The 72089-nt window shown below is 45.2% G+C and overlaps 1 protein-coding gene across 2 annotated transcripts; it reads right to left on the minus strand.

Moving 5' to 3' along the window:
- Positions 1–6618: 6618 nt before the first annotated feature.
- On the minus strand, positions 6619–55016 carry LOC128327767 (uncharacterized). 2 transcript variants are annotated; one of them, XR_008308777.1, is made up of 4 exons: positions 22767–22898; positions 14240–14331; positions 11216–11437; positions 6619–7662 (listed from the first exon to the last, which is right to left on the minus strand). XR_008308777.1 is itself a non-coding variant. In XM_053256992.1 (4 exons), the coding sequence occupies exons 2-4, from the start codon at positions 22771–22773 to the stop codon at positions 7055–7057; spliced, it is 837 nt and encodes a 278-aa protein (XP_053112967.1). In that variant the 5' UTR covers positions 22774–22909; positions 54959–55016; the 3' UTR covers positions 6619–7054. The 2 variants fall into 2 exon arrangements, 1 of the variants encoding a protein (XP_053112967.1); XM_053256992.1 differs by lacking the exon at positions 14240–14331 and adding an exon at positions 54959–55016 and having other exon boundaries at positions 22767–22909.
- Positions 55017–72089: the final 17073 nt, after the last annotated feature.

Genomic DNA, 72089 nt, shown 5'->3' on the forward strand with positions numbered 1-72089 from the left:
TTCTCCACTGCATTATTGTAAATACTTAATAAAATGTGACCTTCATTTAATTCATACACTTGTGCCATGTTTTCATTGGTGTCTAGGTGCAGTCCTCCTCTGCCGCTGCTTTTTCTTCCTTTCATTTCTCCTCAAGTAATCCTAGTCAGTCAGGGATAATATTATAATGCTCTTATACAAAACTATAGTGTGGCCACACCTGGAGTACTGCGTACAATTCTGGTCACCACATCTAAAAAAGGGCATTGTAGAATTGGAAAAGGTGCAGAAGAGGGCATCAAAGATGATCAGGGCACCTTCCTTATGAGGCAAGGCTACAACACCTGGGGCAATGTAGTTTAGAAAAAAGAGGACTGCAGGGAGACATGATAGAGGTCTATAAAATCATGCATGGAGTGGAGAAAGTGGATAGAGAGAAATTCTTCTCCATCTCGCATAACACTAGAACCAGGGGTCATCCCATGAAATTGATTGCCAGGAAATCTAGGACCAACAAACGGAAGTACTTTTACACACAACACATAATCAACTTGTGGAATTCTCTGCCACCAGATATGGTGACAGCCAACAACCTGGATGGCTTTAATTGGGGCTTGGATAACTTCATGGAGGAGAGGTCTATCATCAGCTACTAGTTGGAGGGCTAAAGGTCACCTCCAGCCTCAAAGGCAGGATGCCTCTAAGTACCAGTTGCAGGGCAGTAACAGCAGGAGAGAAGGCATGCCCTCAACTCCTGCTGTAGGCTTCCAGTGGCATCTGGTTGGCCACTGTGTGAAACAGGATGCTGGACTAGATGGGTCTTGGGCCTGATCCAGCAGGGCTATTCTTATGTCCTTTAATACTTCCATTCCACATAGCAGAACCTGAACTAGACAGTAGGGCTCATATGGGGATATAAGGGTTCAGTCTGGCTCTAGTTCTTGCCTGCTGCCTGGAACCTGTTCTTGGTTCTGTGGATCCTACCTCTACTTGTTTCTTCTTGTTTCCTGGCTACATATTGATGCCTGAGCTGTTTGTGCCAGTAAAATAAGCTGGAGAGTGTTTTCAACATTCCACCATTATAAGTGTTTTCAATGCTGCACCATTTGTAAACCGCCCAGACACATAAGTTTTGGGAGGTATAAAAATATGCTAAATAAATAAATAAACAAACAAACAAACAAACAAACAAAAATTATAAGCCCTGGACATTCTCTTGGTTATAAAATCGAAACCATTTGTCAAATCTTCCTGGCCATCAGTACACTTTCACTAGGTGACAAGAGACAGCTCCCCTGCAAATTTGGAGATGCTCCATTGAAAAATAGCTTAGATAGAGCAGTTTGAGGGTTTTTCTTCTTCTTTTGAACAGGAGTTTAAAGGGTTGGCAACATTTTTTCAGACTGAGGAGGTGCTGCTGTTTAAATGATTTTGTAGTCTATTTGCATAGTTTCGGCCTTTAGACTGCATGCCAGGAAAGTGTCTTTCGTATATCCCACTGGGACCCTAGAAAGTCCCACAGTGCCCACAGTGCTGCCCACAAGAAACATGGGGACTGATTCACCATTCTGCCCCTCCAACTGCCCCAACCCTGCTGCCTGCTGCCGCTGCTCTTGCCCACCACTCCAGCCCACCGCTCCATTCTGGTGTGTGCCCTTCACCCGTTTGGGTGTGTGCCTCGCCCCAGGATCTGACAAGCTGGCATTCCTGCCAGCTGCCCTGGTCTCTGCCCCCCCTCCCCCAGGGCTCAGATGGTCGGCATACATGTGCGGAGTCCACACAGGCACAGAGGCCATCACAGGGCATCTGGCGGGGAACACTCCTGCCCACCACTAACCCACGCTCCCAGGGGTGGCTCCCTAACCCACCAATCCATTTCAGCATGTACTCCTGACCTCAGCAAGCTGGCATTCCCTGCTGGCTGCCCTGGCCTCTGCCCCCAGGGCTCAGATGGCATCTGTGCATATGCAGAGTTCACACATGCATGGAAGCCATGTGAGCCCTGGGGATGGGGTAGCTGGCAGGGAATGCTCTGCCTACCACTCTGTTCTGGCATACATTCTTCACCCATTTGGTCATGTGCCTCGCACCAGCCCCAGCAAGCTGGTGTTCCCTGCCAGCAGCCCTGACCTCCACCCCAGGACTTAGATGGCCTCCGTGCTTGTGCGGACTCTGCACATGTGCAGAGGCTATCTGAGCCCTGAGGGTGGGGCAACCAGCAGGGAATGCTGGCTTGCCAGGGCTGGGATGAGGGGGAGCACACTGGAATGAGTGAGGGGTTTCTGAATGTGTGTGTGTGTGTTTGCATGTATGCCTGTGCGTATGTACTAGGGATGTGCGAAACGTTTCGGATACAAAAAGTTTTGTACCCCAAACAGCCTGTTTCGGGTGTTTTGTAGACAAAACAAAACACCCATTTTCCAGATCCAAAAGTTTTGTATACAAAACAAAACGCCCCTGTTTCGGCTACAAAACGTTTTGTTGTTTCGGACCTCCATTTTGTGGTGATCTCTGAGTCAGTCTCCATTTTGTGTTTGACATCTCTTTGAATTTCCCACCCTTCCAGCCTTCTGATCGGTGACCTAAATCATGGGCTGACCTGCTGACAATTCCCTCCTTGTTCCCCATTGGCTCTTTTACTTCTTCCCACTCTTTACTGACCCCACATTGGCCAGGGGGAGGGTTGCTAACCCATGGGGTGCTGGGTTCTGCTGTTTCTGTAGTGTTCTGAGTGTAGATTCTCTGGTAGCATATGAGAGTGGATTCTTGTTTTTCACTGAGAATCTCATATGCTACCAGAGAATCTACAATGAACACCTCAGAAACACAAAACCCAGCACCCCACAGGCTTGTGGGTATGGGGGTGGTTGGCACCCTATGTGCACTACACAACCCCTTGCCCCCCAAGTGGAATTATGGGGCTGCTGAAACCTCCATTATTCCCTATGGGAGAAATCTTAAAGACACGTAAACTTCAACAAATCACAAAAGATCAGCCCTTTGCCCAATTCCTTTGAAATAATTCTGGAAGTTTCCTTGCCCCCATTGGGCATTACCACCCACCACACTCGGCTCTGGGTCATCCCTTTCCCCTTGATTTGAAGCGATACATTTGCTGGAATCTCCATTATTCCCTATGGGAAAATTCTTAAAGATGTGTAAACTTTTTTAAAAAATCACACACACAAAAAAAATCAGCCGTTTGCCTAATTCCTTTGAAATTTGGGTGGCAGCTTCCACCCATTGGACACTACCACCACCACCCACTCTTTTTGCCCTGGGACCCTTTTTAAAAATCCAAATCAATTCGGATTCGGAAAATTTGGCTACAAAACAAAACAGGGCTGATTCGGATTCAGAAGATTTGGGTACAAAACAAAACGGGGATGTTTTGATTTGGATACAAATCGAAACAAGAAAATTCCAAAATGCACACCCCTAGTATGTACACATTTGCCTGAGTATTTTCCCTGTGCCAGTGCATGCCTGTATGCCTTTGTGTGTGTGTGTGTGTGTGTGTGCATGCACCTTGTGTGTGAATGGCTACATCCGTTGTGTATAACTTCTGTACTATTTTGCTGATAACACCATCCTGAAGGAAATTAAATCAAGCAGGAGAACTGTGACGTTCATGGGAAATTTCTGGGGAAATAATCTGTCGTTTTGGACATGGTTGTTAAGGCATTTGTTATTTTTAATTATCTTTGTTTGTGTGTGTGTTTTAAGAAAAAGGAAAAAATGAAGTACAGCAGATTTAAAATGAACACAAATTACCTGCTTCTTGTTGTGTCCTTAATCACTGCTGATTAATCATGAGGTGTGATCACACTGTCACTATTACTGAATCCACTAATTTCATTTACTTATGTTCTTTGCAGGTGGGGAGCAGTGTGACTTTATCTTAGTTGAAGGTTTTACAAAGTTTTTGGTGTTCAACATCAGGAAGTTTTACCTTGTGGTTTGTGTAAGCTCTGGCCCATATTGTCTAACCATGTTTTCCTTTTTAAAATGTCTGGAAATTCAGTAATCCAAAAATCTTTGATTTAAAATATGAGTTTAAGCTATTTTACATTTTCACTTGTGATCTAAAAAGAATGGAAATTGCAAGTTAAGGTGCCCATCTTAACTTGCATGCCATAAAAGTTGTAAAGACTCTGTACAATGTGGTATATGATAATGGCTTCAGTAATGAGGCCCCATGCACTCACACTTAGCCTTGATCAGAGATGCATCAGGCAGAAATTCATCAGGGGCATCTCTAGGAAATGATTAGGGAAACTGCACCTATTAAATGTCTGCCTGGATGCATCCCTCCCTAGCCCTATGTCCAACTGAAAGACCAAGGCAAAGTGTTCATCTTCATATACCAGACTGTATAAAGTCTGGTATATGCTTATAAAGTCTGGTATATGCTTATATGGCACGGAAGTTAAGATGGGCACCCATCTTAAAGCAGCTTAACTCTCATTTTACCCATGTAACTCTCATTTACCCATGTAAAGCAGCTTAACTCTCATTTTAAACCGAAGGGGGTTTTTTTGGATTACTGAATACCTCTCTGTGTTCATTGGATAGACTTCTCTTGCCTACTTGTTCACTTCTTGCATGATCTTAGCCTAATCCCCTCTGCTGGTGTTAACCAGCTAGGACTGGACACTTTCTTGATCAAGCTAGATATGATAGAATGCTGGAAACTGGCATATGGATGGATGGATTTCTCCAGCGTACTGGCCATGTAAAGCTCTAAGTATTGCAACCAATTCTAAACTCAACCTCAAATACCACTACATCTTGTAGATGCTCTTTGTCAAGTAGTAAACAGTTTCTGAAGTCCACACCCTCTTATCAAGTCTCACTGAAGATGGAATGTGCTAGAAAATTAATACAGTAAATATTCATTATCTTCAGTAAAATTCCCAATAATATAATTTAAATGTAGCTGTGGCAAGCAGCTATAAGGCTGTGATTGTCATCCAGAGGATTTAAAACATCTTTACACCAGGGATGATTTTGGTCAATTATGTTGCTTGTTCGGTTCACATTTCTTTATACTTAATAAGGCATGAAATCTTTATTAGTGGTATGTGTCCTAACATTTAATTCTATGGTGTCATTTTTTAATTAGGCACAGAGAGCATCTAAATGGCTCCAGCTCCCTCAGGATGTGATTATCTAGTGATAATAACAACCCTCAAAGTTACCTTATTGCTTTAATTTTTTTTAAAAAATACACAAAATCAGCCTCTTTGCTGTTCAAGTAATGCCTATTTTCAGAGTTACATTAACTTTGTGTATTTATCATCTAAACAACAATTCTAAGTATAGCGGCGCTTCATTTGGGCCAAGGCTCATTAGGGCTATGTACCAGAAACCATTTTCAGTACTGGGGCTCATCTCAGGAATTTATGAAGTAATAATGAAGAGAAGATTGCCTCTTCTCACCGCCACTAACATCAAATGTTGCAAGGAGGAGTGATAGCAGGTGGAGCTTCTCTCTCCACTGCAAATTAGAGTTTTCATCAAAGTCACCTAAAGCCATAGCCAGAATGAGTTTGGAGGAATCCTGACCAAGAGGAACACTTGCAGAAATCTGATAAAAATCCAAAGAGTTTTGAGAGCAACAAAATCTTCCTAGAGGTTATATGTTTGTGTTTGGGGGTGGGGTGGGAGTATACTATGTTGCCATAAAAGACACCTTCAGTGAAATGTGAGATAGATTTGAAGGATTCTGTTCAGGCAAAATATCAGTGGAAAAAGTGGACATTAAGAGAATTTCAGTAATGTTAGTAAAATTCTTTGGCCAGGCCTGTGTGATTTGCCCTAGGTTTAGGATGAGTTCAGACATATGCTTACCGTGCCTCAGTTCATGAGATGTTGTCTGCCTAGGTTTGCTATATGAAGTCAATGGCAAAACAATGCAACATTTTATGAACAGAAGCATATCATCTGTATTTAGGTTTGGGTCCTACTTGTTTTATAGCCAGCATAGCATAGTGGTTATTGTGTTGGACTAGGACCAGGAAGACCTTAGTTTGAATCCCTATTCAACCACAAAACTCACTGGGTGACTCTGGGCCAGTCATGTATCTCTCAGCCTAACTTATCTCACAGGATTGTTGGGAGGATAAACACAACGATGTACACCACTCTGAGCTCCTCGGAGGAAAAAGCAGGATATAAATGTAAAAATAAAAACAAAATAAAATAGACTTTCATCTGGCTTCTGTCCCACAACAGTTTTTAAGATCAACCAAGTTGAGGTGTCATGCAGTTTCTAGGGATGTGCGAGCAGGTTCGGAACGAAGCAGTTTGAAGTCGAACCGGTTCAGTTAAAAGGCTCAGGGCTGAGCCAAACCATCCCCGGTTTGGCTCGACCCCAGGCTGAAACACTCCCCACAACTGGCCCATTCAGAAGGTTTGTGGACCTTTTACTAATTTTTTTAAAAAACTTAACCCCTCCAGGGGACTCCTCCAAGGCAACAGCAGGGGTTCGTGGAGGTTCTCCCTCCCCCTGCCAGCCTTCCTTCTCTTATAAATAGCCCTGTTCGGGCGTTATTCAGCGTTCAGGCCTTTCCCCCAGCACAGCAGCTATTGTCCCCAGACCCCGGCCCAAGAAGACACAGAGATGTTAAATGGATGAAAAGGGCCACGCTTTATTAATAAACAAATAGGCAGAAGCGGACTGTAAACCAGGTGATTAATCACCAACATAGAACAGTGCAGGCCCCTAGGCATGATCTAGGATGCTACCATCCTATTCATCACCTGACATGGGCGACACACCCTGGCTCAGGAAACAGGTGGGTATACCCCACCTGTTACCTTCAAAGCCAACCACCCTCCCGAGAAGAGGGGATCTGGACAGCTCAAGGTCTTCACCCACCCCGGACCGCACAGCCCAAAGGTTGATGAAATCCTTAAGCAGGCTTCCTGGCAATCAATTTCTCCCCGTGCCGCACAGGCTACAAAGGAGCGATTGACCATTCCACCTTACAATATCCAAGGGTGCTCACCATACTCTAACTAACCACTTACCCCTTAGCCCGCACTGTTACTGCCACTCAGGGAGGTCAGCCTACGCTTGGCCTCCCTGCCCCAAACTATCCAAAAGTGCAACCAGCTCAGTCCGAATATTGCGCAGGAACAAATCACACCCAACCTCCGAAAGATGAACCCCGTCTGGGTGATAGAGCTCGGGGAAACGGGCCGCTAAATCTGGTTGTCTAATGATGTCTCCGCCAACCGCCACAACTAACTTACCTATAGCGGCTGAAACCTTGCGTCGTGCCTTTTCTAACTGGCACCCATCTAACGCAGTGCGCCAAACTCTGCGCTGGAACCAATTAACCCACAGGATACGCACCCCAGGCATCCACCTGCGCAATGTCAACAAATCGGAGGCAGCTTGCTGCACGATGGACAGGCCAGTCCGCCTGCCTAAATCATTTTCACCCAAGTGAAGAACAAGAACTAAGGGCATGGGAAACCTAGCTAAGTGATCCCTAATGGCCGGAAGCAGCTGATCCCACAGCATGCCCCGCATGTCCAGCCAATACACCGAGGCTCTTCGACCAAACCCAAGTTGGGAACCCCAGTGGGAGGTGCTGGTCCGCTTGAAGGCCCAAAAGACCAGCGAATGGCCACAGATCAGGACCCGTACCGGAGCCACTGCCCCACCAGCACCTGCCAAAAAAAAAAAAAGAATGATCAATACAAATACCACAGTCCACTGTCAGCGCACGTAACGCCTAACCGCCACGGACTTCCACCGACCAATCTGCCGTATCATGGTCTCTTGTAGGCCCAACCGGAAAGCTGTAGTAGCCGCCCCAATCCAGAAGGAGTGTAATGTGAGCCCTTCACAAGCCACTCCAGCTGCAACCAAGGCCTTCCGGACCACAGACAGGAACTGATATTGGGTGAGAGGTACCTGGTCTGCATGGACGAACAAACACCCTGTAGAGGCAGGCCCGAGGGCAGTGTATCTCCTCAAAGCGATCACTGGGCAAATGCCAGGGTCAGAGGCAGCCGCCAAGCACACTAACTGCCCCTTACCACGCTGATCAGTTTTAGATCGGCATAGGAAAAGCCGTGCCACCCCTTCCCCAAATGACAGATCTGAGAATTGCAAACAACGGTCCCTCGGGGAGCCCTTGTTTCGTGGTAGCAATTCCCCAGGATGGAAGGTGCCAAAAAAGGCGACTAACACCACCGCCTGAAAAAGGATAACTTCCCACTGGCTAGCGCAACAGACCCCAAGTTGCCCCAGCACCATAGTGACTAACTCAATGGTGAATGGGCGTCTAGAGTCGGGACTAACTGGGTGCTCCCTAGACCATCCTTCGAGCATGCGCCTTACCCGAGGATCCATGGAGAAATCCCTAACCCCTTTTACCTGTGCTTCAAAGGCCAGAGCAGCCAGGTAACCCCCAAGGGTGGAAACAGCTCACCCAGCCCTGCGTAACATTACAAGAAACTGCTGCAGCTGGCACACTGGTATAGGCCAAACCTCCTCCAAAACTTCTGATATCCGAAAGAAGTAGACGGCCTGAATCTTGGCAGCATAACTGGCTCGGGTGCTGGGGGCCAAAGATGCCGCTATGGCCTGTTGTGCCTCCAGCTGCCAAGCTCCCACAGAAAGGCAGGCATGGGATCCGGTTGCAGTGCCACCTCGGGAGCTAACTGTCTGAACCTGTTTAACTGAAAATGAGACAGAGCATCAGCTATGTCATTGCGCACTCCCGGAACATGCCGGGACCGGAACAAGATGTTAGTCCGGAGGCACTGCAACACCAGAGCCCTAACCAGCCCCATAACTCTACAGGAGCGAGACGTTTGTGAGTTGATGACCTGCACTACCGCCTGGTTGTCACACCAAAAACGGACCGACGAGTTAGAAAACTCGTCAGCCCAGATGTGAACCGCTACGACGATAGGAAAAAGCTCCAGGAAAGTAAGATTCCTAGCTAACCCGCACCGTACCCACTCTACAGGCCAGTGGGCTGCACACCAGCGGCCCCTAAAATAAACCCCAAATCCGACTCCACCTGCTGCATCGGAATGGACCTGCAGGTCGGCCTCCACCAGTAGTTCACTCCTCCAAAAAGTTGCCCCATTGAAGCCTAACAAGAAAGTTTTCCAGAGGGAGAGATCACCCCTAGCACCCTCTGTGATCCTGACCCTATGATGGGAGACCCAAAGGCCAGCCATCATATCACACAGCTGCCGCAAAAAGGCCCGTCCAGGGGCCACCACCCTGCATGCGAAATTAAGATGGCCCATTAGCACTTGTAATTCCCTCAGGGTAATCTTTCGCGCTCTGCCAGCTGCCGACTATGTCTAGGAGGGCCAACAATTTCTCTTGTGGCAACCTGGAACAGCCAGCTGCAGAATCCAGCTCGATCCCCAGAAAGGAGAGCCGCGTAGTAGGACCTTCTGTTTTGTCCTTAGCCAAAGGAACCCGCAGTTCCTCTGCTAAGTCCATAAAGGACCGAAGCAAATGATGGCACTCATCAGAATAGCCCCGCCCTACAAAAAGAAAGTCATCTAAAGAATGTGAGGTGGATACAAGCCCTGCCCTCCACCGCACAGCGCACTCCAGAAACGTGCTAAACGCCTCGAAAGCTGCGCAAGAAATAGAGCAGCCCATGGGCGGAGCACGGTCAAAATAGAATTGACCTGCAAAGGCAAACCCCAGCAGCTCAAAGTCACTGGGGTGCACGGGCAGCAGATGGAAGGCGGACTCGATATCACATTTGGCCATAAGGGCCCCTGGTCCTAAGCTCCTAACAACCCTAACAGCGTCATCAAAGGACGTGTATCGAACTGAGCACAAACTATCCGGTATGCCATCATTTACTGATGACCCACGAGGATGCGATAGATGATGAATTAACCGGAATTCACCCGGTACCTTCTTAGGGACCACCCCCAGGGGAGAGACCCTCAAACCTGGAAAAGGAGGGTTCTCGAAAGGACCCAAGACCCTACCAGCCACAACCTCCTTGTTGATCTTTCTAAGAACCACCTGTTCCTTACCTATAACAGACTTCAAGTTACGCGAGCTATTAAGCCCTCGACGGGCGGTGGACGGAATCCTAAAGCCCTCACTAAAACCCTGGAACAAAAATGCTGCTGCCGCCCGATCAGGATAGTCACGGAGTAACTGCTCCAAGACCTCAAGCCTGATGGGGCTGGGGCCCTTTACCTGCATGGGGTGGAGGAGGGGCACCCTTCCTATTGTTGTTGCCAGGCCGGAACTTGGACCCTGAGCTGCTGAACTTAGATCTAGGGCAGGCGGAGCTCGGATGTTTAGCCCCGCACACGCCGCAGGTGTGCCTAAAACGGCAGGGGGACCGGGAACACTTACCGTGCGTGTTATATTCCCAGCAGACCAGGTGGGGTTGAACCCACTGCTGGCCAGCCCCGCCCGAGGCTGGCGTGCCCGCCGCCCTGGATAGTAGATGACCGCTGTCCGACCGATCCCCGTCCACGGGGCGGGCCGGGGACATGATCACTAACCACAACTCCTGCAAGGGAGTGTCCCATGGCAGGGAGGGGTCCAATGCAGCTCTCATGCAAAAGCTCTCGTCATACCGGATCCAAGAGGAACCAGCAAAATCGGACACAGCCCTATGGATTATATCCATGTACTTTAATAATGCCGGTCCCCGAGCAGGCTGTGCCTGAACTATAACACCCATATAGATGGTAAACCCTGACAGCCAGTTGTTCCATGTTTTTTCCACTGGCTTCCGCTTGGTGGCCTCATGGTCTTTACAGGATTCCCCTTCTTTGTGTTTCACTTCAGGCTCCCAAAAAAGGAGGCTGAAAATGTCTACATACTCCCCTTTCAATATCTTTTCTCTGGTGGCAGGAAGCAAATGGTCCCCAAGCAGCTGTCCCATGTCACCATAAGGGGCATGATATCCAGAAGGGAGAATACCCCTGGGATAGTGACCACTAGTGTCAGCAATAGGCAGCGCCGGGCTAGGGACTAAGCCTACAGGCAGGGTGACTGGGGCACCCGCAGGCACCGCGCCCATCCATACCCGTTCAGCGGCCCCCTAAAGACCAGCAGTAACCCCCGGTATAAAACCAGAGGGACCCGTTCCCCAAGGATATGTATAAGGAGGCCAATAAGAGTGTACTCCCCAACTCCCACTCGCTGGCATCGGCCAGGGTACACAGGGCCACTGGCCAGTGCTGCTGGGAGGTGTAGGTGCTGCTGGCTCACCCGGGGCAACAGGTACTCGAGGATCCACCGGCGGAGGCACCACAGGTGCAGCAGGTGATGGAAGCAACGGAGAAGGCAGCACAGGAGCTGGGTCCTCAGGCGACGGCATCAGAGCCACTGGGGCAGGCCCTTCTGGAACCAGGTCAATAGGCGCGGACGGATCTTCAGGACCTGAAGGAGGAGCCGGGCCGGCTGGCTCCCCCCCTTTCCAACGCCTCCAACCTAGCAGAGAGAGATTTTAGTAGCTGATTCCTGGCTGCCCCCCTGGTCCTGCGAGGCACTTTGGGAGGAGGAACACCACCCCCCACCAGAGGGCCTGGCCCCCTTATCAGAAGGAGCGCTGCGGGATTTTTCCCAAGCTTCCATCCTGCCTATCAGACCTCTAATCAGAGTCATCTCATCATCATCATCATCTGAAGAGGACGGAGGAGGGGCAGGCCTTTTAGGCTGCCTAACAGGCTTCCCACCTTTCTTCTCTTTAGCTTTTTTAGGCATTTTGAAAACACCCGCAAGCCCTTATAGTCCCAGAACTAACAAAGCAAACTAATCCAAAATTAACCACCAATTAGGCTTCAACTGTAGAAGATGCGGAAAGAAAAAGAAAAAACCCAACACAGAAAAGACAAACGCCCCAAGGAGAACCACCAGAGGCCTAACCGGCCTAGCAAACAACCCCCTTAGGGGAAGGCCCACAAAACCCACACAACACTAAGCCCCAACGAATCAATCCCAGAGAGAGGAAAGCTTCAAATGCCCCAAACTCGCCCCTCCCCACAGCCCTTTCAGGCCTATAGCAAACCGTAGGGCCAAAGCCCTGATGTGTCCTTGTATCCTGAGCGGAACGCTGGGGAGAAGCCGCGATAAGGCCTACATGCTGCGGAGGAGAAGCCCCTGGTCGGGCCTGCACGCCCCCGCCAATCACCGCCGCCGATCCGCTAGCCACGGAGGCCCGTCAGCTAGCTAGAATGGTCCTCTCCCTATAGCCAGCACAGCGGGACCACAGGGAAACCGGCTGAATGACCGCCACACCCGCTCTCGGGCGAACCCCTCCCAAGCCTAGCCGAAGGAGCTCGACTGAAGAGCTCCTTCCAGCAAAAGAACCTGAAAAGAACTGAAGAGCTAGGGCATGGATCGACCGCGCTGCGGCCGAAACCACGCCCCTTTTTCAGATTTGGCCAATCAGGCCACTTCTAGGGCCTCGTGCTAGGGTGGCTGGGACAAACTCCCTCCCCCCCGCACGAGGTGAAGGGGAGGGGAATTATGGAGGCCACCACACCTGCGCAATGGGCCTCTGTGTGGCCTGGGCATGACCAGTAAGATGAAAACCTGAGTAAAGGTTTATTGAATGGAAGCAAAGCAGGAGGAAAATGTGGGTAGCTTTTCCTCCAACCTTGCTTCCACATAATCACTTCTACCCAGTTTTTCCTCCTACCTTGCTTCCACACAACCAAAAACTGGGAGCACACACAGCTCCCAAACCCGGTTAGAACACAGGTTTTTTTTAATTGTGTGAATGGCCTAATTATTTCTATAATGCAGTTGGATTCAGTTCTGCCACCACTATACAGGTGATCTGCAGGAATCTGGCTTTGAATTTAGGGCTACATTTTCATTTCTACTTGAGAACAATTTCTTCCTTAATTTCTGTTAGAGGCAGAGAGGTGGATTATAAATATATCCATAGGTTACCTGGCTCTTCTTCCCCCCTGCCCCAGATTCTATTATAAATTGCCTGGTCTCCCATCCAGGCCACTTATAATAGACCTGCTTAGCTTCAGCAGCAGTGTCGCCATGACCATGATGGTCAGTGTCACTTGATCATTTCAACCAAGCATTTCACTTGCATTTCTTAAACTGTTCCATCAACTCCAAGCCTCTGGAGAAAAGGGAAATATATATAGAAATTAATAATTCATATTATGAAACAAAAAGGAGGGGGTTCTTGCAGATGGGGATCTTTTCTCACACACTGCAGGTGTTTTATGTTTCTTCTGGACTGTTTTTAAGCTGCTACCTCCTGGTATGGGATCTTGACTTTCCTTTGTGCTCTTCTGTTACATTAATTCCAGGCATTTTCTTAATAAGCAAGATGGGAGTGGAAATGTTGTGGACTCCATATCTCCATGAACAGTGTGAAAAAGCACATTTCAGATATTAATTACACTTGAGTAGCTACACTTCTCTTAAATATTGGCGCCAGGATTCTTTCATTATCCTCTTACAAGTAATTAAGCTACCTAGGGACAAATCCACAAAGAAGAAATGGCTGTGGTGGAGGAATGAGTTTAGTCGACAATGCACTTGGCAAAATTATTGTGCAAAGCAGAAGAAGGCAATGAGGTGGAACAGATATTTAACAGGCTCCAGTAAATAGTTTCCAAGGCCACATTTTCTCTACAGGCAAAATCCAACTACTTATATACTTTTATTTATTTTTCTTCAATAGATATTAAATATATAACAGCTTGTCACTTTAAAAGTTATGTCAACTGGGCATAAAGGGGTTTTTTTGTTTTTGTTTTTTTTAAATGAAATGACATTTTTGGAAAAGTTTCTGAATGTGGGATATCAGAATGGGGATTGCCAAGGCTGAAAGGAGTGTAAATGGGTAGCATTTATGAAATACAGAAATATAACTTCAATATTGATATCTTTTGGCAGAGCAGTGTAGCGACCAGAGTGCTGGACAACGTGCGGGAGGGGGGGGACCAAGTTCAAATCCCCGTTCAGCCATGAAATTCACTGGGTGACTGAGCCAGTCACTTCTCTTTCAGCCTAACCTACCTCACTGGATTGTTGTGGAGATAAACATAGCTCTGGAGTCCTTGGAGAAAGTGATATGGAAATGTAAAAATAATATAAACAAACACACAATTTGTGTGTACTAGAAAACTGAATTTGTATCATGTGAATTCATGAAAACCACTGCATTTGAAATTAGCAATGTATTTAATTTCAGTTATTTATGAAGAAATCTCTGCTTTGCAGCAACTTCCCAGGCAATAAGTCCCCTGTTAATAGTACCTCCATCTTGTCAAATTTGTGCTTCAGTTTAGTGCCTTTCATTCAGCCCGTTACTGATCCAAGATGCTGATTTAGCCCTTCTATCACCTCACCTGAATCAGATGAATCAAAGAGAATAAGAATTAGATGTCATCAATTGATGTCAAACTGATGTCATTTCATTTGCAGCAATGGGAGTGATTGCAGTAACCCTGGTGGCACAACCACTCATTCTCTGCAGTGCCAAGGCTGCCTTATGAGTCTGCAGACCCTTGGTGTGTTGAGCAGCACTGATGAAATCATGTGCATCATGTCAGCCACTGTATGGATGATGCTAGCAGGAAAACATTGTTTCTTTGCCTCTTTCACAGCCACAGAGTAGACTTGATAGTGGGTCCTACCTGCATTCCATCAGATCTCATAGGAGGTTTTTTTTTTAACCATTTGTATTCCAGCCAGGGGCATAGATAGGGTAGAGGGGAACCATGTTTGCTCCTCTTCCCAGCAGCCCCTCGGAGTGAGGGAGATAATGAAGAAAATAAGGAGGGGCGGAGCTGGGGCCCCCGGGTTCTTTACATTCATCTGCTCAATTACAGCTACACCCCTGATTCCAGCCATCTCCCCAACTGCTTCATTGCCTCCACTCCCTGGTAAACCAGGCAAACAGGCTTTATTAAGTGGCAGTGATCACCTGAGAGTAATAGTATAAAGAAAAAAGTGACTGGGGCATCTCTATATCCCACAGAATGATTAGGGTTTCAAATGGATAGCGTGGTAAAGAATATGAACAGTATTGTTTGGTGAACTGTGAGTCAATATTTGGAGGAAGGGCCATCTGCCTCCTCAGGCAGCTTGGGATAAGAAAGCCACTGGGGGTTGTTCTAAGATGGCTGTTGGTTGCTGCTGTTAGTAGTTCTTGGTTTGCAGTTGCATTACCCAAGATGCACCGCCAGCACTAAACAGTTTTGCTTTCTTCAGAAGAAGACTGATTGAATGCATCCTTTTGGAAGTTAGAGAACATACCTACAATTTTATTTACTTACAAAAGATAAGAGCTCCAGCTGCTGCCTGGGTGAAAAATCACTTCCTTCTATCCCTCTTAAATCTGTGAAACCCAGATTTTAGCTGCCAGTCAGTTTCATTGGGTGTGCCCACAGCTTTATGTTTTGTGATCGAGAAAATAAATACCTCAGTGTGCACTCTCCGACTACTCATAATTTAAAAGTCTGTTTTATGCCCCCCCTCAATTTTTAAAATAAATGAAAATGTTCTAAGTTCTTTATCCTCTCCTACTAGAGTGTTCTGATTATATTAGTTGCTTTTGCAGCTCTATATTTTCTTTATAAAATATTGGGTGCCCAGCACTGACACAACTTGGGATGTGCGTGGAACCGGTTTGAGCACTTTGGTCTGAATTCAGACCAGACTGCGGTCCACAAACCAGTTCAGTTGAACTGACCAGCTGATCTGGTCCATCTGACTTAACTGGCTCGAACCAGTTCATGGGTCTGAGCACCTCTAAAGGAGAATCCGGTGAGAATTCCCTTTTGCTTCCAAAGTTAATAAAAGACAGTGTGGAAGTGGCAAGAGGCACATTTAAAACTGAAAGAGCAGGCGCTTACTGGCAGGCCTGTGCAGCACTCCCCCACCCTCTCATCAGCAGTGGTGGCATGCGAACGGCCTCCACACATGCACAGAGGTCGTTTGCATGCTGCCGCCACTGCTGAAAGAGTGGGGATAGCACCACGCAGGCCTGCCATGAAGCACCTTCGCTTTCATTTTTAAAGGTGCCTCCTTCTTGCCGGCTCCCCCCCCCCGCCCCGGTGCCTTTTATTACCCATGAAAGCAAAGGGGAATCCTAACTGGATTCCCCTTTAGAGAAACTCTAACTGAGTTTGGTCCAGTTCCATCATGGACTGAACCCCTTTTGCCGGGGATGGTCCAGTATGTGATTGAGACAGTTAAACCAGCCCGGTTTGCTGCAGACTGATTCAATTGTGAACCGGTTTGGCACATGCATAGATACAACATTCTGTGTGGCTGTATCACAGATGAGTATAGAGACATTATACTTGTCCTTTTCTCTTGAGAGAGACAAAAGATGAACTGGAATGAACCTAAATTCTGTAGCTATTTATTTAAACTTGCCCAAAATTTCTGATACAAAAAATGTTGCTTTGTCCCCAATTATGATTCCATAGTTGGTTATACGCTAACTTCAGCATACATTTTCTAACTAGGACTCTGCTTCTGTTAGGCTGCACTTCCTGCTAGTTCCTCAAGCCCTATTCACACATTATGTTCAAGGCATGTACAATGTATACACATACTGTATGCGTGTACAGGCCCTATTCCCAGTTCAATGCGTATACACTCAGTGTGCAGTGCACACATGTCCAGATCTGTTTGCACTTACAAGCCCTCTTCAGATGTTATCAGCACAAGCAGCACTCATGTTTACAGTGGGCTCCACTGCCCTGCTGTCACTCACTTTCTCCGATGGGGCACACATGCTTACAGTTCCATTTGACTGAAGGGGAAGGGACCGTAAGTGTGTTATCCAGCAGTTCCATGAGCTGCAACCTTGATCAATCACCAGTGAACATACTTATTCACTCATGGGGCAGGGGGTATTTTGAGCACCATAAGCAAAATTGGCATCATAAGCATGTTTACCCCAGAGGAGGAGGTGAGTGACAGCAGGGCAGCAGGACTTCCTCCTCACTTTTCCTGCTGTGTGTCCCGGCATGAATTCTGCTCATGTTGATGACATCTAAAGAAGGCTACAGTTATTCACACATTGTGTTCAACACACATACAATAATATACTTCCTACCTGTGCCCTGATTTGAGTTGTAAAGTAAAGTTGTGCCATCAAGTCGATGTCGACACCTGGTGACCACAGAGCCATCTGTTTTTCTTTGGTAGAACACAGTAGAGATTTACCATTGCCCTCTCCTGTGCAGTATGAGATGTTGCCTTTCAGCATTTTCCTATATCGCTGCTGCCTGATATTAGTGTTTCCCATAATCTGGGAAACATAACAGCGGGGATTCAAAGCAGCAACCTTTTGCTCCCTAGGCAAGTTACTACTCCACTGCACCATTAGGTGGCCTGATTTGAGTTGTACCCAGTCTTAAAATGAATGCACATGACATCATTCACACAAAAACATATGTGTTCAGATACCTGTATGCGAGTACAGCATCATATCTGACTAGGACTTTAGTGTTGAAGAGCAATTTATAAATATCTGTAGTAGTAGTGTTGCAGGTACAAGTAACAGATCTATACAGAATAAGCTAGTTGCAGATCTTTGCACATGCCCTCATTGCCCCCGCATGCAAGGCACAATGCAATAAACACACTACATAAAGGAACTGAAAGATAGGGGCACAACTTTATAAACCAGAGTAGCGAAAGTTATTCCAGTTATTCCAGATTTGGAATAACTCACCAGGATGCAGTGCAAGCCTGAAATAGGCTGGAGGTCAGAGCAAGCATCCATCCTCAAGCTTTTGGATGACACATGCTGGCTCAGAGCCTGGAATCAGCACACCGCTGATTCCTACCCCTCTTTGCCAACACTTCCAGGTCAGGTCACTAAAGAGGCGTATCTAGGGAAAATAGCGCCTAGGGCAAGCACTGAAATTGCACCCCCTGTCCAAACATCTGACACCCATCTTTCAGATAACTTTACCATAATATCAGCTGAAAAATACAAGCCAGGCTCGTTAATCTTTTAATATTTCCAAAACTATTTAGCAGTGGCCAGACCAAAAAATGCTGGAAAACTACAAATTTCAGTATGCTGGGGCTCATGAAATACCCAAATACTATGTGGAGGTGTACTTGGAAAACTAAACAGAAGTGCCTGTCTAATTCTCAACCATGCATTGTAGCATAGCTATATCATAAGTTTTAAAAATAAATGGAGAATTTGACTTTCCCCAGATACTCTGAAAACAATTAAAGGATATGCAGAGTAAACTGTGTCACTGCTTGGAATATATTCTAGTCTTTCAGAAAGACAGTTAATGAGAGAAAGAGAGCAAGAAACTCCCAGTGGGCCTTAATACTAAGGATTTCACACTGATTCAAAGACAAACTCACCATTAATATTATTAAGAAATCACATTTAACTCACTTATCACAAGAAGCAAAGTAAGAGCAAATGAATACAATCCTAGCTCATAGGCTTCAGCTCAGTATTCACAAGCCCTGATTCTCTGTACTTAGTGCAAAACTAAATATGTCTACAGTGACTTATATTATATACACACACACACTAGTGACTGTTAAGCCCATTACATTAACGGGCGCTAGAAGAGTTGTGAACAGGGGAGCCGGGTGCGCGCCTGTGCCGGCTCAGTCCTCTCTCTGACTCACTGGAGAGAGGACGTCTGTAGCAGCTCCTAGGCCGGCCAGGAGCACGTGGCCAGGCCTAATAGGAGCGGCTGCACTGGGGGCTGTAGTGGCAGCGGAGGGCTCTTAAGCCCCCCCCACCGAGAATCCAGGGCGGCCCCCTGCTTAGAGGCCGTGGATGCGGCCTCCCTCAGCGGTGCCGCGGACACGGCATAATCGAGTGGCCACTCCCGGGGGCTGTAGTGGCGGCGGAGGGCTCTTAAGCCCTGCCGCTGGGGATCCAGGGCGGCGAGCGGCCTCCCCACCACCGGAGTGGCTGCTCCGGGTGGTGCCACAGACACAGCCCAATCCGAGCGGCTGCTTTTGGGGGCTGTAGCAGTGGCGGAGGGCTCTTAAGCCCTGCCGCCGGGGATCTGAGCGGCCTCCTCACCAGTGGCGCGGCGTGTGCGCCATGCATGCGCAGAACACCCGCAAGAGACACGGACGCAGCTACCTTAGGGTTTTATTATATTGGAGATATATATATAGATAGATAGATAGATAGATATAGATAGATATAGATAGATATAGATAGATATAGATAGATATAGATAGATATAGATAGATATAGATAGATATAGATAGATATAGATAGATATAGATAGATATAGATAGATATAGATAGATATAGATAGATATAGATATAACCTGTAGCCCCTTCAGGGGGGCTTCCTAAAGGCCATGTGTGTGGGATCTGCAAAGGTTCCCCCTCTCCCCGCTGTCCTCTAGGGCCTTGCAGGGACCATTTGAGCATGTGCGGTGGCCACTTTCTTAATTTTTTTTAAAAAAATGGCTGCTGAAAACAAAATGGACACTGCACATGCTCAAATGGCCTCTGCAATGCCTGGCATGGCCTAGGGCCTCACAGAGGCCATTTGAGTATGCATGGTGGCCATTTTGTTTTTGGCAGCCATTTTATTTAATTTTTTAATTTTTAAGAATGGCGCCCCCCCTTCAAGTGGCGCCCGGAGCATGTGCCCTGCCTGCCCTACCCTAGATATGCCCCTGGGTCACTTCCAGGTCAGGTCAGTGGACCTCACCCCACCCTAAAGCTGCATAACTTGTGAGGGATGTGAAGTCCTGAAGTAGGTAGAATATAACCGTATTCCCTGCTCTGTGAAGCCTCTATGGGAGAATTAATCACTCCCCTGCAATAATCAGCCCAAGGGTGTTCGCCAATGTCAAATCCTGCTAAATTTATATCTCACCTGCACAGCACCTGCCACAAGGGAAGGCTTTTAATCCCCAACCATCTAAAAATTCAGCAAGCCCCCGCCACAAGTGACCCCAATAGAGCCCCTGGTGGCGCAGTTGTAAAACTGCCACCCTGTAACCAGAAGGTTACAAGTTCGATCCTGACCAAGGTTGACTCAGCCTTCCATCCTTCCGAGGTCGGTAAAATGAGTACCCAGAATGTTGGGGGCAATATGCTAAATCATTGTAAACCGCTTAGAGAGCTCTGGCTATAAAGCGGTATATAAATGTAAGTGCTATTGCTATTGCTATGTTGCAACATGCAACATAAAGATGAATGCCATCAGGCCAGAATAGTTTGGGTCTGGAGTAGATAATTTCATGGTAGAATACTATGGCACCACCCATTTGAACCATCTCCCTACCCACATTAGAGGTGTGCACGGAACCAGCTGGTCCAGTTCAGTTCAAGTCCAAACGGGACCCAAATTGGACCAGGCTAGTTCAGTCCAACGCCCCCTCGAACCCACCCACCCCATTTGGTTTGGTTCAGGGAAGGTTCATGAATATATATATATATATATATATATATATATATATATATATATATGTGTATATATATATATATATATATATATATATATATATATATATATATATTTATAAACTTGCCCCCTTCGGGGGAGTTGTTGGAGGCAGCAGTGGATCCAAAATGGCCACCATGCCAGAGGGGGAAGGCTCAAACAGGCTGAAGAGCTGGCCAAGCAGCCAGTATGGGCATGAAGAGAGGCCGGTGGTGGGAGGAGGAACCTCCACGGACCCCTGCCACCTCCAACTCCCCCAAAGGAGGTAAGTAAAAAATAATATTTTTTTTAATTGTCTGTGAACCCCCCAAACAGTTGGGGGGTGTTCTGTCTGGGGAAGTTTCGGTTCGACCCTGAACGGTCAAACTGAACTGGTTTGACGTCAAGCACATTCATTGTCGAACCTGTTTGCACATCCCTAACCCATATCCCTATTCACTTTCTTCATGGCCCTTTCAACACCAATCATCTTATCCGCTCTCCCCCCCACCAATTTTCTACACTGCAGCAAGTCACCTCATTAGATTACAATGCCTGGGATACATCTCCTAATAATCATAATGTCCTCTCTGGCTGAATTAAGGACACACTAGTTGTTGAGCCAAATCATTTTCTCTTAAGTGAAAATTTAATAACCGGGGAGGGGACTAACTGAAGCAACGTGCCAAAGTAGTGGTAATAACTGATCCCATAACATACCCAACAAACAAATAGAGGCCTGCCAGCTCAAACTCAACTGGGTACCAAACTTGGAGGTGCTGGTTCATCTGTGGGCCCAAAACATGATCAAATGGCCGCAAATCAGAACATGCCACAGAGCCACTGCTCACCCAGCACCTGTAACCAAATACATGAATGCAGTGCCATCACATCAACACATGTAACGTTTATAAACTTTAGAACACCAGGTTATGACCTAGCTTATGCAGTTCTAAATCTAAGAAGCTCATACGTGTTGCGGTAGAAGCTGCTCCAATTTGGAAGGAGTGCAAATCAAACTGAACAGGCAATTCAAGCACTCTAATCAGAGCCTTATGGAAAACTGCCCCAAACTTGAGCTGCATCAATGGTGTGCCATCGTGGTGAATGAAAAGGCAGCCATGAAGTGCAGGATTCAATTTCAGGTAATCATTCAGAGTATGAATAGGAAACAGGGTGGAATTGCTGGGTCTGCAGAGGTAAATGACATGCTCCCAACCCCTCTGATCCATTTTAGACTTACTCAGTAAAAGCTGAACCTGGAAGATGAAAATGTCAGGTTCTGACATTGGAGGCAGCCAGTAGGGGTGTGCACAACACTGGTTTGCCCGGTTCGGTTCGAGTCCAGACCAGACTCAAACTGGACTGGGCATGTTCGATTTTGGCATCCTGAACTAGAACTCCTGTTTGGCTCAAGTTCGAACCGGTTCAGGGTTCTAATTGTTTAAATATATATTAATAACTCACTGCAGGGTCCAGGTCATAATGCTGACCTCTGTGGGGGTGCTGCCGCAGCTGCGGGAGGATATCAGAAGGTTCCTCTTCCCCACACTACCCTTACCACCTGGTCATGACCTGGGCACACAAATGGCCAGTGTGCGTGCATGTGTGCATGCATGGTGGCCTTTAGAATGGCCTCCTCAAGTAGGCAGAGGGCCAGGGAAGACTGTAAATGGGTCGAAAGGACCAGGGGGGATGGGGAACATTCTGAGACCTCTCCCCACAACCGCGACAGAACCCCCTGGAGGCCAGCATTACAACCCGAACCCAGAGTTGAGTTGTTGTTGTTGTTATTGTTATTATTTTAAACCAATTAGAACCCCCAAGCTGGCCTGGTGTGTTTGTTTCAAAGTCAAACTGAACTGAACCAGGCCCTGTTTGACTTGAAGGCAAGCCTTCAAAAAGGCCCAGTTCGATGGAAAACCAGTTCAAACTTGAACAGGTTCACACATCCCTAGCAGCCAGATCTATCAGACTGTAGACTATGCTTAAAGACCTCCGAGGGCCAAAAAGCCCCCCAAAAGGTGACTAACGCTACTGCCTGGAAAAGGAGATGCGCTCAAGCATATGAAGATAATACAGAAAAAATATTGAAGATTGAATGCAGTAACTCAGGCATAATTGTATTCCTTGCACCCAGGGGAGAAGGGCAAACCCTACCTCAACCCTCAAGCATTCTGCGTATACAGAAATCAGTAATAGGATCCACCCAACCCAGGGCCCTGGATTTAAAAAAAAAAAAGGCAGAAACATAAACCGATAAAGTGCCCACTATCCTTTCTGCGGACTTCCATTATTCTAAGTACTGCATGATATGCTCAGTCAGAATGGGCCAAACTTCTCCCAAACCCACCTGCTGTCTGAATGTAGAAAAAGCTTTGACTTACCTGGCATAACTAGCTCTGGTACAGGGGGCAAGTGAAGAATCGATAAGCCCTGTGCACCTCTAGTCTCCAAGGCTCTAAAGTGGCTCTGGCAGCTTCTCTGGCTCCAGCATCATCTCTGGGGCCAATTCCCTAAAATGTCCTACCTGAAAATGAGATAGGGCATCAGCAGCTTCATTGTGAAGGCCAATTACATGCCATGTCATGAAAAAGATACTTAAAAGGAGATAACGAAGAACAAAGATGCACAATAGGACCATTGCCCTTGGGGATCGCCAAGTCTGAGCATTGATGACTTGCGCAATGGCTGATTATTGTACAAAACAAACCAAGGAAATGCTAAACTCTTCAGCCCACACATGCATGGCAACTGCTATAGGAAACAACTCAAGGAAGGTCAAGTCATATCCCAGGTCACTCTTGATGGAACACAAAGTGAGGGCAATCTACTCCTAAAGTAAACCCCCAAACCTATGCCACCTGCTGAGTCCAAGTGCACCTGTAGGTCAGCTTCCAAGAACTGCTCAGTTCACCAGAATGACACTCCACTGAAGCTTTCCAAAATATTGTCCCAAACAAGCAAGTCAGCCCTCATTGGACCAGTAACCCTAATCCTGTGATGAGGCTTTCTAATCCCTACCATGGCATCGCACAACCTGCACAAGAAGGATTGCCCCAGTGCAATGACCCAAAAGGTGAAATTAAGATGCCTCAATAACACCTGCAACTCTTGCAAGATAACCTAATAATAATAATAATAATAATAATTATTATTATTATTAGGTTATCTTGCAAGAGTTGCAGGTGTTATTGAGGCATCTTAATTTCACCTTTTGGGTCATTGCACTGGGGCAATCCTTCTATACCGCCCTTCCAAAAATGGCTCAGGGCGGTTTACAAAGAGAAATAAAACAAATAAGATGGCTCCCTGTCCCCAAAGGGCTCACATTCTAAAAAGAAACATAAGACACACACCAACAACAGTCACTGGAAGTACTGTGCGGGGGGTGGATAGGGCCAGTTACTCTCCCCCTGCTAAATAAAGAGAATCACCATGGTAAAAGGTGCCTCTTTGCCCAGTTAGCAGGGGTCCCCAAGCAGTCCAGAAGTCCCCAAGCAGTCCAGAAGCTTAGCCCAAAGGGCTTCAATCTTATCCAAAGGCAGCCAGCTACATGCCATTATGGTTTCCAGTTCTATGCTGTCCAGGAATGTTAACTTGGTGGAGGATCCCTCAAGGGAACTCCCAGGTCAGTGGTGAGTGCTACAAACTAATACAATAACCATTGGTATTGGTCAGTATGCCTAGAACCAGCACACACCCACCCCGGAAGCTGCTGGACCCAGTGGTAAGTTTTCTAAAATTTTTTAGAAATTTTAAAAATAAGTTTCTTGCCCCTCCCCTTCAAGCTGGGCCTGAACCGGTTCGGCCTTGAGCTTGACATGCATGGAACTGAACAAGGCCAAGTTCGGTTCAAGTCCATTTTGATTCAAATTGAACCAGGCTTCCCGGTTCCATGCATACCCCTAGAAGCTTCCTGCTCCTTATGCTGGACTCCCTTTTTGGCATCTCCTCCAGTTTTCTAAACAGCAGGCTAAACATATCCATATATTCTCTCCACCAGATTTTTGCTTTCGTAGCTAGAAGATGGTCCCTGAGAGGCAACACAATTGAACCATAAGGGGAATGCTGTGGTGAAGGAGTCTCATCCATTGGGTAGCCGCCCAGCACCCCTTTCTCTGTATAACCCACACCTGCTATGGATGCACCTCCACAAATTTGATCACATGTAAAGGGAACAGTCCAGGACAGTAGCGCCAGCAACTCCCAACCCAGGCCAAACTGGCAAGGTAGGAGAACACCAGAATTGGCCATAGCCAAATGCAAGATAAGGTGTGGCAGGATAAGGGTACAGGGGCTAGGTACCCTCAATACCACCCTAATTATCAGAAGGGTCCTCACCAGAGTTGGGAGAGGCAGATGAAGGTTGTTCAGCTGGAATTGCAGGTGAAAGTTTGACAATTAGAGTCAAAGGTGCTGACACTGGTTCTGTCCATCCCATAGATTCAGAACCATGGGCATCTCAATTTTTCTCTACGGCTGCTAATATCAGAAAGAGAATGACTCAGTTCTGCCCTGGCATGTCCTCTGGTACACCTTTTGCCCGCCTGCTGCTTGGAAGCCCGCCCCCCACATCTGTTGCACCTATCCTTACAATCAGTGCCCTAATCTCACTCATGTCATTTATTTATTTATTTATTTATCTCAATTTTATACCGCCCAAAACACAAGTTCTGTGGTTGGTTACAACAAAACAATAAAAACAACCAATAAAAAGATTAAAACATTTCAACAACTAAAATTTAAAATGTCAAAACTATTAAAACACAATTAAAACAATATCTAATTAAAGGCCTGGGTGAACAAATGCATCTTGACTGCCTTTTTAAAAGATGTAAAAGATGGGGAAGCTCTTATTTCAGCAGGAAGTGTGTTCCAAAGCCTTGGGGCAGCAATGGAGAAGGCCCGTCCCCAAGTAGCCACCAGATGAGCCGGTGGCAACTACAGATGAACCTCTCCAGATTATCTCAATGGGTGGTGCGGTTCATAGCAAAGAAGACATTCTCTCAAATACCCAGGACCCAAGCTGTTTAGGGCTTTATAGGTTATAACCAAAACCTTGTGCTTTGCCCAGAAACCTATCGGCAGTCAGTATAGCTCTTTTAAGATAGGAGTGATATGGTCTCTCCTAGATGACCCAGAGACCTACCTGGCTGCCGCATTCTGGACTAACTGTAATTTCCAGACCACGTACAAAGGCAGCCCCACATAGAGCGCATTGCAGTAGTCAAGTCTGGAGGTGACCAGCAGATGTACTACTGTTCTGAAGTCATTTATCTCAAGAAACGGACATAGGTGGCATATCAGCCGAAGCTGATAAAAGGCATCTCTGGCCACTGCCTCAACCTGGGACACCTGGGAGAGTTTTGTGTCCAGAAGCACCCCAGACTACATACCTGTTCCTTCTGGGGAAGTGTGACCCCATCCAGAACTGGCAGATCAAAATCATCTCCCAAATTCTGACCCCACGCAATAAGTACCTCCATCTTATCTGGATTCAGCCTCAGCCCACTTCCTCCAGGTAGGCATTTATGGGGGTTATTTTATTTTATTTATTTATTTATTTATTTAATGCATTTCTATACCACCCAAAACCCGGTATGCCTTCTCCTGATGCTGCTGCTGACATGGAGAAAAAGATTTGGGTGTCATCAGCATACTGAAAACACTCTGCACCAAATCGCCTAATGATCTCTCCCAGAGTTTAATGTAGAAGTAAAACAACATTGGAGACAATATGGAGCCCTGAGGGACACCATACTGAAGTTCAGTTTTTTAAGAACAACAGTCCCCGAGGGACACCATCTGGAATCTGCCTGAGAGGTAAGAGTGGAACCACTGCAAAGCACTGGCTCCCACCCCCACCCCCTCATACGCTTCAGAAGGATACTATGATCGATAGTATCGAAAGCCGTTGAGAGGTCCAAAAGGACAAACAGAGTCACACTTCCTCTGTCAATTCCCATCTGTCATCTTCATCCTCTGACAAAGAAATGGGGGAGGAGGGACTTGGTGACCCCCACTCTTGCCTTTGGCTTTTGGGTGGCATAGCAACTAGGGATAGCAACTAGGGATGTGCATGAATCTATTTTTTGTATTTGATTTGTACCCAAATCAAATCACACACACCCTAGATTTGTTTTGGGTCCAAATCTGGCCAGCTAGCACAGGGGTAATTTGTTTGGTCCACAAATCTCCAGAAACAGATAGATTTGGGTACAAATAGTTTTGTACCCAAATCGATTTGCACAGACAGCAGGTGCAGGCAGTGATTCTCTAAGCAGTAGGAAGGGATTGAAACAAATTCTCTTCTCTTTTCCTCCATCAGAAAAGCAGGAACAAAAAGCAGAGAATCCATTCCAGGCAGCAGGCAGGCAAGGCAAAGCAAAGCTCCTCTAGTTCTCTCTCTCTCTTCTCCCACGAGGCAGAAAGGTAGAATGGTGGCTGCCTGCCTCCTTAAGTACATTTGAAAATCCCTCCTTCGAACCCCCCCTTGTCCCTTCTTTGACCCTTCGCCTAGCCAATGCGTAGTCAGTCACCCCTGGCAACACAAGATTTGAATGGAAATGAGCCAATCTGGAACCAGGGGGGAATTGCCAGCCAATCGTTGCACACTGTAAGTCACAAATCTGAAGCTTGGTAGGGCAGGATTTTTTTAAAAAAAAATCTTAACACAAAATGGAGACAGCAAGAGAGATCACCACAAAATAGAGGTCTTAATCTACACATTTTTCAGATCTGAAATCTAGGCAATTTGTTTTGGACCTGAATCTGGCCAGCTAGCACAGGGGTGATTTGTTTTGTCCACAAATCACCCAAAAAAGTTAGATTTGGTTACAATCATTTTGGGTACAAATCATTTTCGGTTTGTACATTGCTAATAGCAACCTCTAGGCAGCCAATAAACAAGAACAGTCCAAAAGGGTTATAATTAAAACACCTGTGCAAGCAATAACCCAGACCTGTGCAACTGTTTGAACCTGTGCAAGCAATAACGAAATGAGATTTGCCTAACTAATAAAAGCCCCTGATGAGGAAAAGGGAAAGGTGAGCACAGGGCTGGCATTCCAAGCAGAAGCCCCCTAAGTGCCCCAAAGCATGAGCCACAAAGGCAACGTGGGGTGTGTGTGAGCCCACTAACCCAACCCCAAGGTGGTAAACAACAGGCCAGAGGCCCAGCAATGCATGCACTCCCACACCCAGACACTACCACCATTCCCCAAGAAAGCCTCAATCCCTTTTGACTGAGCTCTGTGCTGCTGCAGCCACCTGCTGAATCTGCTGCTGGGGAAGTCGGCTGCACTATGGCGACCCAGTAGCACTTTTCACTTGCCGCCCTGCTCCTGCAGCCCGAAGCAACCCAGTGTCCGAGCGCTCAGGCTGAAAAGGTCACTGCGTCATCCCCGAAGGAGACGAACACTCCTGTCACTACCTCCTAGGCTTCAGAGCTCCAACAGCAATGTGGCAAGAGCCCACCCAACAAGGAATGAGCCTGAAGAACAGCCAGGGAAGTCACAACCCCTCCTTAGGCTCATCCAATCCTCTGGTTGCCTCGTGCCTTTATAAATAAGAGTGAGGCAAATCACTACCTCCCAACACATGGGTGGCCTGGCAGTGATTGTGGGCTATTCCCACAATCAGAAGTTCCTGGGTGGTTCCGATAGATCAGGGATGACCAACCTGAGGCTCTGTAGCCGCTAGGCTTGCCACCTGAAGAGCTCCGCCCCAATATAAGGAACACATGGTAAGACCTTAATTACATGTGTATTTTACATGTGTCAGAACATTAACAATAGTTTATTATAATATAATGTATTCCATTTACTTATTTAATATATTTATATATACTGCCTTTCTAAGCAAGTTGTTTCTAGAATTCATGGGTAGCATCCAAACAAAGTTAGTCCTAATTAAGTTCCATTGAAATGAAAAGATCTTAAGTCAGTCATGCTGCTAAATTGTCTCATTGATTTCAGTGCTGCATCTCATGAGTAACTTAGTCTGAATGCTACCCCATAATAAACAACAATGAAACAGTTTTTGGCAGGGTGGGGGACAGCAGAGCTGTTTAAATCTCCCACAGTTTAAACAGATGGCAGGTTAAATTAAAGCTGCTTTTCACACTTACAGTGCATCTCTCCCCCCCCCCACACACACACTCCCATGAGTGTTTCTGGTTATTACTCCTTGCTCCAAAAACAAGCTTCAAGTTCCTAGCACAATGCAGTCTGCTATCTGGCCCACAGGTCTGAAGATGGCTTCCTAGAGGCATGGAATGTGAAGCTACCCTCCTATCATTGTGTGTGGTGGCCACTGCAGTCAGTGACCCTGGCCCAGCCCCAAGGCCAAAAAGAAACTGTTCCTTATTAACTTGAAAAGGAACATTACATTTTAATCCTAAAAACAGAACAGTTCCTTGAAATAGGGAACAGGTGGCAAGCCTAATGGCTATTGTTGGACTACAGTGCCCATCATCCCAGCCATAATGGCCAATAGCCAGAGATGATAGGAGTTGTAATCCAACAGTTGATGAAGGGCTTCAGGTTGGCCAGCCTGCAATAGATTGAACTGGTGGCCTGGAATTTAGGTACAAATGATCAGTATCCATATTAATGCTTATTATGTTTCTCTAATCCAGTGTAAAAACATGTAAAGTATATTCCAGTTCATCGCACATCACTGATTTCCAGTGATGAAGAAAGGGTACCTTCTTTGGGAAAGAAGGTACCCTTTCTACCTCAGCTTATTTGTCATGGAACCTCTGCATATTTGCTTGTTTGTTTGAATTTTTTTTTGGTAAGCCAACAAAAAAGGGGGGTGGGAGAGAGCAAAGCTATGAATCCCAGCAACCAGCAGCCACTAGATGGCCCATGCTAGAAATTGACCAGTGATCTACTAGTAGGTCCTGAGCTACCCTTCTGCTTATCTCTCTCTCTCTCTCTCTCTCTCTCTCTCCCCACCCCCCATTCACATGTAATGGTAAACCATGGGTAGATGAATCTGAGGTTAATTTTTGTAAGCATGAATTTCATCGCAGATGTTTGTCCAGCTGTGGCTGGCAACTTCTGATTTCAGGGTAAAGGAGCTACTCCCTTTTTCTGGTCCACTGAGGTTGCATTCCAGAAAGCTCTGTAGCATTCGCGTCACCAGACTGTGGGCAAGACATCAAAATGTCTGCAGGGCAGAAGTCTGTTCTCTCTGGCAAATAATAGAACTTGTACACCATGATCCCCTCCTCTCCAGGTAACCCTTTCATACTCCCAAAAAGTAGTGGCCGCTCCATGTGTTCGGGCAGTACCTGGTGCGCAGACTAGGGAAACAACAACAACAAATATTTATATACCGCTTTTCAACAAACGTTTCCAAAGCGGTTTACAGAGAGAGAGAGAGAGAGAGAGAGAGAGATAAATAAATAAATAAATAAATAAATAAATAAATAAATAAATAAGAAAGAAAGATGGCTCCTTGTCCCCAAAGAGCTCATAATCTACAAAGAAACATAAGATACACACTAGCAACAGTAACTGCAAGTTACTTGATTAACTGGAAGTTAACTGGAAGTTAAACACCAGGATCACAGATAGATCTTTACTTTCATTCAAATTTCCTGGGTTTAGACTGGCATTGTGGCATATGCAGATTGGCCTCCGTGGTGAATTTTGGGCAAGGGGAGCCTCAATTATCAGCAATCCCAGGAAAGTAGGGTGGCCATACCAGGCAAAACCAAACATGGATAGGTGCCAATGGATGACTGGACTGACAGAGGTATACTGCTTGGACTGCTTCATCATGGCAGTCACCAAGACAGGGAAAGGTGTTGCTGGGGTACCCATCCCTGTGGCTTGCTTGTGTTGAGCAACCAAGCCAGGCAGCAGTTACCATCCGGCCCACATACGTGTCTCAATGGGCTGTCACTCTCATGAGAGAGCAGTCTGCTCAGCCTCTGCCATCATCACACAGGAAGAATCACTCCATTAACCAGAGGCAACTTTGCTCCTTCTGGACAGTTCTTCCCATAAGTAATACCAGAGATGGCATGCTTTTACTCAAGGGGAAAGGGCTGTGCCCCCCTTCCCCAACTTTACTGTACAAAAAATAGAGTGGAGCCATTCAAGGATTCCTGGGTGGGACTGCCTTTTAAAGCCAAACCCAGGTATCGCTGCCCTGCCATATGCTATCTCTGCAACTATCTAATAAAACATGCCTGTTTTATGGTGCCACTGTGATTGCATGTGCTTGTGAACATACTTCTTCATCAATTTATTTTTGGTGAACAAAACACATAGTGCCCATCTGGCCATCCTATCCCCTTTCTCTTCTGGTTGCCAGAAGGGAGAACAAGAGATACAGTGGAAAGTGGGCATCCCCTCAATGTGACTTTTCCCTTTGACAGGCTTAGATGCTTGGGATGGGACAAGGCAGCATCTCAGTTGCTGGGCAATGGCCTGAGGAGCATGGAGACAGGGGGTGGGGCAAGTCCTCAGAGAGGCAGACAGAGAGAAGTGTGGTAGGCATGGAGCAGGCATATTCCTGGGTGGATTTGGGCTGCCACGCTCTATGATTTCAGTTTAAGAAACAGCACAAACCTCTAGTTATGGTAACATCTATGTTTGGATGTAACATTGCTGCCTTCAAACCTCAAGCTGGAGCAGCGAAACTCACTACAAACCAAAGATTCAAATTGGAGTTTGGTGAGGGAAACCACAGGTCATTTTTGCCATGAAACCATGATAATTATGGCATCCACAAATGCCAACCTCTGCCCCATTCAACTCTGATTTGGCATTATGTGCAAATGGGTCTTCCCCCCATTACACATACATGCACGCGCACACACACACACACACACACACACTTCATGTGCTGCACTGCCAAGCTTTGTGGGTCTCATTATCAGCCTCTATGAACTGTGCTTCCAAGAATCCCAAAGCTTCCTAGAACACAGTCTGAAAAACATCTGTTGTTTGGCTCCTCAAGCAGACCTGAAACATACTCAATGTTTTCCTTCTCTAGATCCCAAACTCTTAGTATACTAACACTATTTTAAAAGAAAATGCAGCTATCCAAAGGTTCACACTGGGCACGTTCATATGGTTATGCGCGAATGGAAGACAGCTGGCTTTATTTTTTCATGAGTTTTTGTGATTGATTACCTTCTCTGTTTCTGTGACAGGATTTCAGCCAAAGGAGAAACAAATTCTGCCATCACATAGCAAACAACGTAATCATGAGTTTATTATTGTGTGAGCCCTGCATATTCTTAATGCTTGTTTTGTATTAGCACATTGCTAAAGTGACACAGTGTGAAAGCAAAACACTCCCAACGGTCCCAGCTACCTGGGATTGGTAGAAGTCTGGTCGAATATACAGTAAGCAGTAAAACAACAACAATTATGAAGAGCTTGCTTACCACCAGTTTGATATGTTGCTCCCTTTTGGTAAATAAACAGCTTGGGGAGAATGATCTTAAATTGGGGGGGGGACTTCATAGGAAAGGGTTTTCTCCTTTCCTATGCCCTTCTTCTACTCTTACTCATAGTCTGTTACAGTTAATGAACAGATTCATAAGGCCTGTATAATATTTTGTTCTAAATGAAAGTTGAGAGTCTGGACTAACTAATGGCAGGCAATGGCTAGCAGGCCTTGAAGGTGTGTGTGTGTGTGTGTATCACACACACACACACACACACACACACACACACACACACACACACACACACACACACACACCATGATTTCACACAGCATTATTGAGTCACTAGAATATATTCGTGCATTTGTGCCTGTGGGAGAGATTCTCATTGGCTGAGGCAGGCACAGGAAGGCAAGCATAAACTGAGGCAGCAGCGCTTAGAGCACTCTGCCACAGCCAGATCTCCCTCCCACTGAACAGCTGAAAAATCCACACACCTTCTTGATCATTCACCACAAAACCCACAGGGCCAGAGTGCATTGGTGGCGGGGGGACTATGCAAGCCCCAAAGAATCCACACACCTTGGTGATGATTGACCACAAACCCACATGTCTGAGACAGAGTGCATTTGCAACACACACACACACACACACACACCAACCTCCAATCAACCTCCAATAGATTCATACACCTTCGGGGCCCATTCACAAACCAACTGGGAGACAACATGTGTTCCTTGCTCCACAGTTCAAACACACACCTGGATCGCAAACCAGCTTGGACATATAGTGCATTTGTAAGGGGGAAAAATATTTTAAAAAATTGTAATTACATTACAGCTATAGTAGTGGTGCTGGCTTACATGCTGTGCAGCATAACACAGATGGTTCAGAACCACTTGTACCACTGCAGATGTCAAACCTGTCTGTGGTGCTATACAATAGGACTCTTCCATGCCTGTGTACTCCTGCACAATCACAGGTCATAATTCTACTTGCATTATTTCCACTGCACGTAACATCACAACATGATATTACACAAGGGAAAGTAGTAGTTTTGTTTAAAAAATTAAAAATGCATCAAAAATCAATAGATTGGCCAATCCACTTCAAATCAAATACACAGTCTCTCCACTCTGCCCTACATCTGTATCTGATATCAAAGCCCTATATCAAGCCATTCTTTGAGATCCAAAGGGTGGGGCAAAAGGGGGGGTGCTTTACCTGTCTTTATGAAGGCAGAGTTCAGATTCCTCCACATGGGGTTGGAATTTATGGTACAGTGGGGGGATTCAGTTCCAGAGGTTTTGGATTTTTCTGCCATGAAACAAGCCAATTATATAACTTTTCTGGATTTTAAAAGAAAAATTCAAAACTTTATTTAAAATTAATTGATTGACTGGTCCATTTCAAATTAAATATGCAGAGCCCTCCCACCCTGCCCAACATGTGTGCCCTATATCAAAGCCTTAGGCCAAACCATCCTGGAAATATACAAAGGTGTGTGGGGGGAGCGGATAACTGACACACAAGCCCAGTAGTGAGAACACACACACCTTCTGGATGTCTCAGAGGATGAGGCAGGCACAAGAATCAGTGAAGGGGGAAGCAAGGCAGAGGGCTTGAACAGGTCTGGGACAGCTAGTTCTGGCCCCTCTGCCTCCTTTAACCTCAGTGCCTCTGCTGCTGGCCCATGAAGAGGCCTCTATGCAAGCCCTGCCCACCCACCAAACAGCTGGTTGTTGAGTGCACGGGGGGATCAGCAGCAGCAGCCTGCTTGCTGGTGAGCAGGAAAATAGCCTCCTAACAGCCAGCTGGGCTGCTGGAAGGAGTCATAGTACAACTCGTGCTGGCTGCTGGCAGGTGGGCTATTGGAGCCCTCCAGGAGGGCAGGGTGGCCTCGGACTTGTGCCCCAAGGTCCAGGCCTAATGGCACCTGTGGTCTCTAGAGGGATTTTTCTGTTTCTGTGTGGGTTAGTTTAGAACATAGCAGAAGTCCTCTAGAGCAGGGATTCTCAACGTTGGGTCCCCAGATGTTATGAGACTTCAACTCCCATAATCCCCAACCAAAGGCCACTGGGGCTGGGGATTATGGGAGCTGAAGTCCAATAACATCTGGGGACCCAACGTTGAGAATCCTTGCTCTAGATGACTGATATGCAACATACTCAACAGCTTGAGCTATATTTAATAAAATGCCAGTCTGAAATCAAGGGCTTTGAATTTCACTTCAAGCAAAATCCTGTGGCTGGCTAGAAAAATGTAGAGATCTATGTGAGATTCTGCCAGTCTCATACAAATTCTTTTGGCTTCCCAGGACATGGTTCAATTATTTTGTTTGAGAAGGGAACTCCCCCCACCCCAAACACATTTACTGTGAATCCATCTGTTGTTCCATATTCTTCTGTTTAAACATCTAACTAGTACTCAGAACCTATCATTGCACTATATTGGGCTGGGAATTTATACAGACAGTTCCACAGATAGATAGAGATACATTAAGCATACAACTAAAGGGGATAAATGATGAATCCACACTTTATCGATCAACAGTGTGCACAACATAGCCTCATTGTTCCATATTTAATTTACTGGCATTCATAATAAACGGCATCATCAAAGAAGTGGGTTGGTTAAAATGTTATTGCAATTCAATAGCAGGGTTTATTGCTATGGAGAACAGTGGAGATCATTAGGGCTTTGAAATGTAATTAATATTTCAAATCTATAACATGTCTTCCTTTTGCTTTCTCATTCATAAATAAAATGTATGTAGTCTGGTTATCACGTTTTCGGGCACAATCCAGCAGATAGCTCAAGAGCCATTGAAAAGCATGAGAGCTGTGAAGAAGTGGTTATCTTCCCTGGCATGAGGCAATGGCCTCAGTGATGGAGGGGAGTGGGGAAGGCGATATAAGGAAATGAGGAGTAGCAGGGAGTAGGAGAGGAGAGTTGGGCAATGATGGGAACATTTGGCTCCGTACCAGTTAAGGGCCTACCTGCTTCCCTACATGTGCTAGTATCTTGTGCTAGTATCTTTCTTTCTTTCTTTCTTTCTTTCTTTCTTTCTTTCTTTCTTTCTTTCTTTCTTTCTTTCTTTCTTTCTTTCCTACAGTTTTATACCGCCTTTCTACATTGGCAAAGGCACCCAAAGTGGTTTACAATATTAAACGAAGCAAATAACAAGTTAATGCAATGTTGTCTCAGGCTGCTGGTCTTTTCAGGAGCTGAGGACAAGAGCTCCCTGACCTGGGCACTCCTTTCTTGCCTCCCTCTCAGGGCACACTGGTCTTTCCATACTCCTGGGAAGGAGGGGGAGGGTCTGCCCCAGCAGTCCTCATAGGCCAGAGCTGGTCTCTATGGGGGCCAATGCTATGCTCTTCCCTGGCCTGGGTGCCTCTTTTCTTGCCTCCCTCTCAGGGCACACTGGTCTTTCCATACTCCTGCGGAGGTGGGAGAGAGTCTGCCCCAACAGTCCTCACAAGCCAGGAGGACTGTGAGTCTCTATGGATACAGCTGGTCTCTTTGGATATGGTCATATAGATGTGACTTTACTAAAATATTCATTCTCAGTGATTATCTGACTATATTGTTTATCCATGGGGCTTTAGTCAATCATCATCTTCTGTCTAATTGTGTGTTTTCTTTTCCTTCTCCTTTCCCCATCCTACCACTGTTTTAACTAGGTATGGGAGCAATGCCTGGACCAATGTCTGTTTGTGTTATATGTATGAACACAAGATGCTTAAATGCCCAGGAATGCATTCATGGCTATCTCTGGCTTTGACCGACAACAGAAATGTTTGCATCTTATATCAATTTCTGAAAGGGGTGGAAAGTTTCATATCCTTATGTATGCATAGCAAGAGCACCTGTGGGCAAGAGGGAGGTATTGGCAGACCTGAGATAAGCTGCAGATACATCAGTTTCACAAAGATCTGGGGGAAAACAAAGGGGGGCAACCCCCCGCCCCGACTGCCATACTGTTTATGGGCTCAGAGAGCACTTAATAGACAACCAGGAGAATGGAGCTAGTGCAACTCAGTGGTGAGTGGGAGGAAGAAGCGCTTAAATAAGAAAGAATGGAAAATTTATCAGCTTGAAGAATGTTCCCTCGCAACAATTACAAAACCTTCTGCTTCTGAAGGGGAAAAGTGTCTAAAATTCTTCAGTTTTCTCACCAGCCAAGTCACAACTTTGTATTTCTGAGGAGGAGGGGAATTGACACATTTAAGCCTTTGTTTGGGGGTTAATCCCCACCTCCAATAACATTTAAAAACTGCCTGTGTGTGAACTCTCCTGTGGAATGGAGGGAAAGTTGCACCCTCAATTTGTTAATTGTATGTGCACATGTCCACACATAGTCATCCAACAAACTAACAACATCCACCATTAGATATACACTGCTCCATGGTCCCTTTCCATCCCTACATCCTCAGCAAATATTGATGAAAACGTTAAACAGTCCCCTTACCAGGTCTTGAAACTTTAGAGCTTGATGAAAAGGAGCTGAGAATGAGCAGCAGTGCCCGCTCCCACACACACACAACATGCAGAAAACAGTAAACATAAAATTTGTATTTGAACCAAGACCCACGTTAGAGCAGGGACTCCTATCATTGTTGCTTACTGTCCCCACCCCCATCATGCTTAGCCACAGGCTCAAGTAATACATGCACTCCAGGGATATACTGCAACATTTTGTTCTGGTCCATACTGGCTCCTTTTCTGACTGGAAAATTATCATGTCAAACGATCGTGTGTTTATGTTTGCAATAGCTAAGTCCCAGCTCATGGTCTGAAGGTGCAGGTCCGGCATCAAGGGTTGGCCCGACTGAGCATTGGCCAAGGATCCACAAATCTCAGAGGGACTACCTGATCTAGTCAACTAGAGATTTACACCACTGGTGTGCTTGAGATTCCATCCACATTTGGGAGTGTCTCCCAGAGGCTCCTGAATCATTGTGGGACCTCTAGGGAATACTCTCATTGACTGATGGGGAGGGCAGTCAGTTGGCTTTCTCCCAGAGCCCCTTATGAAAATGCAGGAAGAAAGCCCATTGGCTGGTGGGGAGGGAGGGGCAATAAGGATCTGCTCCTGCTGCTGAAGAACTCTTTCCCCCATCTCCATCCCCACTGGCAAATGGAGGTGGTATACAGCAGCAGCTCTATGTCCTTCTACTCTCCAAGGAGCTGCTGTCACAGTGGAAAATCCTTCCATTTGCTGATGCAAAGGGTGGGAAGAGCTTTTGCCCACTTCCACCTCCCACCCACCACTGCCAGTAAGCTGGAGAACAAGCAGGGGCCCAACATGCCATTGGGAAATGGGTGGGTCTCAATACACTGTGGTTCTGGCTTTTCCCTAGGGCCTCCACTAACCTAGCACTGCACCTGTGATGGCATATGCTATAGAAGCTAAGCAGGCCTGGGGCTGATCAGTGCCTCAATGGGAGATTTTCCGGGAAGAGCACCATATACACTGTGTTGAGGAAAGGTGGGATATAAATAGTAAGCAAGAATTTTGATACTTACAAAGGACTTCAGTTCCAAAGAAAAACAGCCCATTTATAAATATTTTAATATTTCCTTCCGTGTGTGTGTGAGGGGGGGGGGGAGAGAGGGAGAGATCATGATCACTCTCTTCTCCATGAAAAAATAGCAGCTGTGCCTGGTGTTCCTGATTTAGAAACAAGCCAGAGCTGCTCGCACAATAACTCACGCCTTTCTGATCAACACTTTCTTGATCATTCACTGGCATGGTTAGAAGGAAGAACAAAATAATAAGAAAAGGTAAAACATAGGGATAACATTTAGAATCCAGATGCCATGTGCTCTTGAGCAAGCAAAATCAGTTTATTACTGGCTTTTAAATGTCTATAAATTCTTTGCCCTTTGCTATTGATATTATGCATGTCTAGGGGCTCTTTTTCCTGCCAAATGTTCTGTCTCTTACACTCTGAGATAAGATGCTTGTGGCATGTCATTTAAGGTACAGAAGGAGTCATTTAAGGTACAGAAACTCAGTCTCTCTTCTGGAGAGGAGGAGATAGGAACCTTTTGAAGAGCTGAGGCGGAGTTGGATTCTTCCTTTAGCCCTAGCTAGATAAACCCAGTTTCCCTGAAGAATTTTTGTAACTTTGTACTTATGATATAAGTATTACTGTATTTCATTTGAGACACCCGACATATGTATTCTATATAGTAATTTAGCATAATTGTAATTTTGCCCTTGTCCCCTCCTTCCTCAAAATTCCATTTTTGAAACACTGATAAAGACTTTGTGAGCAAAGGACAAGAATGGAAAAGTGATGACTGTTAAACAATTAGTGTCTAACTATTAAGACTTGAGTTAAGAAAAAATGAAAACAACTTATCTAAACATCTCAGGGTGCAGAAGATAAGAAGCTGGGTATGCTGACGGTGAGAGGGTGAGAGGAGAGCTTCTAAAGAACTTCTGAACACCCAAACCCAAACAGGTGGCATCAGAGTTGTCATAACTATATGTTTTGATGGATATGAGGACTGACACCAACAGCAGTCAAGGACCATGAAGAATATAAAACCAGAAGACTACAGACCCATCTTTCAGAGGGCAGGTCCAGAAGATGAGCCTTCTCCCTCTCCAATGCTGCAATGTCCCCGCACTCCAGCATTTGCACTCATCTTTTCATCAGACCCTAGCATCTGTAATCACTGGGGCAAACCTTGAACTGGCCATTTAAGGTTTCCCTGAACCTTGGTAATGAACTTTACCTAAACCCCTTCCCTTAGTCCTTCCCCCCCTTCCCTTCCCTTGCTAGGTACCCTGCTTGTATTAGAGATAGGTAGATTTGCTTTGCTTGCCAGGACCTTGCTTTGCTTGCCAGGACCTCCAAATCTATTTCCTTAAGTAAAATTCATAAAAGACATTTCTAGCTTGGTTCTTGTCTTTCTTCACACATCAGTTGGTTAAGGGGTCCCACTGGTTTAATTGTTCCCTTCTTAGCTGCTAAGTCCTGTGTGTGCCCACAACAGATGGTGGCAGGCCAGCTACAAACGAGGGGTGGTAGTCCCTACATGACAGATTGGTAGCAGTACAATCAAGGCAAGTTCAGTTGACCCAAGTCCAACCACGACAGATTGGTTTCAGCCCAATCATGGCAGGTTGGTAACAGTCCAATTGAACACCCCTGCAGGAAGCAGCTATTTGGAGATTAGAAGAGCATAGAGACAAACCCCACTGTTGGTGCGTATCAGCAGCAAACCTTCGAACTACCTCAAGAAATCATGTAGTTGCAGTCAATGAGGAGATTCTCACAATTGGCCAAAAGCGGGCTAAGGGAGCCTAGCCTGCTTTTGGGCGAGCATGAGAACCACCGGGCTCACAGGCAAGCCTGGTTTCCTCAAAGCGGGTAACCCGCTTAGGTAGCCCTCCCTTTGATGAGGTTAGCGGAGCGAGTGCTCTGCTAACCCCGTCTATTTGATCATGTATTGCCACATTGTAGCTCTGTGCCATGGCAACAAATGAGGAGACCCCCATTAGGAGGCTGAGACAAGCCTCCCGGCCCTGGGGGTCTCTCCCAGATGCCCCGCGTGCTTGTGCAGGGCATCCTGGAACTTCCAGGGGCCACGCAGCCACCAATCCTCACAGCCCCGTGATGGAGCCGGCAGTCGTGTGGGCGGCTGATCCAGTTGCCCAGTGCTGCCGGTGTGCTCGTTTGCAGGGAGAGCAGGCTAAGCCCGCTCTCCCCGCTAACCCCATTCAGGCAAGTCTCACTGATCGTGAGACTTGCCTCAATATTAGGAACATGACATATTGATATGCAGTAGTTGTTAAAAATGTAGGGCCTCTCTCAACATATCATCTGCTTTTTGTGCTCTTTGGATGATCCCTAATAACCACAAAGCCTTGTAGAGTGCAGGACTACGTGATAATGATTGCAGACAAAGTAAGAGACGAATACCCTGGAGTGTCAAGAAGAAGCAGACAGCTCGTTCTAAATCAAGGCACATCCTTTCAACTGGCACACTAGAAAAGCACTTCCATATTGGTTAGGAGTTAGTGGACCTTAGTCAGGGGTGGCCCTTTCATGAAGTGAGATGAGGCAATTTCCTCAGGCAGTGAAATATTGAGGTGTCAGCGAGGTGTGCTCCACCACTGCCATGAGATCTGACATTTCCAAGTTATACAAGAAGCACCACTAAGAAAATAAGAACAGCCCTGCTGGATGAGGCCCAAGGCCTATCTAGACCAGCATCTAGACCAGCATCTTCACACAGTGGCCCACCAGATACCTCAGACAAGCCCACAGGCAGGGGGTGAGGGCTCGCCCTCTCTCCTGCTGTTGTTCCCCTGCAACTGGTATTTAGCAGCATCTTGCCTCTGAGGCTGGAGGCATTTTGCCTCAGGTGCTGCAATATCTTGGGCTCTACACAGTGAGAGGAGGAGAGCTGGTCTTGTGGTAGCAAGCATGAAGTGTCATATTTGCTAAGCAAGGTCTACCCTGGTTTGTATTTGAATGGGAGACTACAAGGAGATGGGGCCACTCTGGGAAGAGCAAGAAAGTTCCAAGTTCTCTCCCTGGCATCTCCAGATAGGGCTGAGAGGGACTCCTGCCTGCAACCTTGGAGAAGGCACTACCAGTCTGTGTAGACAATACTGAGCTAGATGGACCAATGGTCTGACTTGGTATAAGGTAGCTTCCTATGTTCACTTTCTCTTTTCAGTAATGTAAAATATGTGGGCTGGTTCCATTGGCACATTGCATGCTACACAGCACTTGTTTACAAGATCCCAGACAGGAGTAATTTTATAGTTTAAAGCACTGGGTTGCACCCAGAGGAAGCTCCTGTCGGAGGAAGGAAACCTTTTGGATACAAGCCATTGTTTGTTTATATTACTTTCTGTATCTTACAAAAATGAGTATAGAACAATGTAATTGACCCCTGATAACTTGGCAAAGAGGCACCTTTTAACGTGGTGATTTTATTTATTTAGTGGGGGGAGAGTAACTAGCCCTATTCACCCCCAGCACAGTACCTCCAGTGACTGTTGCTGGTGTCTATCTTATGTTTCTTTTTAGATTGTGAGCCCTTCGGGGACAGGGAGCCATCGTGTTGATGTATTATTTCTCTGTGTAAACCGCCCTGAGCCATATTTGAAAGGGCAGTATAGAAATTGAATTATTATTATTAATAATAATAATAATACATTTCTGTGTTGGGCTCCAAGTGGAGCTTTGTGCAGATACTCATCCATTATAAAAACTAATATGTGGAGGGATGTGAGAATTGTGACCACACCTGCTAGACCTGCCCTAAACCCCTATACATCAAGGCTCGATTTGCACAGGAGTTAGCATGCATACACTGGAACTGGTGATCCTTACCTGTGATTCATGCAATATTCCATGGAGGATACAGATCACATGTAGAGAACCTATATACACTTAGGCATGTTGACATTGCATTAGCCATGACTAAATCCCATTGAAATGAATGGAACTTAAGTTAGGCATGACTAACTAGTCCGGATCCAGTCCAGTGTGTTTTTCTTACAGTCTCCTGTGTCTTTAACAACTACATTGCAATCAGCAATCATTTTTCTTCTCTGAAGGGCTGGGCTCTAATTACCCATTGGCATAAATTATTCAAGCTGGGCTGTAGCTGTGGGGGAGAATAAGCAAAGACAGTTTGTCTAGAACAAGAAAATTTGGCGGGGGGGGGAGGGAAAGTTGTGAAATGAAGGATCCTTTTTGTGAAGAAATGGGGAGAGGGAGAAGAGGATCCTTGTGCAGAAGAAAACAGAATGCATGGGTTATCTGATTGAGTTTGCTGACTGTGGAAGTGGAGTCTATGCAATCAAAGAAGCATTTCTAATGAGAGGAGTCCTGGGCTATAATCTGCATTAGAAATATGTCATCACTTTCTAAATGCTGCTTCTTAGTTCTATGTGTGGAAGCTGCAGTTGGGTAGTAGAGAAGGGAAACACTTGGCCTTTGCTCACAGGCACTTTATTGATATGTAACTCTAATATTTGTTTAGAAATTCTATGCTATGAATTCACCGAGCGATCTTGGATTAGCCATTCATTTCTGTGCCTCACTTATAAAAGTGACCAATATCCTCAAACTGGGATTTTTAAAAAGCAAAGCACATCTGTGTTTAGTATAGTATTTGACTTATTTATTTATTTATTTATTTATTTATTTATTTATTTAATCAAATTTGTACACCGCCCCAAACTTTCATCTCTGGGCAGTTAACAATAGCATAAAAACAGTTAAAGCATATACAAAAAACATAAAAACAATTTAACAATTTAAAAATAAACCAGAGATTAAAACCTTAAAAAAAAATAGGAAGCTGAGAAAGCTTGGGCGAAAAGATGGGTTTTTTAAAATTGCCAGAGATGGGGAGGATCATATCTCAGCAGGGAGCGCATTCCATAATCTCAGGGCAGTGACCGAGAAGGCCCGTCTCTGTGTAGTTAGCAAACAAGTCTGCAATAACTGGAGACAGACCTCCTCAGATGACCTCAATGGGCGGTGGGGCTCGTAGTGAAGAAGACACTCTCCTCACTTGGCATGTAGTGTCTGGTTGCCACAATGCTTTTGTCATCTAGAGAACTCTCTGCTTGTATGCTATGCACTTTTAGTTCATGCTTTCTACTTGTAGCACATTTGAATGTGGGTTGTGTTGGCCCACCATTATCCACCACTGCACTGCCAAGTCCATTTCTAATCCCACTCACTCACACACAAGAATGCCACCATTTTACACCTTTAAATGCTGGAAGGTATGTCTTTCTCTGAACCACTCAGAGAGAAAATAAGTGAATATGAGCAGTTAAGTGGGGTGTGGGAGGCTTTGCAAAGTTCCTCAGAAATGTTATTACCTGTTTATACCTGCTTCTTTATTATTATTCATTATTATTACAGCATTAAGGCAAGTGCTGCTTATAGTACCATATTGTACAAAGAGGAGTTTGTATACATTCCAACATTGTCTAGAATGTTAACAAACTGCTGTTAGAAATTCCTGAACACAACTGCAAAGGAAGAGCTTAAATAACCTTTTGATGTTAAGCTATTTCTTCCTAGCTTTTTCCTGTTTCCAGGAGTGAGCGAGGAAAAGAGAGAGAGACACACAATGGGGCCTATCTACTAATTGCGAATTGGCAAAGGCAACACATCCTTTTATTTAAAAAAAACAATCCACTTTCGCTGATGTTGTACAAGTACAACTATAAATCAGAATAGTAGCTGGGGCATCTGAGGACAGAGCAAAATGGCAGCTTGTGTGTGTGTGGGGAGGGGGGAGATTTTTGCCATATCCATGGTGTGTGTGGGGGGTGGGAGGCACTAATCCCTCCTCTATTAATTGCTACAGTTTCAATTCAGAAGGGAATTCTGAATTCTGTGACTTCTTTGCAGTTGCCTTTTTTTAAAAAAAAAGACGGAAACATGATTGTGTGTTTATTGTCATGGGGTTTGATCTTTAGACGGCTTTGATCTTTAGAAGGCTCCCTTCAGCCTTCTTGTTAACCCTGTTCAGACAGTCACAAAGCATGTTCAGCTGGGGGGGGCGCTCAGGGTTGCACCTGCTTGCCCTTCCGCCCAGCAGCACCATGCAGCAGATGTCCAGTCCTATCACTTTGTCCTACCACCATGCAGTCTTCACAAGGAGCTGCTATGTCCACACTGCAAGATGAGTGTACCTATGGTCCATCCCATCAAACAATGAAGAGCATGGATGCAGCATTTTGAGCCAATGCGCATTAGTCATTATGAGGTAACCCCCGCCCAGTATCATTTAGAACCTATAACGTGTGGTGGTCAGGTGCAGGTGCAGTGAGGGACTGGGTGCTGACACCTCCTTCCCTGTATCCAGCTGTATGAGCAATGCGACTGCCTGCACAGGGCTCTCTTCATTTCTCTGATCCACTTCCTTTCTCAACCTTGTTTTTTATTCCTCCACCACCTCCCTGGAGGTTTTTCACACAGGGCTTTTAAAGCCCTTTAATTCATATCTCCTCTGGAATGGAGGGGGGTGCGTTCACATATCAGCCAGATTTACACCAAAGTCTCTGTGAGTTATCGGGGAGCAGTTCACAGACAATCTGGGTTTTTCACAGCACATTAGAGTGTAGCCCAATTTATATACAGGGTTTTAAAAAAAATCTACTATTTGTGTCAGTTTTTTGGGACAACTTCATGTTCGCAGTCCAGCCTCCCAGTAAATTTGTGGTAAAGCGTGCTGTGTGTAAAGGTCCCTAGTCTACTGCCTTCTCAGGCATGGGTCTCATCCTATCCTAGGACAAAGGATCCTGCCCCCCCACCCCCCGGTTTTTCTGGATGCCTTTCCACTCTCTGAGTTCAGAAGGGCTCTCAGCCAATGGCAACTCGAGATTTTTCTAATAACTTCAGAGCAGCTCAGTCAATAATTCATGAAAGACCCATCACTAACTTTAAATAATGGCAATACATTTATCAGGAGACAAATGATGATTCCAGGCTTTCCATAATTTCTATTCTGATAATTAAAAATGGAATTGAAATGTACCATATTTACCTTACTAGAACGTGACTTTGAATTTAAGATGATGCCTTAAAACAGGGGTGGAGAACCTTGACCCTCCAGCTGTTTTTGAACTACAATTATTGTGGCTGGGGATGGTAGGAGTTGTAGTTCAAAAACAGATAGAGGTTATATACAGGTTATACTTGTATTTACCCAAAAGAATGAGGACCATGAGTGTAGCGTTTATAAGGCAAAGGGAGACAAATGTCTCCTGGCCCACAGCCTCTGTGAGGCCCCCCAAGGCCAGTTCTTGCCCTCTCTCCAGTCCTCTAGACAGGAGTGTGAGCTGCAGTCTCCCCAAGCAGGTTCTTTGTGACTCCCGATTTCCCTATGGTCATTTGGAGTGGAGGAGAGTGGCGGCAGCAGCAGAAAGGCTTCTTGAGCTCCTCCCCTGCTCGGCAACTGAATGCAGTTAGGATGGAACTGGGACTGGGAGCTAGTAGGCTGTTCAAGTGGAAAGGAAAGTCAAACAAATTAACAACTCTTATCTGTGTGGTTTTGTGTGTGGTTTGTTCTTTTTCCTGTTTCCCACATTTATGGTCTGTGTGAGAGAGAGTGGGGGGAGATTGTGAGTGGGGGGAGATTGTGCCCAAGCTATTTTTAACCTTTAAAAATGATGTTAAATTATTGGGTTCTTCCTTCTAAGTCCTGATTACTCATGTGAAGTGATCTTCTTCCAACTTGCAATCATTTTCCTCTCTGTGGAAAAGAAACAGGGTGTGGTGGCATTGATTGGTTCTTCGATGGTGCCATGGTTGTTGAAAAATATATTCAATTGTTTTTCAACCAAACAAGTTCTCAAAAAAATGTTTCTTGCTCCCAGAATGGCTCACAATACTTGAGGGTTGGGGAAGAGTGGACCTGGCCTAGCATCCTTCCTGATTATATGCTAATAACTGAGATGCAAGTTTTGAGCGGTATAAAAATATGTTAAATAAAATAAATAATTTTAAACTGGTTTGCCTGAAAATCCCTTCACCTGCCTTTTCCAAATGAAAAATATTTATTTATTTTTTTTAATCCCACTGTGCTACAGCCCTGACAAAAATTGTTAAGCTTGGAACAGAGGTTTCTTTTGGAACCCACAGAAGGGGAGGAGAGCAGGTCTTGTGGTAGCAAGCATGAATTGCCCTCTTGTGTTTCATAAAGCTGATACTGGGGCTATTCCCATGAGCAGCAAAAATTGGGCTAGGAGAGCCTAGCCCAATTTTTGCTACTCGTGTAAACCACTGGGCTTGCAGGTGAGCCCAGTGGCTTACAAGCGGGTCATGCGCTTCTGTAGCCCACCCCATAAACTGGGTTTGTGGAGCAAGCGCTCCACAAACCCAGTATTCAAAATCATGAGTAGCCGCAGCACAGCTCTGCGCTGTGGCTACTCATGAGTAGACCCCCAGCTGCAAGGCTTAAAGGCAGCCTCTTGGCTCAGGGGTTTCTCCAGTATGCCCTGTGTGCTTGCTCAGGGCATACTGGAGCTTCCGGGGGCCACGCAGCCCCGATCATCGCAGGCCCTGCCCCAACCATCGCAGGAGCTGTCACGGAGCCAGCAGTCATGTGGGTGGCCGATCCGGCCGCCCAGGGCTCCCACCCTGCTTGTCTGCAGGGAGAGCGGGCTTAGCTCGCTCTCCCCACAAACCCTATGGAGTCGGGTCTCTGTGATCGTGAGACCCGCCTCACTGTTGTATTATTTGGTTCTGCTGTTGTTTACACCTTGTAATTGTAGTCTTCTGTCCTCTGTTAATCTGCTACACTATATTACACATGTCCTTAATGTTCTTCTGCAGCAGACATGCGGCTAGGAGAAGGATTGGGGTAAATATGGTATAACTGTATGTAGTTGTTTTATTTAAGCATCCATTTTCCTTCTGTGTGCATCTGTATCAGCTGTTATGGCCATTCTTCCCTTTGCCATTGCATTCAGTTCTCTGACCAAACAGTAGTTTCTCAAATATATTCTTCTCTGCCATGCAGCTCAAGATCAGCACCTGTGACCTCTTTTTTAAGTCAGACAGATTCCCCCCCCCCCCCGTATTGAGAGAGAGAGCTATGGCCCCTGGGAAATGGTATTAAGGCAATTCGGGTTATGCAGTCTTTTTGAAAGTTAATTCTAGGAAGTGCTTCAGATTCTGTGGAACATAACTGTAATGGCTCACATATGTCCTGGGCATTTTCTATAAGCAATTAAGGGCTTCCTAAAAACTACAGACGCCTCAGTGAAGTGACAGACCTGCATCTGACCTTTTTGAAGCTGTTTGAAGCAGTACACTCCAGACCCAGATTTCTCACTTTGGTGAGAACAAGGTCTCAGTCACAAGGGAATTATTTAGTGGTGGTGAAATATTTATTTGGACAGAGATATTGTGCTTGTAACTATGTAATGTATGTACTATATATATTGAAAGGATATAATACATTTACAAATCCATCAGTATAATTTCCCAAAAATTTTCTATTACCAATACATAATCAATCCAGAAGATTCTCGTAGTGATCCAAAATGCCCCTTCTGTTTCCTCCACCATATACATATCCCACTTTCTCCACCTTATTCTTATGTGGCAAAGTTAGGATGCCAGTTATGGTTATTTCTTGGGCAAAACTAAAAAAACTCTGACAAATTTCTCAGCCAACTGGCAGCCACCATTTTTCCCCCAGAATCTTCCTCGGGGTGACACTATTTCAGCATGACTAGTGCTGTTGCTGCCACCTTGAAATTTTACAAGCAGGCCTCCTCCCCGGAATTGTTCTATTTAATCCCAAATCCTTTTAAGACCTTCAGATTTCACCAAAACTGCTTCTAAGAGAATTTTTTAAAATCCGTTCTCAAATTCTGATATAAGCAATACCTCAAAAGAGCACATGTGGGTGGGATAAATAAGGTTTACTATGGACATCTGAAACTTACAATGTCCCCCCTCCTGCCCCATACCCAAACATCATCCGTCCAGGATGATTACACCTTTCAAGATAACTAATGCAAGTATACTGTCAAATGTCTGCTTAACAGGGAGTTGAATCTAAACCTTTCCTTCTATGCCTGACCCTGTATGATACACAATTGCTTAACTGACATTTTACATTTAACACAAGAGCAGAAGAAGAGCCCCACTGTATCATACCCAAGGTGTATTTAGTCCAGCATCACATTTGCAATAGTGACCAACCAGATGCTGGACCAAGTACAGAAAAGTCAGTCAAGTTATGGAAGTTTCAGTACAATGGATTGTATGCACACACAGCATTTTACCTGATGAGGGAAATTCCTTTCAGGTTGGAAAATCAATTGAGATAATATTAATGAAAAGGATTTTACTCTCCCCCCCCCAACCCGCACCCTGTTAACTTATAACTGCCCAAAGACTGGTACTTTTGCTGTCACTAGCAGAGGAAAAATAAGGATCTTACAGTTCAGTGCTGTAGAATCCAAGGAAAGAGTTGTGATATGCAAGGACAAGGCAGTGGAGTGGAATAAGGAATGTTAATAGTTTAATGAAATAGATATTCTGCACAGAGAGGCAAGGGAAGACCGCTTTCCAATGCTCTTGAAAGACTGCTGGCTGTTAGCCCTGCTCTACTTGAGGACCGGAATACAAGCCCCATACAATAGCTGGCCTGGATCAAGGAATGGATTAACGAAAAACACCAGGTGCCCATGGGTTACACCCCTGGTACTTTTTTGCCACTTGAGTGTGGGCACAGATCCAATTCATAGGAGACCTGCTGGGCTGAAAACAATTAAAGCAGGGTTTCTTCCTTCCCCTCTCCATATTCCCTATAGGACTGTAGCAAAATGGACATATTGTAGAAACACTATGTAGAAACATATTGTAGAAACACACACATAAGTTGGATCTTCATTTAAAAAATACAGAATTGTACTGAGCACACAATTAAATCAAAAGCCAAAATAGATGACTGAGAAAGTTTACACATTATTCAAAAAAGATTCAAAGTAAATATGGAATGTTTTCTCTTTCCCTAAACTTACTGGCGCACTAAATAGCATAGGTACTATTCTTTTGTGTGACAAGTCATTCTCTTCTGGACATGAAGGTCATGTCCATGGATTGTGGTTGTTGTTGATGTCTGGCCAGATACCAGCATGAGGCTTTTCTCACAATTAGTGAGAAGAGTCTGGATGGGGTATGTGGGGAGAGCGAGCTAAGGCCGCTCTCCCCGCACACATGCAGTCAGTCTGCTCTGGGTGGCCGAACTGGCCGCCCACATGACTGCCAACTCCATTATGGAGCCAGCGGGGGCTGGAGGGATCAGGGGCTGCACAGCCCCAGAAGCTCCAGCACGGCCTGTGCAAGTGCGCATGGCATGCTGGAGAGACCCCCGAGCTGGGAGACTGCTTTTCAGTCTCCCAGTCAGGGGTCTACTCATGAGTTGCTGCGGCACGGAGCCACACTGCTGGAACTCATGATTGGAAAGCCTGGGTTAGCGGAGCACTCGCTCCACTAACTTGGGCTTAGGGCAGGGGTACTTTAGCGGGTGACCCGCTTAAGAACCATCGGGCTCGCAGCTGAGCACAGTGGTTCTTACAATAGGAGGAAATTGGGCTAGCCTCCGCTAGCCCAATTTTCTCCCATTGTTTGAATAGCCTCCATCTCTCTTCCCTGAACTCTTCCTAGGAGTATGGGTTTAAAGGTGTATCTGTGAGCTGCTATTCTCTTATGCAGCTTTATTAATTATTATTATTATTATTATTATTATTATTATTATTATTATTATTATTATTATTAATTTGATTTCTATACCTTCCTTCCAAAAATGGCTCAGAGTGGTTTACAAAGAGAAATAACAAATAAATAAGATGGATTCCTGTCCCCAAAAGGCTCACAATCTAAAAAGAAACACAAGATAGACACGAGCAACTGTCACTGGAGGTACTGTGCTTGGGAGGTGTTTTGCTTCTAGGAAATCCTTTCAGAGATCTTTCTCAACTGTGGCCATCAGTGTGTGCATGTTTTCCATCAGGTACGCCTACTCACATTACAAAGGTGGAGACTTTTACTTCTCAAGAGGCATCCTGTCTATGCTCCGGGCATAAATGATGTCACCTATACTGTAGTGGCTGGTACTGATGAGCTGGGGGAGGAGGAGAATAAGCAGCAGCTATAGCTCCCAATTTTCCTTCCCTTCCTACTCTGGCTGCCTCTCTCTCTTTAGCAGCTTGCTTTGGATGCAACCAGGAATTACCAGTCCAGATTATTTGGGGCAGGGCAATCAGTAGACACCAGAGAGACAACCAGGGCAGGGTGAGAAGGGAGATTGGAAGCTACAACTGTTGTTCTACTGGCTATGCCATTTTGGGGTGCTTCAGTGTACCTCTCAACTTAACCACTTAGCCATTTTCTTTCCTTAGCCTGCTTAGAAGAGAAACACTGGCTACATTCCAGGGAAAAGGTCATTGTGGTAAGGTGTTTCCCTATGGTGCCTTTTGGGTTATTTTGCAAATGACTGCAAATAGACTAAAGGAAGTACCTCTCTCTGATTGCATCTGAGCATAGGCAGAGAGAAATGCAGGGCAGACCAAAATTAGAGTTGAAAGGAAACAAAAGGAAAAGGAATGCAAGCTCTCTTCCTCCCATATAAGATGACAATATATTTCAAGGCTAAACAAAACTTCTCACCTTCGTTTCCTCCCAGTCATTATTAGAAGAGTGAGTATTGCCAGACAGTGTGATGTTGTTGGAAGTTAAAGGACTTTGCACTGTCTTTTGTCTCAGACAGTGGAGGACAGACTAGTGAGTTAGAGGGCTAGAGGGTCAAGACATTGGTCATCACTTCTCCACTGCTCTGATACTATCCCTTTGGATATGTAGATTGCTAATCTCAGGGATTAACTTCCTTCCTCTCTCTCTCTTCCCTACCTGCTCTTCTACCTTGCAACATGGCAAGCCTCCCTCCCTGCACCATATGAGCAGAGAAGATGCAGAATCCATCCGCATCCAGCTAGATAGATAGATTAGAGATCCTAACTCCTCACTTTCCTATCTAGAATGGAGTTCCTTAATAAATGCCTTGTATATTGATTTGAAACTATGAATTGGCTCCAAGTTACTTTACTCTCAGCACACACGCATGCTTAACTAAATTCCGCTGTGTTGTGCTTCTGTGCACTCTGCTATAATGAGAAAGGGATTCTCTCACCACAGAGAATTTCCAACAATGTGCACCCTCCTTCTCTATTCAAGTGCTTGCCTTCAGCAATTTCTTTATGAACATCTCTTCGTCTAAACAAGTATACAGGCTAGTCACCCTGACATAACCTAATCAATACCCAATATTCATGAATATTTGGAGCAAGACTCCTACAGTCCTAAAAATTCCTTCTCCTACAGTCCTTAAGATTCTTCAAGGAGGCCTCTTATCAGTTTCCTCCATTAGGAAGCTGCCATATACTGAGTCAGACCATAGGTCTATCTTGCTCAGTATTGTCTTCACAGACTGGCTGCGGCTTCTCCAAGGTTGCAGGCAGGAATCTCCCTCAGCCCTATCTTGGAGATGCCAGGGAGGGAACTTGGAACCTAGATGCTCTTCCTAGAGCGGCTCCATCCCCTAAGGGGAATATCTTACAGTGCTCACACTTCTAGTCTCCCATTCATATGCAATCAGGGTGGACCCTGCTTAGCTATGGGGACAAGTCATGCTCGCTACCACAAGGCCAGCTCTCCTCCATTGGCCAGCTCTCTTCCAGTGAAACTTCTCAATTATGCTTCAGAGTATGCTTTTGCCTATAACCCCGCCCCCTCAAAAATGGCATAGTGTTCATGTGCTTTTGCCACATTTTCCAACCTTGCTGTCCGTGTACTCAAATGCACTAGGGGTGTGCATTTTGGAATTTTCTTGTTTCAATTTGTATCCAAATCAAAACATCCCCATTTTGTTTTGTACCCAAATTTTCTGAGTCCGAATCAGCCCTGTTTTGTTTTGTAGCCAAATTTTCCGAATCCGAATCGATTTGGATTTTTAAAAAGGGTCCCAGGGCAAAAAGAGTGGGTGGTGGTGGTAGTGTCCAATGGGTGGAAGCTACCATGCAAATTTCAAAGGAATTAGGCAAAGGGCTGATTTTTTTGTGATTTTTTTTAAAAGTTTACAAATCTTTAAGAATTTTCCCATAGGGAATAATGTGGATTCCAGCAAATGCATCGCTTCAAATCAAGGGGAAAGGGATGACCCAGAGCAGAGTGTGGTGGGTGGTAGTGCCCAATGGGGGCAAGAAAACTTCCAGAATTATTTCAAAGGAATTGGGCAAAGGGCTGATCTTCTGTGGTTTGTTGAAGTTTACATGTCTTTAAAATTTCTCCCATAGGGAATAATGGAGGTTTCAGCAGCCCCATAATTCCACTTGGGGGGGCGAGGGGTTGTGTAGTGCACATAGGGTGCCAACCACCCCCATACCCACAAGCTTGTGGGGTACTGGGTTTTGTTGTTTCTGAGGTGTTCATTGTAGATTCTCTGGTAGCATATGAGATTTTCAGTGAAAAACAAGAATCCACTCTCATATGCTACCAGAGAATCTACACTCAGAACACCACAGAAACAGCAGAACCCAGCACCCCATGGGTTAGCAACCCTCCCCCTGGCCAATGTGGGGTCAGTAAAGAGCAGCAAGAAGCAAAAGAGCCAATGGGGAACAAGGAGGGAATTGTCAGCAGGTCAGCCCATGATTTAGGTCACTAATCAGAAGGCTGGAAGGGTGGGAAATTCAAAGAGATGTCAAACACAAAATGGAGACTGACTCAGAGATCACCACAAAATGGAGGTCCGAAACAACAAAACGTTTTGTAGCCGAAACAGGGGCGTTTTGTTTTGTATACAAAACTTTTGGATCTGGAAAATGGGTGTTTTGTTTTGTCTACAAAACACCCGAAACAGGCTGTTTTGGGTACAAAACGTTTTGTATCCGAAACGTTTCGCACATCCCTAACGTGCACCATACAATCAGACTCTGCACCGTATGTTGCCTGGGCATACCTCATTACTCGCCTCATGCTTGAGCCACTGGAAAGACAAATCCCTAGCTAGACACAGGTAGCTATGATAAACAGATTCCCTCTTCCTCCTCTTTTTTACCCCCGAGTCTCTTTCCCTTCGCAGTACCGTAGCCTGGCAATGTGCCTCAAAGCTAATCAACACCCTTTTTGCTTTCTGCACCCCTATTATCCCTCAATAAAGCAACTCTTTGTTCACATGTCTTCATTCCTTACAGTGCATCCACTCTGTGACTACTTTTCTCGCAGTACTTTAAGTATTTTATTGCTGTTGATTAGTCTGCACCCATTTAACACTAATTTCAGCCACTTGAAGCCACTGAGCATGATAGTTAACACATGTTTTGGTAGCAAGCATGAATTGTCTCCTTTGCAAAGCAGGATCTGCCCTGATTTGCATTTGAATGGGAGATTACATGTGTGAGCACTTTAAGACACTCCCTTTAGTGGATGGGGCCATTCTGGGGAGAGCACCTGCATGCTTGCATGCAAAAGGTTCCAAGTTCCCTCCCTGGCATATCCCCTGCTAACTTGGCAAAGAGGCACCTCTTAACGTGGTGATTCTCTTTATTAGCAGGGGAAGAGTAACTGGCCCTCTCCACCCCCAGCACAGAACCTTCAGTGACTGTTGCTGGTGTCTCTCTGATGTTTCTTTTTAGATTGTGAGCCCTTTGGGGACAGGGGTCCATCTTGTTTGTTTGTTTTTCTCTGTCTAAACTGCCCTGAGCCATTTTTGGAAGGGTGGTATAGAAATTGAATAAATAATAATAATATCTATAATAACAGCAATAAAATTGATAACACAATTCAGCCATCCCAGGTCCTTGGGAAGATTTCAATGTCTGGATAAAACAAACCAGTCAATAACACCTGTCTGACTGTGTAAACAAGAAATAATAATAATAATATCCAGATAGGGGTGGGAGAAACTCCTGCCTTGGAAAGCCACTACCAGTCTGGGTAGACAACACTGAGCTAGATGGACCAAGAGTCTGACTCAGTATAAGACAGTTTCCTGTGTCCCTATGTCACCAGCGCATCAGTAGCTGCCACCACTGACCTCCTCATAGTAATACTGACCCAATCCCATGATTTCCTGCACCTTTCCCAGCTCAACAATAGCAGCATCTTTTTTCAGGTGTACATAATTTTTTACAGAAACATTAAAAAAAATCATAGGTCTACTCCTAAAGAAAGATAATGAGTGAGGGAGTCCCTTCATTACCAGCTTCTTCCTCACTTCCTCAGGAGGGGCATTGCTCTAGTGAAACTAGTTGGAAACAATTTAAGTCCTATGACTCCTGACAGCCAAATGAAGCCCGTTTCCATCCTACTGAATTAAGCTGTGTTTTCATGCACCCCTGATCAGCTAATTACATTTGACCGACACAGAAACTGGTTACACTTGGTTGTTTTTAGGAATTCATAGCCAGACGTATGTGTTTTTCTAATTGAAATCCTGATTAATGTTAGACTTCCCCCAGTCTTTTCAGACAAGGATGTCATTATTACCAACAGTCTGATGGTACTGAAGCAAATTAGTGTCTGGCTTATTCTAATTGCCAATGATTTCTGTGGTGACTTTGGAGAGAAAGAATGAACATCTCCTTTGCAAAAAAGCAAAAAAACAAAAATCAAACCCAAACAAAGAACAACCTTCATATTTTAAAAGTGAATCCTATAATTACTAGAAGAAATTGATCTTCTTTTCCCTAGGTGCTCCTACCTATAAACTGCCACTGCTGCTTTTCCTGTATGAGATAGAGTAGATTATAGCACTTTACTTTTAATAGTTTGCATATAACTTTTTAATATATTCCCTTGAGAAACTCTATCCCTCCCTCTGCAATCATTTCCTAAGTGAGACAAGTTTGCTTTTCAGTCTGGTTTATCATTTAAAAACACACACAAAAACACCTCAATTAATACTATCAAACTAGAACCAATTAATTGCTATATTAGATCAGACATATGGGCTGCAATCCTAAATGAAGTTACTCATTTAGGACTCAGGACATTGATTTTATCTGTTTATTCATGAGCAAGCTACACAAAAAATCAATGTCAGTGGATCTTCTCTTTAATTTCTTTAAAGGTGGGAAACAAACAACCCGAATTGCAGAGGAAATATAACCTGCCCTTGATAGGGTACATTTTGATCCATAATAGGGCATGTCCATAACAACAGAAGACATTCACAATGACATAGCAGTAGGGGATTCATCCCTCAATGAAAACGAGTTCTTTAAGTACAGAAAATTATATAGCGAGATCTTCTGCCAAATCCTAACAACTCCCAGCCAACATAGTAATTTCTCTTTTAAATTACATTTTTAGGTGTTCGATGATGCTTTTTATATGATGTTGTAAGTCTCCTTATGTGGTTTTTAAAAATAGAAAGATGAGATATATGCATTTTAATAAAAATAAAATAACAAATTTCCAATAAATAGTTGATCGTAGCTCTGGCTCCCCCACCCCCATTATGATTTCATATATTTTTAGCCCATATTAAGTATGTCTTTATGGCCATGAGGTCCATAATTACCTGCTAAGGACTGGTGAGAAGAGATATTAATCTAGTAAGCCATGGTTTGAAACCCACCTTTATCATGGGCTCAGTAGGGGCCTTTAGGCAAGCTATCTCTCAGCTCTCCCTGTCCTTCTTTTGCAATGTGTGCATCATAATATCAGCAGGGTTAAATATTAGGAAAATGCATGCCAGTGCTTTGAACAGTTGAAAGTGCATGGTTGTTTAAAAGGAAGAGTTCAAACCTGGATGTCCATGCAATTCTTGCATTGTGCGCAAATGCACAAACACAATTGCATGAGAGATGGCCACTGGAAATAATGGCCACCGTTCTGGAACTGTGTTTATGCAATTCTTGTGTTTTGTGCAAGAGCATAACTCCACACAGGTTCCATTACAAGGAAGATGGAATGCTGCACAATATGTCAGCCAGATACCCCTGGTGTATTTCTAACTGCTCCATTTGTTCATAGCTGCTGGGCTGTTCCATTTCATACTGCAATCAAGTCTTTGATGCTTCCCCACAATGTACCCTCCCCCACCCCAAAAGGACCATGTTGGGGAGAAGATTGTAGATCACCCTAAAATGCCGTTTTTGTGTGTTGTTGGGAGTATCTTGTATAAAGGAGCATTCAAACATTTGCTCCGACATCTGCAATCAAAAATGGTACAGCTTAGCGACAAATGTGTTGCTCATCTGCTTTTCTGTTAGTTAAAATTGCCTTGGAATCTCTATGCTAACATGACTGTAACCTTGGTAGCCTTTGGAAATATCAAACATTCTTTTTCATTGGCTAATTGTTTAATGGACAACGCTTTAATTGAAAGATATGGGAGATGCTTTCGATAACTACCAAATATTACAACAGGGCAAGTTCTTCAGCAGAAAGGTCATGACATTTGCTATCAGGGACAAGCACATGTTTTGGACCAATAGTATTTGACAATGTTACTTGAGAGGCACTTGTCAAGAGGTGACATCTCCTAAAAGCTGCTAGTATGGGGGTTCTGTTACGTGTTTTGCAATGAGGAAGTACAAGTAAGTGATCCAGGCTACCATAGGGAAAGTAAGGTGTTTTCCCCTCTCCTGTGAACAGGGAACAGAAATTCAGGACAAATTAGTTTAGATTAACTCAGTCTGGTCTATTCCCTTGCAGTCTGCAAGAGTCATTCCTTCTGAGTAGTTGGGCACAGAATCCAGAGCTAGATTTCCAGCATCAGCATAAGGGGCTATGGGTCAATTTGTTTTGTATGTGGACCCAAAACATACATCAGTTGCTGGGGAAACAACAGCCATTGCAAGGGCTCCCCCCGTCAATACAAAGGAGAAGGAGATGTAGAAGCAGACAGGTTTTCTGATGGCCTCATTTTGTGTATCAGCATGGCCATATATGATGGCCAAATTAGATGTGATGTAAGAGCTCCTTATTTTGGACTACCAACATTTCTTCCTTTTTTTTAAAAAAAAAAGGCTATGCCAGGTGTCTGTCTGTCTGTTCAATTTGTATAGGGGCTGAAGAGTAGATAACAGAGATACAACTCCCCCCCCCCACCCACCCCTCATTGCAGCCCTAATCTGAATTCCCCCTCCCTGCAAAGCTGCAATTAAATACATAGGGGGAAACTAACATAGAAGCACAACATTTCTGTAGGACAATTCAAAATTGTGTCTGTAAGTCTTCTCCTTTGTGGTTAATAGCATTTCAACAAAAGGCAATATAAGAGTTAACACCCTCCCCCAATAATGCAATATGATCCATATTGGGATCCTCACTCTTGTGGCTGCTTTTTGAGAAAGAAAAACGTATTTGGAGCTCCAAATACAGCTCTCTGCTGCCTCATTCCGCTTGGCCCTGAGCAGCCTGCCCCCTTTAGTGGCATTAAGACACCTAACCAGAAGAAAATTCCAATAAGGAATGTTCAAAGACTCTCAGTTCCCCCCAGAAATCATAAGGCTGCTCAGCTGGAAATTTTTACTGCCCTTGATATCACATGGAGCTTATGCCATATAAGTACTGAAAAAGATTATCCTGCTCATTAGTGAGAAATTTAGAACCTGACACCCATTAATTTTATTCCATGATTCTGTCACAAGTTCCATTTCTAAGCTTTAAGTTCATAAGTTGCTCTTGTCATTGGCAAACATCCCATTAACCTGAATGTGAACAACACCATATTAGCAAAAATCAATGCTAATTTGTCTCCTGAGGTTGAATAAAGTTCATATCACAGGAAGTGCCAACAAATAATTTACAGAGGCTAGATAAATGTGCTTGGCTTTTTAGGTGGAAGATGGCAGCTGACACTAAATTCTGACAGCCTGGCTGTACATTGCACTCATCACATGAAACATAGCCACAAATAGGCCAGAAGGACTATTGAGAATTCTGCAGGCTCTCCCAGAGACAAGCATAAAAACCTGGAGGGGGTGGTTAGAGCTGTCTGACACTTCTCTCTGTTTGTTGTTTATCCAGCTTAATTCTCTTTTAGCAGCAAAATTTTCACTTCATATTGGGAGATGGGGAAGACCAGGTCCAATTAGCTAACCAAGGAAACATAAGATATCAATATGCAAATAACAAACAGAGGAAGACAATAAACATTTCTTCCATCCCTTCCAGCTTTCTCCACCTGATTTGAAAAAAGCCCTGACAATCAGAGGCTGACTTACACAAGTGGCTACTTTTCACATGGTGTGTATTTCATACAGTTAGGCTGTGAGAATTGCGGGGTGGGGGTGGAGAGAGCAATTTCTGCTGGTTAAGTATTGCAATGTCGTTAAAGGGTGCTCAGATGGCCATTATTATACAAAGGAAGAGGCCCTCATCAAAACTGCCTCCTTCTCTATCCCTTCTTCTCCATCATATGAGCATTGTTTTCTCAGGTTTGAAAATGAGTGCCTCTGTGGGCTAAGCTGCTGGGCTAAATGCATGACCAGAAAATAACACTCAAATTCAGGGAGCATAGAAACACCAGTCTTACTGGAACAAATTAGCAGTGGCTTATTGAGGCACCAGGCACAACATACTGGCAAGAGGATATTGAATGAGAGCAGCATAATTCAATTTTCAAGCAAAGCAGCCCTTAAATAAACAAATGAACCTTCAAAGCTGATAAACTAGCATGGCAAACAATGCATTTAAGTTATAAACGGAGAGAGAACCCACAATGCATTTAGCTACACGCAAAGCAGTTCTTAATGGCAAAGCATTCCCCCAATTATGTCATTCAGTATTCCTGCCAGAGCTACCCTATCACTGTGCATTCTCTTCTCCACACACTTCCTCTTGTCCTTTTATTTAGTAAGCTCTAAAGCAAGGGTGTCAAATGTAAGGCCCACAGGCCGGATCTAGCCCCCAGAGCTGAATTGTCTGGCCTCTGAGCAAGGGCTAGCAAGCTGAGCCACCATCATATTTCTTTCCTTGACTGCCCAAGTGGTGGCATTTCTCCCCACTTGCTGCAGCTTGCTTGCTCCCTTCCTCTCCCCACCCCAGCCATTAGTATTTCTCTCCCTCCCACTCCCATGCACACAGAAGCTGCAGCATTTTCCACATTTCCCCTGGCTTGTTTGCTTGCTTGCTTCCTCCCAGCACCGCTACCACACTCCTCCCCCATGCATCCTCAGGGTGGGCTGTTCAGCCTGCAAAGCACTGAGAAGGAGTGGGGGCGGGGAGGAGGAGGAAGACAAAATGTCCAGCATCAGTGAGTGGAGGGCAAGGGAGGGGAGGAATGAAGAGAATGAGAGAAAGAGGGAGAAGGAGGAGGAAGGAGAAGGAAGAAGGCAGAGGAGGCACGAGGTGCCCTCTCCCAGCACCAGTGATACACAGTTAATTCACAGTGAGGCACAGAGACCCCAGCACCAGTGATTGGAGGGCAAGGGAGGGGAAGGAAGGAAGGGGAGAAAGAAGAAGACAGAAGGTGGTGCGAGGCAAGTGTGAGGTAGCAGAACATGGCACAAGGGGAGCACCTGTGGAGGAAGAAGACTACACTTAAATAACTTCATTTATATGTATTTATTTTTGTGTTCCCCACTGGAGGTGTGTTTGAATCAAATCCAGCCCACCACCTGATTGAGTTTGACAGCCCTGCTCTAAAGATTCAATCAAAAATAAATACTTGGGAATCCAGCAATGTAGTTCAGTCATATCCAGGCAATAGCTACCACTCTCCATCAGAAGGGGAGCATCCAAGCTAAGAAAGGGGGAACATCCTGACCAAGAAAGAAGCAAAGACATCCTAAAGAGAAATATAAGGCAAGATGACTGAAGAAGAGATCAAGAAGTTGAAAGGCATATCCCTCCATCTGGAGCTGGGAAAGGGGAAAATATATTTTTTTCCTGACTAGGAAGAATAAAAGGAACTTAACATTGTCCATTATTTATTTATAATTATTTACTGTTAAATTTCTATACCACCTTTCATTAAAATAATCTCAAGGCAGTTTACAAGAGATAGATAGATAGATAGATAGATAGATAGATAGATAGATAGATAGATAGATAGATATAATTGCACAATAAAAATGACATTGGGATATCAAATTACAAATCTAACTAAAAGTTCTTAAAAGCATGTACAATATTACCATAAGAGACAAAGCAGCAGCAACAAAACACTCATATAAAAGCCTGGGTAAAAAGTCAAGATTGGTGATGGCCACATCCCCAATAAGCTCCTAAAGTCCTTTTTGAAGTCCTTTGACCCAAACAAGTGCTATCTGCCTATAGCCATGTCCTCAGAACATGTGCCAGTCCAGCATCTTGTCTAGGTTCCTGGACATTGTTGTGACTTTGCCAGGTATATCTTTGGAAGAAGACTGTGAAGGAAAGGCTTCTTTAACCCAAACCCCAGTGCTGGGATTTTGACTTTGAAATTCCCTTTTGAGCCCTCCCTTCTCTCCCTTTCCTACACACATCTCCTGTCTCATGTAACAGCCTGGTTGCAACCAGGTAAACATTGGCTGAGTTTGCACGTAATGCTGAACTGAAGTTGAATGAGGCAGCAGTTCCACAGACATCACACCTGGATACAGGCAAATGGGGTTAGGTGCAGTGATGAAACAGAAGGTTCTGATCTGGAACTCCAATCTGGACCCTCAGGTTGCAGTGAGTTTAGTCTCCACAACCCGTGGTTCTAGGCAGCCTGCTGTATGTCTGAATTTGGAACAGCAGGCTGCTTCCCCAACAGTAAGCTACTCCCTCAATTCTGAAGTAATTGACTGTGCAAGCTGTCCTTCAGTCAAGAAGGAAGCCCACACAGCTAGCTCCCCATCCTCTCTACAGTCTTACTGACTACAGAAAGACTGCTCTCCAGTACATCCTAATTCAGATGGGAGAGCAGGGAGGGTGGGGTGGGGGGTGAGGATGGAACCATGGGTCAATTGGACCTGCGGTTCCATATTACATGTGAATGTGGCCTCTATACAGGGGCGTAACTATAATAGGGCAAGGGAGACAGTAGTCTGGGGGGCCACTGCTTTGGGGGGCCCCCAGAGGCAAGTCACATGACTGACTCCCCCAGCCGTGCACCTGCCCGGGCTTCCTTCAGTTGTATTCATCCTCCAAAATTGATGTGAGTGTTAAGACCTGGAGCTACCAGGACAGCATGTCTTTCTCTAGTACCATTAAATGACTTGCATCGTCCACAATTTACAAAACTTTTGAGCTGAGCTTCAGTGGGGTGGGGGGACCATTTTAAAATCTTGTCTCTGGGCCCGCTCCAACTTTGCTACGCCCCTGCCTCTATATATTTCCTGTGTGGGACAAACAATGGAATGGGTTCAAATGAGCCAATCATTATGCAAATAGGTTTCATATTGTCTGGCATAGTGTCTGGAGTGATAGTTACGTCATAGGAAGAAAGGAACATAGGAAGCTGCTCTCAATCCTATCTTGGAGATGCCAGGGAGGGAACTTGGAACATTTTGCATGCAAGTATGCAGGCACTCTTCCCAGAGAAGCCCCATCCCCTAAGGGGAATATCTTATAGTGCTCACATGTAGTCTCCCATCCAAATGCAACCCAGGGCAGACCCTGCTTAGCTAAGGGGACAAGTCATGCTTGCTACCAAGGGACTACCTCTCCAAGTCATTGAATCAGGCATCTGTGTAACGTCTCCTGAATGTCTATGTCAGAGGAAATCCTAAGATTTAATGTCCTTCCCATATCAGATAGGGAAAACACAAATCTTTCCTTATAAAAGTTAAGAGAGATAATAAACAAGTCATTCTTGGTTCTTTGGTGGGGGGACTCCATGTAAATGGGGAGTCCTATCAGAGGCTCCAGAGCTCCTGAGATCATGAAGAGTTCTTTGTTCCTCTATGGGACAGAAACTGGTCCAATCATGCTGGTTAGCTTCTATTAAAGCTATCTTTGCAACTAAGATTAACCAGCCTCCTGGCTAACACCACCAGTCAGGAAGAGGTAAGATGCTTTTGCCTCTTAAATATATGTGTTTTACATTTTAATTGCCTCTAAACCATTCCTTTAACTCTGACTTAAATGAATTAGACTTTTTAACCTGTTTTAAGCCCGCTCTAATCTGTGCTGGGATTACTCAGTTTGCTCTACTCATGCACCACTCAGGCCACATGGTACTAAAAAACCTCTGGGACATTTTGGAATATATGTTTAAGGTCACCTCTTTTGGGAGGCTAAAAAAGGAAGATTTATCCTGAAAGGAGAAGGTGGCCGTGTACCGATAATAGCCAAAAGGGCGCTGGGGATACATTGGTGCCAGTTGTTCCCCCAAGTTGTCCTTCACAAAGACCATCTTGTATCACCATTCACCTGTATTCTCAAAAAATCAAAACAACCAGCTATCAAGCAGCATCAAGCAGGACATTAAGGCAGGCCCCTCTCCTGCTGTTGCTCCAATACAACTGGTATTTAGAGGCATCAGGCAGGATGCCTGTAGGGTGGTGCAAACCAGTTCGAACTCAAACTGGTTTGAATTCAAACTGGGGTGGTTTGATGGTTCGAATTCGAACCAGACCAGCCATCAGGTTCGAGCTGCAGGTTCGAATTCAAGCCAAACTGGGGGTGGTTTGATTTGAACTGGTTTGAACCAGTTTGAACCAGTTCAAACCTCCAAAAGTGGGTGGTGTGGTAGCTGGCAACCATGGGTACCTATCACCCAAACCCCAAAGCAATTGGACACTTGTACAATTTTTAATGAATATTTGAAATATTTTTAATTATTTTAATCATAGGGTATAATGGGACCTGAACCAGCCCATTTTACCCTATTTTGGAGCACCTAGGGTCACAAAGGTGGGGTGGGTGGTAGGCACACAGGGGTGCCTACCACCCAAAAAATCCCAAGGCAATCGGACACTCCTCCGATTATTGGTGAATATTTAAAGTATTTTTGAATTCCTTATCGGGAATAATGAGTATTGCAGCAAATGTATAGCTTCACGTTGGGGGGAAAGGGGAGTCCTAGAGCAGAGTTTTGTGGGTGGTAGTGCCCAAGGTGGGCAAGGAAGCTATCAGGATTATTTGAAATGAATTGGGCAAAAGGCTGGTTTTTAAGTGATTTTTGAAGTTTACACATCTTTAAGGTTTTTCTCCATAAAGAAGCATGGAGGTGTCAGCAAATGTATAGCTTCATGTCAGGGGCAAAGGGGTGGCCTGGAGCAGAGTGTGGTGGGTGGTAGTGCCCAAGGGAGGCAAGAAAGCTATCAGAATTATTTGAAAGGAATTGGGCAAGGTTTTTAAGTGATTTTTGAAGTTTATGTGTCATTGAACATCTCATGTGCTACCAAAGAATCTACACTCAGAACACCTCAGAAACAACAAAACCCAGTACCCCATGGGGGTGGTTGGCACCCTCTGTGCACTACACCACCACTCACTCTGGGCCACCCCAGCACCCCACATGTGGCTTAAAGGTTTTTCTCCATAGGGAAGAATGTAGGTTTTAGCAGCCCCATAACTGCACTTGGGTGCTGGGGTGGCCCAGAGCGAGAGTGCCAACCACCCCCATGGGTTGCTAACCCATGGGGTACTGGGTTTTTGTTGTTTCTGAGGTGTTCTGAGTGTAGATTCTTTGGTGGCATATAAGATTTTCAATGACAAACCATGAATCCACTCTCATTTGCTAACCTTAAAGACACATAAACTTCAAAAATCACTCTTGGTTCGAACCTGGTATGAATTCGAACCGAACCAAGCAAACCGGTTTTGTGAACATCCCTAGATGCCTGAGTCTGGAGGAAGCCTATACACATCAAGACTAGTAACCATTGATAGACCTGAGCTCCAGGAATTTGTCTAAGCCCCTTTGAAAGCCATCCAAGCTGGTGACCATTACCACATTCTGTGCCACAGTATCCCATAGATTAATTATGCACAGTGTGAAAAAAGATTTCCTTTTGTTGGTCCTAAATGTCCTGGCAATCTGTTTCATGGAATGGCTCTTGGTTCTAGTGTTGTGAGAGAGGGAGAAAAAATTATCTCTATCCACATCATACATAATTTTATAGACCTCTATCATGTCTCCCCTTAGTCACTTTTTACTAAACTAAAAAGTGCCAGATGTTCGTGATAGTTGAACTCTGATTCATTACAGCTGAAATTTGATTCCTCAGGCCTCCTCTCAGGGGAAGCAGAAGTCAAGCAAACATTAAATAGGGACCTCTAGTACCAAGTTATCAAGGATCAAAGTAGATGTCATATGGGAGTTCCATGACTGGATCTCCCAGCATCTTTTTATTATTCAAAAAGAATCTGGGGGAGGGGGCAATTTGAGCCATGGCTACAGTATGGGATGCACATGTTAATGTTTTGTCCCATGATGAATCCTCCACTTAACCATGCCCAAAGCTACTGCTAGCTGCAGAGGAAAAAAACTTACATGCACACAGTGGGTAGAAAAGAAAGTCATGTGGTTTTATTTATTATTCATTCATTCATTCATTCATTTGATTTCTATACCGCCCTTCCAAAAATGGCTCAGGGCAGTTCACACAGAGGAATAACAAATAAATAAGATAAACAAAATGGATCCCTGTCCCCAAAGGGCTCACAATCTAAAAAGAAACATAAGATAGACACCAGCAATAGTCACTGGAAGTACTGTGCTGGGAGTGGATAGGGCCAGTTACTCTCCCCCTGCTAAATAAAGAGAATCACTACATTAAGGTGCCTCTTTGCCAAGTTAGCAGGGGTATTCTAATTTGTGAAATATATATGCTATTTAATCAAGCAAATCATTGGTCCATCTAGCTCTGTCTTATCTACTTTGACAGGCAGCAGCACCCCAAGGTCTCTAGCAGAATTTTCTCCTGGCCCATTAATTATATATTATATTTAGTAGTAGTAGTAGTAGTAGTAGTAGTAGTAATTTAGTAGGTAATAGGTAGTAGTAATATGTATCAGAATATCAGAATACGCATTATACTGAAGATATCAGTATACATGGGAAAACCTACATACTCTAATTACATAGAAAAACAAAGGCAGCACAACACCCTGAGAAGTTTACAACTGGGAGGAGCGAGAAACAAGAGGAAGGAGGAATGAATATGGGCAAATTCAGTTACATATATTTAAAATGTGGGATGCATTTGGGAATGAAAAACAGACCACCAAAAGAAAGCCTTGCAGAGGCCTATTATTTTAAGCATGTTTTCAGAACTTGTCACTTCAGGTGAATGTGTACATGGAAATTGTGAATGAGTACCATGCCTGCCAGAAATTGCAAACCTGTGCAGCCACCTGAAGCTTATTAGACATTACACATAAACTGACACCATAATGGTTTGGAAAGCCAATAATTAAATTATCCTGGCACAGTCAATCTCTGATTTTGATTTTAAGCTCCACTGAAGTAAAGTTTCTATGGTGTGTCATTTCTACCTTTGCTGTTTCCGTAAGATAATACATCATTAAGGACCATTTTCTGGAAAACCCACTCAGTATACACATTCAGAGTCTCTCAATACACAAAAGCATTTCTGTTGTCCAATATTTCAAATTCCTTTGGACAAAGAATCATGGAAGTAAAACAGAGGACTAAATATAATGAAACGTCATTCATCATCACGGTATATAATGCTTTTTGTGATGTTCTAAAAGGCATGAGGGAATGAAATCTATGTACTGAAGCCTACATTAATCTTCCCCCAAAGCCCATGTGGTAAGCAGTAATAACTAACCTAAAGAAGGATTTTTTAAAATAGAAGACTCTGCTGTGCTGTGCTTCATAGAAAGAAAAGAAAAAAACTGGGTGGGATGGGGTGGGGCTACCAATAATGAACAAAGCAGCCATTCACAAATATCTTCAGTGTGTATATTGAACTAGTTTTCAAATTTGGGTCCTCAGATGTTTGCTGGACTGGAAGGCCATTGTGGCTTGGGATTATGTAGTGTAACAACATCTGAGGGCACAAGTTTACATAACAACAGAAAAACAGCCCTGCTGAATCAGGCCCAAGACCTGTCTAGTTCAGCAGCGTGTATCCCACAGTGGCCCACCACATGCCTCTGAGAGGTCCACAGGCAAGGGGTGAGGGCATGCCCTCGCTGTTGCTCCCTTGCAACTGGTATTTAGAGGCATTTTGCCACTGAGGCTGGATGTGGCCTATAGCTAGTAGCCATTATTTTTATTTTTATTTTATTTTATTTTATTTTTTTACATTTCTATTCCGCTCTTCCTCCAAGGAGCCCAGAGTGGTGTACATAGTTAAGTTTCTCCTCACAACATGTGAGGAGAAGTAGGTAGTAGGCTGTGAAGTAGGTAGTAGGCTGAGAGACAAGTGACTGGCCCAGAGTCACCCAGCAATTATCATGGCTGAATGGGGATTTGAACTCGGGTCTTCCCAGTCCTAGTCTAGCACTCAAACCACTACACCACACTAGCTCTTATTAATGGACCTGTCCTCCGTGAATTAGTCTAAGCCCCTTTTAAAGCCATCCAAGCTAGTTACCATCACCACATTCCATGGAAGCTATTCACAAGCACAGGCAAAACCGGGCTAAGGAAGCCCAGCCTGGTTTTGCTTGCGCATGTGCATCGCCTGGATTGGGCCCAATCCCGGCAGCACCTCAACGGCAAACCCACCTAGGCAGCCAGCCTCCAAAATGGGGTTAGGAGAAAGACTACTCTCCTAACCCCATTTCCATGCTCGTCAAGGCTGGCAAGCTGAGGAGATCTCAGGGAGGGGAGGGGGGATCCCCATAATGCACCACACATTCACATGGCACATTATTGGAGTTCCTGTGGGCGGGGCAACATGAGCAACACATTAGGGATGGGTCCGGACCGGTCCAGACCTGGCCGGTTCGGTTCGGGTGGAGGGGGTTTCTTTAAGGGCGGGGAGGGTTTACTTGCCCCTCCCGCCGCTTTCCCCCCTCCAGGGCTCATATATATTGTAATAATTGGGGTGGCAGGATACCTCCCTGCTGCCCCTTGTCCCTCTGAATGCCGCCTCCAGGACGGGGTGGGCGCGCGGGCGGCTCTGCGAAGGAAAGATCCTGAGGACTCACGTTTTAAAAGTTAACTACCGATGGCAATGCTAAACCCCAATGAGAAGCTGGCACAGCACCGAGCCGGCCTCCAGCGCCTCTCCGCTCGGCGGCTCCCCCATCCTGAGCCACCGCCAGCAGCCACTGCGAGGAGCTCCGCCAGGGAGGACGCGCCGACACGCCCAGCCCACCCTCACTTCCGGCTCCCAGGCGACTTCCCCCCACATACAGCGTGGCCCCATGGGAGGAGGAGAAGCAGGCAGCCATGCTGTATGTGGGGGGAAGTCGCCTCCCTGCATAGTCCCATCCTAACAGGGGCGTAACTAGGGGAGAGGGAGCACGTGTTAGCCCCTCTCTCTGGTGGCCCCTTGGAGTGGGGGAGATAATGAAGAAAATAGGGAGGGGTGGAGCTGGGGGGTCCTCAGGAGCTCGGGGGCTCGGGTACTTTGAACCCATCTGCTCAATTATATCTAAACTCCTGCATCCTAAGTGTGATATCCTGCCTAATGAGATATGCATGTGCAAAACTATAAGCACATGCAAACATAATACATCTCTCACATTCTTCTGAACACCAGGATGTTTTGTAGAAAGCTCAGTTCAAATGGCTTTTTGAGCTGACTGTTCCAACGAGTGGGGGCCTCTGCTGAAAAGGGCCTGCCCTGTACTCTCATGGATCTAACCACTCACAGTGGTTCAAGATCATAATGGTCATGTCCATGTTGAGTCCAGACCATAAAAGCCTTTAAAGAGCAAAACAACACATTGAGGCAGTGCACACAATCAAAATTTGGGTAAGACACTTGTACTGCCCAGTTTGGGGAGTTGTGTGCACTCCCCATTTTTGGTAATTTTTATAAGGAGAGAGGAATTACCGTGCATGAGAGAAGAGCTGAGTAGGGTGGCTTTTCTACATACCTTGTTAAAATGCTGGAGAGACGCATTGGATAAGATGGCACAGTTCCCAGCTTCTCTCTCACACATGATCACACACACACACAGCCCACACACCTAGTTGTTTGCTCACATGTGATATAAAATTGGAATTGTGCACATATCCCAGATCTCGGTAGGATGCTTGTCATACCCAGTTTTCTGTTGTGTGAACAGTGAATGGAAGGAGAGCTGGTTTATGGGAGGGGAGCTGGTCTTGAGGTAGCAAGCATCAGTTGTCCCCTTTGCTAAGCAGGGTCCACACAGGAACATAGGAACATAGGAAACTGCCATATACTGAGTCAGACTATTGGTCTATCTAGCTCAGTATTGTCTTCACAGACTGGCAGTGCCTTCTCCAAGGTTGCAGGCAGGAATCTCTCTCAGCCCTATCTTGGAGAAGCCAGGGAGGGAACTTGGAACCTTCTGCTCTTCCCAGAGCGGCTTCATCCCCTGAGGGGAATATCTTGCAGTGCTCACACATCCAGAGGCATAACTAGGGAAAACGGCGCCCGGGGCAAGCACTGAAATTGCGCCGCCCCCCCCGCCACGCCCCCACCACCACTGCCCCCCCAGCATACATCTGACTGACACACATGTGTTTTTTCCTCACAACAACCCTGTGAAGTTGGCTTGAATCTCAAACAACAGAATTATGATGCAATGATGATACACACCACATTATACTTAGGTTTTTCCTCACAAGCAACAACCCTGTGGAGTTGGCTTGTATCTCAAACAACAGAATTTTTATGATGCAATGATGATACACACCACATTATACTTAGGTTTTTCCTCACAAGCAACAACCCTGTGGAGTTGGCTTGTATCTGAAACAACAGAATTATGATGCAATGATTGATGATGCACACCACATTATACGTTTTTCCTCACAAGCAAGAGACAATCTCCAAAGGTCCTGGCATATAACCCCTTCCCCCATTTTTCTTGCCAAACTTTGTGTCTTTAGCAGGATACCACAGGCACTTGTTAAAGCTAACACTGCAGGTTTTTCTGAGATGGAGCTGTTATAGGAGCACTTCAGCGTAAACTGAGATCACAAGGCAAGCTTTCACAGTGCAAAAACGAGCATGCCAGCAAGCAGAACTCATGGTAAAACTCTCTTGAAACACCTTGTAACAATGCACAGGCAGCTATGTTACACTGCTTGAGTCAACTCACACTGTTGTACTACCCAGGCTGTGGGAATTGACTCTCAGTTCCATATACATGCATGCATTTAAGATTGAGTGCCAAAGAATCTTTATGATTGTTTTTCTTTCTTTTGGGGCGGAGTGAGGAGCGTATAATGCAAACATTAACACCTGTTAGGCATCTGAGAACCATAGTTGGGCGGCTAAATAAAAGCCTGATTCTTTAATATGTTTTTTCCCCCACATGTGGCTTCTGTAGTTTTTGCAACTCATTCAATTTCTCACCCTGACACTTGGTCTGCTGTTTTCACCCGCCCGCCGCCGAATCCTTTCTTCCGTGCGGGTGTCCGTGTGTGTCCTCGTCGTCCTGCCTGCGCCTGTTGCAGTGCAGCCCCAGCCCCAGCAACCACGCTTTCCTCCGCGACAGCGACCGCGCCACCACGTGCAGGCGAACAGAGGAGGACGGACGCACCGCACGCATGTGCAGCATGACACGGCACGCCAGCCGAGTCGCGCATGTGTGCGTCACTGACTAGAGACCCTCTGGCTGGCAAGCCACTAGAGGGCCTCTTTCTGGCTGTTCCAGACTAAGCGAGCGACGGAGCGAGCGAGCCTCAGCCAAGGGCAGGCGCAGTGAGCAGCATGAAAGGCGCCCACCGCCAAGCCAGGCCACTGACTGGCCGCAAGAAAAGCAATGGGGGGGCACGGGCAGGCAGGCGCAGTGAGCAGCATGAAAAGCGCCCACTGCGGCGCCCGCCGCCACCAAGCCAGGCCACTGACTGGCCGCCAGCAAAGCAATGGGGGGGGGCGCGGGCGGTGTGGAAGGGACCGCTCGTGGGGGAGGGGGCGCTGACGTGCTCCCTTGACTGCTGCAGCACTGCTGCACTGAGCAGGAGAAATTTGTATTAAATTTTTTTAAAAAATGTTTGGTCATGGCGGCGCCCCCCATGTGACCTGAAAAGATGGCGCCCGGGGCATGTGCCCCCCCTGCCCCCCCTATAGTTACGCCTCTGCATACATCAAGTCTCCCATTCATATGCAATCAGGGCAGACCCTGCTTAGCTATGGGGACAAGTCATGCTTGCTACCACAAGACCAGCTCTCCTCTACCCTGGTTTGCATTGGAATGGGAGGCATATGTGAGCACTGTAAGTTATTCCCACCATGGGATGGGGCTGCTCTGGGAAGAGCACCTGCATGCTTGCATGCAGAAGGTTCTAAGTTCCCTCCCTGGCAGCATCTCCAAGACAGGACTGAGAGACTCCTGCCTGTAACCTTGGAGAAGCCACTGCCATACCATACTGAGCTAGATGGACCAATGGTCTGACTTGGAATAGGTTAGCTTCCAATATTCCTAGCAGCCATATTGAATTTGGGCTGGAATGCCAATAGGCACCCAGTGCATTCAACAAAGAATCAGCAGAATGTATTCCTGCTTCCCCAATCAAAGGTTTTTGCTTTTGCTCAGAGCAAAACTTAAAAGTTCAAAGTTCACTTAAAGAAAGAGAAATTAAAAATTAGACAGTGCTATAACTCCTGGATAACTCTTTTTTGTGTGCCTTTTTTAGGGCAGGCAATTAACGTCTTGATACCAGTGTTTATAAGTAGTTTTATTTGCATGTCAGGTTGGAGGGAAAATGACACCTTTTAGAAAAGTTTCAATAATAACTCTAGAAACATCATTAACACTGTGCCTGAATCAGACCCATGGGGATTTTTTTTTAGATTTTTAAGGAAATCAAAAATTCTCACAGAAAAAGCAGCTTAAGAGTAAAAGAAAAGATAGTTTCCCTGTGAAAAACAGTAATACTGGTAACATTTGCTGCAACAGAGTATGGAATCCTAGACATTCAAAGACAGAGATATGAAATACATTATTTTTGTTACTGTACTTTATCCCAGAAAATTGACTTTAATTGGAACATGACTGAAGCTAATTTTTTTTAATAGTGATAACAAAGCTATGGGAACTCAACCAATTTAAAAGGATATTTACATTTATATCCCACTTTTCCTCCAAGGAGCCCTGAGCAATGTATATGGTTATGTTTGTCCTCACAACAACCCTGACAGGTAGGTTAGGCTGAGAGATATGAGATTGGCCCAAAGTCACCCAGTGAATTTCATGGCTGAGTAGGGATTGAACTCAGGTCTCCCCGATCCTAGTCCAACACTCTAATTGTTCAGGATTTATATTTTCTGCTTACGTGAATCCATTATTTTAAAACCAGTAAAAACATATGAGTAGATTTGGCTTGCAAGTTTTGATATTTGCAAATGAATGCTTTGTTTAGTAGAAGTGACTTTGGGGTTTTAAGGCTCACAAAACCTTATGGTATAAAGACCTGGATGTCCCACTTAAAAGACAATTCATCCCTTGTATGCTGTTTTCTTCGTATGAAGGTAGAGAATCATGATATTCAAGGACCTTGAGAACACAGGATGGCCTGGATGCGCATATCTCAAAAGAGCTTATCTTCATCTGATCTAGCCTGTTTCCCAGTTTGGACTGACAGGAAGAGATCGGAAAGGACTTCCTCCATGTACTGTCAGCTGCATGTTACCAATTAGGTTACCTACACCTACAAGTACTTTTCCCAGCACGGCATATTTCTTAAGAAAGAAATGTGCTTCTGGAGGAGGGTTCCCCCTCTGCTGAAGTTACTAAAGCCCTTTCTAAACAATCTTTTGTTCTTTGAGAAGGCTAAGATGTTGACGATTTTTATCTCAGTCTCGGCTTGCTTTAATTAGACTTTTGGAGGCATTTGCCCAGTATTGTAATACAAATTAACTTTCCATTAACTTTGATAAAACAAAGGTTTTGGTATTTTTGAATTTTAGGAAAGTTTATAAATGGAGGATCAACCAGACCAGTATAGAACAGGTCACCAAGTTCAAATACCTTGGGGTTTATTTTCAATCCAATTTGAACTGGAAATTGCAGAGGCTACACACTATTTCCCTGGTTTGTAACACACTGTATGCCCTTTTGCACTTTTTTATGGGAAAGGTGGCCAATTTATACCTATGGCTTTGCGAGTGTTACGAGCCAAGATTGTGGCTCAAATGCTCTTCAAAGTTGCTATCTGGATCCAAGGGGTCTATTCGGATATCGAATCGATCCAGTCCAGATTCCTCAGAGCTATTTTTAGATTTCCCAAATGTGTTTCTTATGCTGCACTGTCTGGAGCCCGGTTCCTATCCGATCTCCTGTTTAGCTTAAGAGGCCTCATTGACACGCTGGCTTAAACTCTGTTTGGATCCTCAGCGACCTTCATATGTCCAATATATGTGGAGAGACCTTCTCTAACCCATGGTTGTCCATTGTCACCAATAAAATGTTGGGCATGGGGCTTTCTCCCTCTTACATTTTTCCCCTGGGATTTGCACAGGTGAAGGCTATTGTCATTCAGCACCTAAAGGACATTGAGTACCAATGCCTAGTTGACCTTGGAAATAAATGTTGTTCCCCTTTATATCTTGGTATTTCTCTTCCAGCTGGGAACCAAGCTGCTAGATATTTAACCACTCTTCATTTTGCTAAATTTAGGTCAGCCTTTGCTAGGGCTAGGCTGAATGTACTACCTTCAGCTTTGCTTCAAAGGAGGTTCTCTAAAGAACCTTCTGTTTTGGGGTTATGTCCATGTGGGG

Source organism: Hemicordylus capensis, chromosome 5, assembly GCF_027244095.1.
Source record: "Hemicordylus capensis ecotype Gifberg chromosome 5, rHemCap1.1.pri, whole genome shotgun sequence".
NCBI lineage: Eukaryota > Metazoa > Chordata > Lepidosauria > Squamata > Cordylidae > Hemicordylus > Hemicordylus capensis.

Excerpts from the sequence above, each read along its gene's own strand:
- LOC128327767 (XM_053256992.1), bottom strand. Across the intron at positions 7,663-11,215 it reads TCGAGTACCTGTTGCCCCGG|GTGCTGGTGGGGCAGTGGCT; the intron begins GTGAGCCAGCAG and ends TTTTTTTGGCAG.